The sequence below is a fragment of the Mytilus trossulus genome, chromosome 8 (genome assembly GCF_036588685.1).
Source record: "Mytilus trossulus isolate FHL-02 chromosome 8, PNRI_Mtr1.1.1.hap1, whole genome shotgun sequence".
Taxonomy (NCBI): domain Eukaryota; kingdom Metazoa; phylum Mollusca; class Bivalvia; order Mytilida; family Mytilidae; genus Mytilus; species Mytilus trossulus.
The window spans coordinates 5010819-5082907 of NC_086380.1; the positions used below are offsets into that span (position 1 = coordinate 5010819).

Here is a 72089-nt window from a genome sequence, read left to right on the forward strand (position 1 = left end):
CAAAGATTCGTAATGGTACGGATAAAATCTATGTTGATCTTGTTATATAGAGGGTTGTTCCTGACAAGGCAACTAATGAAACAAAGATTCGTAATGGTACGGATAAAGTCTATGTTGATCATGTTATATACAGGGATGTTCCTGACAAGGCAACTAATGAAACAAAGATTCGTAATGGCACGGATAAAGTCTATATTGATCATGTTATATACAGGGTTGTTCCTAGCAGGGCAGCTCATTAAACAAAGATTCGTAATGGTACAGATAAAGTCTATGTTGATCTTGTTATATAGAGGGTTGTTCCTGACAAGGCAGCTTATGAAACAAAGATTCGTAATGGTACAGATAAAGTCTATATTGATCATGTTATATACATGGTTGTTCCTGAAAAGGCAGCTTATGAAACAAAGATTCGTAATGGTACAGATAAAGTCTATGTTGATCATGTTATATACAGGGTTGTTCCTGACAAGGCAGCTTATGAAACAAAGATTCGTAATGGTACAGATAAAGTCTATGTTGATCATGTTATATAGAGGGTTGTTCTTGACAAGGCAGCTTATGAAACAAAGATTCGTAATGGTACACATAAAGTCTATGTTGATCATGTTATATACATGGTTGTTCCTGACAAGGCAGCTAATGAAACAAAGATTCGTAATGGTACGGATAAAGTCTATGTTGATCATGTTATATACATGGTTGTTCCTGACAAGGCATCTAATGAAACAATGATTCATAATGGTACAGATAAAGTCTATGTTGATCATGTTATATAGAGGGTTGTTCCTGACAAGGCAGCTAATGAAACAAAGATTCGTAATGGTACACATAAAGTCTATGTTGATCATGTTATATAGAGGGTTGTTCCTGACAAGGCAGCTAATGAAACAAAGATTCGTAATGGTACGGATAAAGTCTATGTTAATCATGTTATATAGAGGGTTGTTCCTGACAAGGCATCTAATGAAACAATGATTCATAATGGTACGGATAAAGTCTATGTTGATCATGTTATATAGAGGGTTGTTCCTGACAAGGCAGCTTATGAAACAATGATTCGTAATGGTACGGATAAAGTCTATGTTGATCATGTTATATACAGGGTTGTTCCTGACAAGGAATCTAATGAAACACAGATTCGTAATGATACGAATAAAGTCTATGTTGATCATGTTATATACAGGGTTGTTCCTGACAAGGCATCTAATGTAACACAGATTCGTAATGATACGAATAAAGTCTATGTTGATCATGTTATATAGAGGGTTGTTCTTGACAAGGCAGCTTATGAAACAAAGATTCGAAATGGTACAGATAAAGTCTATGTTGATCATGTTATATACAGGGTTGTTCCTGACAAGGCATCTAATGAAACACAGATTCGTAATGATAAGAATAAAGTCTATGTTGATCATGTTATATACAGGGTTGTTCCTGACAAGGCATCTAATGAAACACAGATTCGTAATGATACGAATAAAGTCTATGTTGATCATGTTATATACAGGGTTGTTCCTGACAAGGCATCTAATGAAACACAGATTCGTTATGATACGAATAAAGTCTATGTTGATCATGTTATATAGAGGGTTGTTCTTGACAAGGCAGCTTATGAAACAATGATTCATAATGATACGAATAAAGTCTATGTTGATCATGTTATATAGAGGGTTGTTCTTGACAAGGCAGCTTATGAAACAATGATTCATAATGGTACGGATAAAGTCTATGTTGATCATGTTATATACAGGGTTGTTCCTGACAAGGCATCTAATGAAACAATGATTCATAATGGTACAGATAAAGTCTATGTTGATCATGTTATATAGAGGGTTGTTCCTGACAAGGCAGCTTATGAAACAAAGATTCGTAATGATACGAATAAAGTCTATGTTGATCATGTTATATAGAGGGTTGTTCCTGACAAGGCAGCTTATGAAACAAAGATTCGTAATGGTACAGATAAAGTCTATGTTGATCATGTTATATAGAGGGTTGTTCTTGACAAGGCAGCTTATGAAACAAAGATTCGAAATGGTACAGATAAAGTCTATGTTAATCATGTTATATACATGGTTGTTCCTGACAAGGCAGCTTATGAAACAAAGATTCGTAATGGTACACATAAAGTCTATGTTGATCATGTTATATACATGGTTGTTCCTGACAAGGCAGCTTATGAAACAAAGATTCGTAATGGTACACATAAAGTCTATGTTGATCATGTTATATACAGGGTTGTTCCTGACAAGGCAGCAAATGAAACAAAGATTCGTAATGGTACAGATAAAGTCTATGTTGATCATGTTATATACATGGTTGTTCCTGACAAGGCAGCTTATGAAACAAAGATTCGAAATGGTACAGATAAAGTCTATGTTGATCATGTTATATACATGGTTGTTCCTGACAAGGCAGCTTATGAAACAAAGATTCGTAATGGTACACATAAAGTCTATGTTGATCATGTTATATACATGGTTGTTCCTGACAAGGCAGCTTATGAAACAAAGATTCGAAATGGTACAGATAAAGTCTATGTTGATCATGTTATATACATGGTTGTTCTTGACAAGGCAGCAAATGAAACAAAGATTCGTAATGGTACAGATAAAGTCTATGTTGATCATGTTATATACAGGGTTGTTCCTGACAAGGCAGCAAATGAAACAAAGATTCGAAATGGTACAGATAAAGTCTATGTTGATCATGTTATATACATGGTTGTTCTTGACAAGGCAGCTTATGAAACAAAGATTCGAAATGGTACAGATAAAGTCTATGTTGATCATGTTATATACATGGTTGTTCCTGACAAGGCAGCTTATGAAACAAAGATTCGTAATGGTACACATAAAGTCTATGTTGATCATGTTATATACATGGTTGTTCCTGACAAGGCAGCAAATGAAACAAAGATTCGTAATGGTACAGATAAAGTCTATGTTGATCATGTTATATACAGGGTTGTTCCTGACAAGGCAGCAAATGAAACAAAGATTCGTAATGGTACAGATAAAGTCTATGTTGATCTTGTTATATAGAGGGTTGTTCCTGACAAGGCAGCTAATGAAACAAAGATTCGTAATGGTACGGATAAAGTCTATGTTGATCTTGTTATATAGAGGGTTGTTCTTGACAAGGCAGCAAATGAAACAAAGATTCGTAATGGTACGGATAGAGTCTATGTTGATCATGTTATATACAGGGTTGTTCCTGACAAGGCAGCTTATGAAACACAGATTCGTTATGATACGAATAAAGTCTATGTTGATCATGTTATATAGAGGGTTGTTCTTGACAAGGCAGCTTATGAAACAATGATTCATAATGGTACAGATAAAGTCTATGTTGATCATGTTATATAGAGGGTTGTTCTTGACAAGGCAGCTTATGAAACAAAGATTCGAAATGGTACACATAAAGTCTATGTTGATCATGTTATATAGAGGGTTGTTCCTGACAAGGCAGCTTATGAAACAAAGATTCGAAATGGTACAGATAAAGTCTATGTTGATCATGTTATATAGAGGGTTGTTCTTGACAAGGCAGCTTATGAAACAAAGATTCGAAATGGTACAGATAAAGTCTATGTTGATCATTTCAGTATATCTGTAGTTCAACGGATACAAAACGTGATTGACTTCATAAAAGCAAATGAAGTATTTATTTTTCAATCAATATCGTTTTAACAGTGTTGAAAAATGAACAAATGATACATAATCTAGATACTGAAGTGTAGATTGTTCACAGTTGACCAATGTAGGCTAGTTCACCTACTTGAGATATCAGATTCAACATAGTGTTGGTGCAAATTAAACATGAGACAATACCTTAACTCAAAATTATTTAACACATTGACATGTTTGGTAAATATTATTTTAGATTACACCTTCACTTACATGTATATCAAAATAACAATGACAATATCACAAAATGAGGTTAATTTTTGCAGGTTTTTGCCGTTATGTTCAAACAAAGTAAACAAATATTGAGATTAATGACCTTTGAACATCTGAAGGATATTATTTGGTTAATGTGAAATGCTTTTTCCAAATTGAAAACACAAAGTGGTCTATATCCCTCCTTCTCCCTTTGGAATATTTTAGTTTTGTGTACGAAATAAACTCATCATAGATACCAGGATTAAATTTTAATTCTTTATTATTAAGTTAACAGTGAGTTGCCGACTGATGAATGAACAAAATTTAAATGTGGTATAATATGCTCACATCAAGTCTGATTCTAAGGTCAAGAAAACAATGATTTAGAGATCCTGAAAAAAATGCAACGATAGTTGCATGTTACGTAGTAGCGAATGAACAGTGACAATCCATCAGTATAACTCATTCATCGAAGAGAGGTACGCGTATAATACATAAAAACAACGAATGATCAATAAAAGGTAATAACAATATAAAACCATTGTACTCGACTTTACATTGCAATCAAAAGGTTGAGCTAAAGGAAAAACATATTAAAAAATTCAAGCTTCTTTCTTCATGATGTCGCAGGTCGGTGCTTCAATTTCGTTTACAAATAGCTAGTGGGGTAATGGTAACTTTAATAACTTCTTTTATACCGAGTCCTATGGATGCAGAAATCTGGAATTTTTCATTACCACAGTCAGATGTGCCTTGTGACATTGTGTTGAACGAAAACATGTTCTGAAATAAAAGATGCCGATGTGCAACTTTAACTACAACTTTGTTAGGTCTAAGGTGGTTATCAAACATGAATGGAACTGACCACATTATGTTTAAACGCCCATATCCAGCCGGGTCGGGAATTTTCCATGAGACGACGCCACCAGTTCCATTCGCGGAATATGGAAATTTATGAGTAATCTATAAAATAAAAATATATAATAAAGTGATTTTTTTTTTTCGATTTTCAATTCATTCAGTAATAAGAATTTTACAATGATTTTAATAATCGGTAACCACGGTATCCAACTAAACATTAATATAGAAATAAATCTACATTCCACGCTGAGAAAGTTTTAGAGTGTCATACGTTTTTCTGCTTTTTCTCCTTGTGTATGCATGTCGTATAAATATCAATATCGATAACGTTAAATAGAGTATAAAATGATTATTTAATATAGAAAGAAGAAGATGCGATTTTAATGACAATGAAATAAATTTATGATAGAGACCAAATGATATAGACGACTCGTAACTATATGTCAACTTAAGGCTTTCAACAGTGAGCAAAAACTATTCCAATTAGCAAACTATACGAGGTCCGGATTACAATTCATTCGAGAAAACTAAGGACCTGATTAATGTACAAAACAAAAACCGAAAAACAAATATAATATACAGCATTACACGACAATTACTGATTTAAAGGCTCCTGGTTTGGAAAAAGCACATACAGTATTTGCGGGCTGCCCCTTACCTTGGCAGTGGGGTAACAGCCCAACAGAAATTAAACACAAATATAAAGGGCTGAAACTAATCAGATCGATACAAAGAAAAACAAAAACAAAATGTACAGATATGAGATTAATTGCAGTTACTGAAAGGTAGTTCAAAGTCAAGAACAACTGATAAACACATCATGTTAATTAACTAATCAGTACACGTCCAACTTCAATTGAATTTTGTGTAAAAACCGCATCAGCGGTTAGAAACAAACATGACCTAGTACAATACGGAAATATAGGTATCGAAAGAACAGTGAATGTGCATACATGTATTTGTATAACAATGATATTTAGGGTTTTAATCCTTTGATGACAAAATCAATATTTATACCAACAGAAACAACATTCAAATAACTAGTGACAGTGTTGAGTAGGTTACCTTTCAGAATAAGTTTATCGAGAATGATTAAGTTTACCAGGATTGTATCCCGAATAGCGGGTTCGGTTTAAAGTACTTCATAAGAATTAATCAAATCAGGAAGTTTTTAACTCGTCAAATTTTCTTTTGTGTAAAAATAAAAACGTTCTATTACTTATAATCGGTATATCATATGTTGGACACATAATTAATCTTTCTCCTTTGAGTTTATACTAGATTATATCTATAAAAAAAACAACTACATGAAAATGTATGTATACCTACCATACATCCTGACGACATAGGTTCTATTGTTTTTGGTGACATCAAAGTCATACCCTTTTCAAGTGTAATCTTTGGATCTGTAAATGTGTAGTTTGTCAAATTCATTACTTCAATTCCACAGACTACGACATATTCGAGCTGTTCAACCATGACATGTAAGTTTTCCGATGCAAGTTTCATTTGTTCCCTGTCAAAAATAAACAAATGGGGGAATGACGAGTAAAAACATACTATATTATAAGTATAGTACCCCTGTTACCTTCAATTGAGTATGGTGAAGTTAACCGCTAAAGTGATCGTTGAAGCAAAGCAGGCTCGACTCGACTATGAGTTCATGGGTTCGAACCACAACCGGCTGAAAACCAAGCCCTGAAAATCAACTGCTTCTTCTGTTAAGACCTATCCGCATTTGGGAGTAATTTTCTACTGGACGTTTAACATCTATTCATGTTTTTATTCTATCCCATTAAAACAAATCAACACTGATAATATTACAAATATATAAAAAAAAAAAAAAAAAAAAATAAATTTGAATACACCTTATCGCTATTTAGTCCATTCCGGGAAAACAGTCAATTTGTACAACTTCCTGTTTGGGTCACCGGCCGAAAAATGGAGGTCATCAGTAGTGAGCTGAGGGAGAAATAACTTTAGAAAGTGATCATCCAGAAACTTTGATATAGTATGATCCACTTTTTTCGAAATTAAAATTGAAGTACAAAAATATTTTGTTTGAAGTATTTACGGTAGATTAAACAGGTCTCATTAAAAAGTATAATGCACGGTGAATTGTTTAAACAGGGTCCCAGATAACTTCAACTGGATGAAAAAGTTGTGTAATTTTAGAACTTATCCGGAATGGAATAAATAGCGATAAGGTGTATTGCAAACCTGTACATGTAATAAAGCAATCATGTTCGCATCGTTTAGTTGGGATATTTTCGCAACCACGTGCACAATCCCGTTCCCTTTCACCCTAATGTGACACATAAAATGAGACTGATCATCGGATTTGTACTAACATGAGCAACGCGACGGATACCACATGTGGATCAGGATCTGCTGACTTTTCCGGAAGACTTGGGATCAACCGCACTTTTTTGTTTGGGTTCAGGTAGCAATACACAGTTAGGAGTTTAGTTTCGCATTTTGGCCCCTGTGGATTTTTAAAATAGGAAAGTTATTGTGTAATAAAATTCATTTTTAGACAGATGAGTGCTAATTTAGCCTTCAAAGATGGTTTATAAGTTCATCAAGATTATTTTTGACATGTTTTATGGGCTGTTTTCTGTTTGAAAATCCGTATTTTCATAGCTAGACCGGCCATCGGTCCAGAAATTAATGTCCTGTTTACAAACACTCTTTTTCTACACGAAGTTTTTAACGCAATTTTACAAAAAAAATGAGATGAAAGACATATGATTTTCATTTGATTTGCTGAATGATATATGTACACAGTTTCAGAAAAGGTATTACTTCAAGCGATTGAAATTCTACTTTTAGCCAAATTTTGGGGAAATATGTGACATCTTTCCCCCCCTTTTTGCAATATTTTATAACAAATAAATGCAGATTGTTGCCATGGATACACCAAAAAGAAATTATATTTTACCATTTTATATACTGGATATAAAATAAATGGAAGATTCTGATGACATACATATGCCCATATATGACACAAGCAGTAAGCTTGATATTGCAAGAAAGCAATGAAAAGGGGATGGTAAAATTCAAAAGGGCAAATTTTAGTATTTTTTCCTAACTGTTTATTGCTACCTCATGTTAACCAGTCTTGGGTTTTCCATGTGTTTTGTATACTACTATTTGTCGTTGTGTCTTTTTTGATTTTTCCATAACGTTGTAAGCTATTTTCGACATTTCCGCATTTTTATACCGATGTTTGTCTTTTTGGACGTTTTTCGTGTTTTGCAATAGTACTAGTGTTTTATTTGTCGTCAACTACTGTGTCTGACTATCCCCTTGGTTTCTTCCGGCTCCCGTTTTGATAAATTACTGTTAAATGGTTTGATTATTACATTCAACCCAAATTAGTTTGATCCATGTATGTAAGAGATATGTTGTAAAAGATTGAAAACAACACGTTTGATAATTTCTAGCGTCCGAAGCGCTTTTCTGGAAATTTATTTTCATCAGGAACGCTCGAAGCCAAACATTTGAAATCCGAAGATGAATAAGTACCGAAAATCGTAAAAAATACCTAAAATAAATAGCCAAATTCATCAAAAGCCAACTTTGCCTGAGGGAGTTGGAACCTTAGTTTCATAATAATTTCTAAATTTATAAACGGACAATTTTAGTAAAGTTTGTTAAATTATGTCAGTACCGAAGCACTGACTACTGAGCTGATGAGCTGAAAATAATATACACTAGGTAGAACAGAACATGTTGAGTTTTTAAAGAGGAAGTGATAAAATATGTAACCTGTTTGTTTCTTCTCGCTTCTCTAACCGCTTTCCAACTTCATGCCCTGGTCTGTTTTCTGTGATTTCTAAACCTTGGTTCATGTTTTCGCTGTAAAAGTATTAAACATTTTACATTGTCAAACACTGAAGAGCTGGTACATTGAAAAAAAGGACCAACAACGAAATCATTGTATGCAGGGAATGTTATGTTCATCCTAGATTTATTTCCAGTTTCAAATGGGCATTTAAGAATTGAGTGAAAGAAATACTGAAAAGAAAAAGATTTTTTTTATATCATTTAAAGGTGTTGTTTTATCCTGAAATTCATAAGCTAACGCCTGCTCCCAATATAGGACCAGGTGCATAGAGATTGTCAGATAAAAAGTAAAATAAGGGAGCTACCATTTGATTTCTATTGGGGGGGGGGGGGGGGGTTAGGATGAAACTGAACTCTGAGGAAAAACATATCGGAGTGTCCCTAATTATGGCAAAATCAAATGACAAAACACATCAAAAACGAATGGACAACAACTGTCATATTCTTAACTTGGTGCAGGCATTTTCAAATCTATCACTTTGTACGACAGTGTCATCAAATTCCGTTATATTTACAATGATGCTTGAACTAAAAAGACATAATAAATAAAATAGTCAAAATATAGATACAGCAGTCATCATTGTGTTACAATTTTAAAAGAAACAATTTAACAGAACACAGAAGCATCTTAAAAATCAAAAGCACATTCATTGATTTGCGTGTCTGACGTCAGAAAATTTATACGTCACATATTTTTGTCGTTCAATGGTTTATACAAACAATTTTAAAATTTCACATGGGCAATGTTAGCATGATCCAGGGTTAAAAATCAAACGTATGTAAGAATTAATTTCAGACATAGACCGAGATTTAAAAGATTCAAAAGTTCTATAGAATTTATAAGAATCCACAAATGGTGCATTCCACTAAGTGATTAAATAATTTTGACGTTTGTGGTTCACTTTAATTCTAATTTATAATAGAAATCATTACATAATGACATATTATAGAACAACAACATTATGACATATTAAAGAACAATAACACACTGACAGTATCTTTTAAAGTACAGAGTCACGTTATAAGAACCAAAAGAAACACGAAAAAGGTCGCATATACAAAATACACAAGCACAAATGAAAGTGAAAGAAAATACAAACGCATTGACGGGATGTTTAAGTACCGAACCACGTTAAATGGATTTCACAGAAAACAATCCGTTAGAAAACGTATTATTTATAATAGAACAAAGACTGATCTTACACAAGCTTAAACTTATTGTTCATTTAGCAGTTTCGAAATTGAAAAAAATCGCAATACTGTGTCAATCGAATGCAATTAAAAAGAAGAACCATGTGGAAGTCAATGATGTTAGAAAAGCGACATGGTTAATAAATTGTTGAGTTGTCAATCCTTTTCAATACTTTGTTACTTCTTGATAAGATTTTTTTTCTTTGTGGACTTCAACTTCACTAACGAGTCACGTCCATTGTAAAGCACATTTTAATTTTTTTTCCATTATGACTTTCCTTTTAAGTCACAACAGCTAAGTGGGTGTCTACAAATCACTACACAGACATCCATGGATTAAGCAACAAGAAACACATAGAAAACGCAAATTTAACTCCATCAGCCGGGTCAGCTATTTCACATTAAACATATATCGTTTTAGTCATGTTAACATTCGGAAAAGTAAAGTCAGTGATAATAATTAATTTGCAGAAGCTAGTATCTGTCATATATAATGGAACAATACATATTATTCGTTCTTTGAAATGTTTTTAAAAACCTTTCTTTTCTGTCGTTTTCTTTCTGTTTTCTGTGTCTGTTCTCATCATCTTGTCGTTTCAGTTCTTCTATTCTTCTTTGGTTTTCAGCATCCATTTTCTGTCTATCCCTCTCCAACTGTTGTCTTACTCTGTATAATTCAGCTTCAGCATCTAAGTTTGCTTTCTTTTGCATTTCCAATCTTTTTTCTTCTTCGATTGCATGCATCTTAAATACAACATCATTGATTAATGTTTATCCTTCTGTTGTTCAATAAATATAAGATGATGGTGTATGAGTGCCAATGAGACAACACTCCATCCAAGTCACTATTTGAAAAAGTAAACCATTATAGGAAAAAGTACGGTCTTTAACACTGAGCCTCCAAAGTTATCTCGCACAGAACAATCTTTACAGGGCCCAAAAATAAATTGTGTAAAACCATTCAAATAGGAAAACCAACGGTATTATCTATTTAAAAAAAAGGAGAAACGTGAAACACTAGTGAGCCACATCAACAAATGACGACCAGTGAAGACAGGTTCCTCTCTGAATATGTTACGAATGATGTTTTATGGAAAATTAGTAGTAAGGAATTGTTTATTATCTCTCTAATTCATAGCTTGTATTTTTTGTTCGGATTAGGCTTTACTTTTTTATCTGTATGATCTTTTGAGTTTATATACGGTTTTGAATTTTCAAATATTTATCCTAGAACATCAATGAATAGAGATCAATTTTCGAAAGGCACATCTGGGATTGAAGTCATAAAACTATGCTCAGTGCTTGAAACATAAAAATATTGCTCGAAACATAAAATCCAACATTTTGATTGGTTGATTTTAGAGTATAAGTACAATAAAACTTACTTCAAAGTTATGACTTCAAGGCCTGGTTAAATATGATAAGTACTATTAAATAAGATCATATCAGAGAGTCTGGATAATTCCAGTAAAGATTTTCATTTGCTGCAAAAGTCCATCTCAAGATATAAACTGAACATCTTCCGTAATTTTCTCGAGTACATTAGCCATTTAATAAATTAAACTATATTTACTCTTTTGTTGAATTTACTCTTTTCTCTTTTTTCTTTTTTCTTAACAGCTTTTCGGCGGTTTTCCTCTGTTTCCCTTTCTTTTTTCCTCAATTCTGCTCGTTCTCTTGCAAGTTTCTCATTTTCTTCACGTTCTTTTCTCTGTCGCTCATCTTCGATCTCATCTAACCTAGCAATATACATCTGATTTGTATAACACTGTCCACTGTTTGCTTTTGTAACACGACTTATAACATGCATGAGTTCCTGAACTTGAGAATCTCCACCATCACCATCGCTGGAGTTTTCAAAAGCCACACACCGGTCCCCATATTTTGAAAGAATGGGAAATGACTTAGTAGTAGATGAAACAAATTCACAAAATGTCTTCTCAGTTCTTTTCAAATTTTCACGGTGGGTGAACAGAAATATGATATGATTCTCAATTCCGCTACCAAATTGATCTTTGAATTTCTTCAATGTTGATTTGTCTTCCTGTGATATCCTACCTATTGCTGTGACAAGTACTATCACATGGGGTCCTGGTAAGGTCATCTGTATGAATCTTGCAATTTCTGTCTGTGTGTCTTTTATTTTCGCATTTGGATCAAATAAACCCGGTGTATCCACCACTGTTACTTTTTTACCCGATATAACTGTTGTCTGTGATTGGCACAACTGTGTGACTGATTCTGCCATCATATCTGTTTTAAACCTTTTCTCTCTTAAGATATTGTTCGCAGTCTCACTTTTTCCGGAACCAGATTTTCCAATTAAAACTATCCTGATATCATCCTTTGAGATCCTCATATGTTTCATGCTTAATTAGAAATAAACAAACAAAAAAAAGTATACTCATGTACTGTTTTTGGACGCCTCAGTGAGATTATGACAGTACATGCATGATTTCTTAAATTGATTTAATTGGTATATTCTATGAATTTGTTCTTTCTTTTACATGTTTAGAAACGCTTGTTCGTAAACTTGCAAAGAATTCCGTTACAATTAGTGTTGTCTTAATCTTGCAGTGAAGTGAGAGTTTTTGCCTGGTGTTGAAGGCCTCAATATAATTTTGAGATAAAGAATACCATCTGTTTTTGCTGCGCATTTATAACTTTTTATAGGCATGGAAGGATTTCCCCATCTTTTCTGTTAGATTTTGCTTTATATATTCATTGATGCTATGATTCGAAATATATGTAGAAATTAAATGAATAAAGACAGCATGAGTATACTTTTATGATTTAAATGTCTAGATACTAGTAGAACAACCACTACTGGTATAAAAACTACTGCATAATATTAATTCATAAATGACAAAATCTTGTGTCACCATAATATTGCAGATGCTACTGACGAGTAAACTAGCAATCCAAGGGTTCCATGTAATGAACTTGAATTCCTCTTTACGAACGTTTTAAAAGCGGGAGGTTTGTCTAGCCACAAAATCAGGTTCAACCAACCGCTTTTTTTCTTTAAATGTCCTGTACCAAGTCAGGAAAATGGCCATTGTTATATTATAAAATTGATTATAAAAATATGAAAATGGGGAATGTGTCAAAGAGACAACAACCCGACCAAATAAAAAAACAAAAGCAGAAGGTCACCAACAGGTCTTCAATGTAGCGAAAAATTCCCGCACCCGGAGGCGTCCTTCAGCTGGCCCCTAGACAAATATATACTAGTTCAGTGACAATGAACGCCATACTAATTTCCAAATTGTACACAAAAAACTAAAATTAAAATAATACAAGACTAACAAAGGCCAGAAGCTCCTGACTTGGGACAGGCGCAAAAATGAGGCGGGTTTAAACATGTTTGTAAGATCTCAACCCTCCCCCTATACCTCTAACCAATGTAGAAAGTAAACGCATAACAATACGCACATTAAAATTCAGTTCAACAGAAGTCCGAGTCGGATGTCAGATGGGGTAACCAAACAAAATAAACAAAATGACAATAATACATAAATAACAACAGACTACTAGCAGTTAACTGACATGCCAGCTCCAGACTTCAATTAAACTGACTGAAAGATTATGATTTCATCATATGAACATCAGGCACAATCCTTCCCGTTAGGGGTTTAGTATCATACCATCATAACATATATGAGAAGAACATAACCGGTGTCATGCCAACAACTGTTTTTAGAATAAATGTGTTTAGTTCCGACGCAAAGACCTGGTCCGAGACCACGAATATAGTCCCTAGTGTTAACAGTGGGTTACTTGCCAATAATTTTTATACCCCTTCCAAATTTATTTCTTCGAGTTTAATGCCTCAAATTGTAAGTAGGGGGGTGAAATTACACTGTAAAAAAATTTAGGTCCAGAATTTTACAGGAAAGTAGTGATTTGGTCCAGCTGAAAAAGGTTAAAAATTAGCACTTCGGAAGCTGTCAAAAGATTTCATGACACCCTAAACACAAAATTGTCCATAATTTGAGTTAGAGGCGATGAAGTTTTCTATAATTTTGATATAATTTGTCCCAAAAATAGTACAACACACTGTAAAAGTTTCATTTGGAAAGCGCAGGTGGGATTTTTTTTATTTTCATTTATGTTCTAAAAGAAATGCACTACGAATTAATTGTGTTCTCGGACCACCTTATCAGTGACTCAATATTAACGCCAAAAAATGCTATCTTTAATGACTTGACAACAGTATCGTAATTATATCCCTTCTTAATAAGTCTATTCAAAGGTTTTGTAAGTTTCTGAGGTGAATACTAACACCTTTGTGCTTTATAAAGAATATTTCCATAAAAAATTGGATGTGAAATACCTGAACGTATAAGAAGTCTGCATGTTGAGCTATATTTACGAATGATGTCTTTATACCGATGATAAAATTTAGTAAATGTTTTGACTAGTTTGTGATATCGAAAACCCTGGTGTAATAATTTTTCAGTAATACACAAATTTCTCTCGTTTAAATCTAAAACATTGTTACATACACGAGCGAATCGTACAAGTTGAGATATATAAACACCGTAAGATGGTGCAAGGGAACGTCACCATCTAAAAACGAATAATTAACGATAGGAAATGAAAAATCATCCCTTTTATCATAAATTTTAGTATTCAGCTTTCCGTTAGTGATAAAGATATCAAGATCGAGGAAAGGACAGTGGTCAATGTTAGTATTAGCTTTATTTAAAGTAAGTTCAGCAGGATAAATTTCATTAATATACATACTGAAGTCGTCATTATTGAGAGCCAAAATATCATCCAAATATCTAAAAGTATTATTAAATTTGTTTATCAGATGTTGTTTTGATGGGTCTTTGCTTATTTTTCTCATAAATTGTAACTCATAACATTACAAAAAAAGGTCCGCAATAAGTGGTGCACAGTTAGTCCCCATTTGAATTCCGATAATCTGACGATATACGGAATCCCCAAAGCGAACATAAATGTTATCTAGTAAAAATATCTAGTTCGTTTCAGTGTGTGTTGCATTTTAGTTTTTCTGCTGTGACAATGTTCTCCTTTTTTATTTGATGTGATTCCCTCAGTTACAGTTTGTAATCCGGATTTGTTTTCTCTTAATCGATTTATGACTTTCGAAACAGTGGTATACTACTGTTGCCTTTATTTATGGAGGCAAACATGAATTAGTTAAACGTTATGGAAGATTTGTGTCACAGATGACTACATATATTCCACATGTCGAAATCACAATCACATCACCTTTTCCCTGATTCCGAACCTACCGAAAGAGAATTATCACCGATTGTTTACATGTATACGACAAACACCTCGCGATCGTGTGGAGCACGTACTGCTGAGCCGTTCGTTTTCCCTGTGTAAACTCCCGGTGTTCGGTTTGAGTTATTCAACCTATTATTTTCTATGTTGTGTTTTGGGGACTTGTTTTTGTTTTTGTTTTGTTGTTTTGCCTTTTTATTTGAATTTTGGCTTCGACTATTGAATATCCCCCTGATTTCATCTGCCTTGTATATCATAAACATTTGAATAATTGCTTTCTACCAACATGAATGTTTCATAAGTTTTCCAATTGCGATTCCTCTGAACCCGCGATTCGATCAGGTGAAAAATTTAAGAAATATTCGTACTTACTAGGCTTCCTGAGCACTTCTTATTTCTTTACTTGAAGCCATGATGATATGCTTTTTGTTCAAATTGGATTACTTCACGAAAAATCTACAAATGTATTATAAGAAGAGCTAATGTGTAAACGTTTTGATATATATACAGTATATAAACATCAACTAATGATTTGCGAGTCGAATGAGAATGCAATACATGTGTTACAGGCTTACTCACCTTTATTATTTTTTTTAACTATGTTGACTTCAACTTCACTGATGAGTCACGCCCATCTATACTGAGCCGAAAAAGTTTAGCAACACTTTTTTTTATTATTTTTTTTTTGTTCTTTCTGGAAAAAAATATTTAAATATCATTGATACAATCCTTTATTACCTGTAATTTAAAACACTCGTACTTTTTTCCTGCTGATTGATTTCGCGCCATTTCAGGTTTGCACGTGAAATTGATGTTTTACCTTCTGTACCTGTACTTTTCGAAACGATATTAAAAATTTCTTTTTCACTAACGTTCAGAAACACATCATTGCTTCCATCGCTTTACGTCAACACGTGACAAGTTTTTTCCGGCTAAAAAGTAGTGCATTAACTAAGGGAAGCTGCTGTTGTGCCTGCCAATCCTTCATTGATGCACTTAGGGCATGGCTGAGAAATAGATTTTGAGAAACACTATACTCATTTACGCATGTTGACCCTCCCGCGCTCCATACAAAGAAAATCCTTCTGAATGTGAGTGATAAAGATTCATGTTGCTTCTGACATATCATGATTCCATTTTTGTATTATCAAAATTATATGTTGTTATGATTTTGTAATAAAATAAAATTTCGCATTTTTGTTGCTTAACTTTTTTGGCTCAGTATAGTAGCAACATTTTAATTCTGGAATCTATAATGAGCTCTTTAGTTTTAAAGAGTACACAAATCATCAGTATCTACAAACGTATTATTAGAGGGGTTAACGTGTAAACATTTTGATTAATGTACAGTATATAAACATCAACTAATGATTTGGTTGCGAGTCGAGTGATAATGCTAGACATGTGTAACAGACTTCTGTGTCATTTTGGTCTCTTGTTGAGAGTTGTCTCATTAGCAATGATACCATATCATCTTTTTATATTTACTCATCTTTAGTGTGTCAGTGAAAATATACGCATAGGAGACAGTACAGAAAACCTGTTTAGAGACATAGATTTAAATATGAATAAAAAGATATTGTATGATTGTATATGAGACAACTCTTCACAAGAGAATAAATTACACAAAAATTAACCAGAAAAAAACTCACATCGCATGGACTTCTATAAAAGTCCTGGAAACCACCAATGTAAAACAATTCACACGAGAAAACTTACATGATGAGTTAAGCCTTTTCAACTGATTTTTATAGTTCGTACTTATGTTGTACTATTATGCCACTGTCCCAGGTTAGGGGAGGGTTGGGGTCTCGCTATCATGTTTAATTCGCCTCATAATGTATGTATGTATGTGCCTGTCTGAAGTCAGAAGCCTTTAATTCAGTGGTTATCGTTTGTTTATGTGTTACATATTTTTTTGTATATAAATGAGGCGGTAAGTTTTCTCGTTTGAATTATTTTACATACCTGTTCTTTGTACTACTTAAAAACAATATGCAATATATTTATCAATCTCGTAAATACCCATCTGACAAACAATTTAGTTTTAAAGTCAATATCATAAATACTTTCGGAGATAACAAAAATGAAATAAGAAATGTTTTTAAAAATATTTGTTGATTTTTCTATAAGAAGAATAACTAAAAATGTATATGTTATATTATTGATTTACGTTTTGAAAATTGTAGATTGTATTGCACCCTAGCCTTCATGTCTTATTCGTTTTATATTTAAAGACTGGCTTCTTCAAATTACAGATGTCAGTTTGATCTCGCATGCATCTACATCAGGCAACGTTTATGAGCATTTTCGCAAGCTAGTTCCCTCCCTCTACGATATAAAGGTCCAATGCTTACTTTGGAAGAAATTGTTTTATTGTTGAGAAACAAAAAAGCTGATGTTCTAAACTATATTTCCATATACCATACCAACAGCATGTTTTTTTTTTTCTAAGGACACGATCCTTAAACTTAAAAAGGGGGTGTAGGTTTTATCTTAAAGAATATTCTGATACTCAATTTGATGAAGAAAAAAATATTGTGGACAAACAGATGACAAAATGATGAATCCCTATTTTCGGCAGACCTTAATTTTTGAAGAATTTTTTTTATTTGAAAACCAAAAAAAAAAAACCCAAAAAAAACCCACTATCATACATCCCCTTTTTGCGGCTAAATAGTTTACTCCTTTACATTACAAACATGCATTTGTTACAAAAAAGTACAAAGTTCCTCTGGTCACTTCTTTTAATTCATTATTTAGTTTACAATCCCAAGAATAGTTGTTTGCAATTTCAATGTGAGTAAGATAAGTGTGACATATCAGTGTAGTACGACACACACAAAAACACATAACGAAACAACAGGAAAAATCATTATACATTAGATAGCTTAAATTCAAATACACAACAAATGATTTTTTTTTTTAAATATGTATATAAATTAGAGCAACATTCCTTTACCGATGTTGAGATCTCATACATCCATAACTAGAGATGGTACAAATCACAGTATTACAGTATTACCCATTACCCCCAAACTATTCAAAATACCATCGTACCACCACTTTGTAGGACTTTGTACTAAATGCATACAATCTAGCCTACAAAGCAAAAGCTGAACCCGTAAGCATATACCATCAGATCCGCAAAAAAGCAAGTGTTCATGCAGTCCGGCGAAAAAGTAAAATAACAAAAATAACTCCGCAGAAAATTAAGACTGAAAGTACGTAATGAATTGGCAAAATCAAAAGCTCCAAAACATCCAACGATGATGGACAACAACTCAGTGTCATACTCCTTACTTGGTACTGACATTTTCGTAATACGGTAGAAAATGGCGGATATTTAACCTGGTTTTATAGCTAGCTTAACCTCTCAATTGTCAGCGATTTGTGAACAAAACAGTTAAACAGACATAATAGGTAAAAATGCCAATCAAACATAGAGGTACAGCATTCAAGGTTGCGCTATATAAAATGCTTTTCAAAGTGAATGGGACACAATCTTAAAACGGGCCCCATTTATCCTATGATGGAACCCCATTTTCAAAAATGGCTGGATCCGTCACTGCTGTAGTCAATACTTAACTGAGACTTCTCGTAATCAGGATTAACATCAAAACTGATTAAGTCAAATAAAAAGGAGTCTTTACTCCATATAAAACTTTACTGAAGGGAAATTTGATCTTTGAAAATGTAATTACAATTGTCAATGCAATCCTTTCTTTCTTATTACATATTACGCTTGTAAAAGCGTTGAACATGTCACATTTTCAATATGAATCTTAGATATTAAAAAAATTGGGTTTAAAGAAATCATGAGTTATACAAAGGGTTATTTTTTTTCAGGTTTAAAAAAAATGATTATCCGGAACTTTTGGGAATCGGTTTCGGTCATTAACGATGTACTTCCGGTTTCTAGAATAGCCACATTTCGATTCTACTGGAAATCAACTTCAAAATGTGGTTTATGTATCTTTTGAGTTGGATGGCATTGTTAATCCAAATATGTCTAATCACATTAGCGATTGGTAAATTATTTCAAATATATTAGTTCAATGTTTATATAAAAACCAGTGTCCCGGCACTCATTTTAAAATATAAGAGTACAGATGATCATTCATAGTGCTTCATCTTCTTTTAGTGACAGTAATATAAATAGTGCATACTTAGTCCAAATAATTATGACGTCTGGCAAGGCTAACTTTTTTTTCGGGGATGTCTTCCTAAAGCGTCCCAGAAAAATAAATAAAATAGCCTTGCAGTTCACACAAGATGATTGAGATACATGTAACATTTCTAGTTTGTGTGTACTCAAATCTGAAGTCTGAGCACTTAAACTGTGTCACAAATGGAAATAGAGAGATATTTTACAATGATTCACCCATAGATCAACACCAGTCATCAGCATTCCCTTTATGCAACAACCGAGATTTTATGAATCCATGACAAATTGCTCCACTGGCAAATCACCCCATACCTTATCTTATTTGACGATTTGACCAGGTATGCAAGGACAAGGAAACGAAACGACTAGCATTCATATATACATGCATGTAAAATGTATAACAAACTCTAACTCAGAACATGAATTTTAACTTTTCATGCTTATCATGCTTACAAAACGCATAATATATCATATATACATTGTACTTCTCTTTTGCAGCTGCTGGTCTATTTTATATTGCTGAATTGGTTGAAGAATATACAGTTCTTACTGGAAAAACTATCAAGTATCTCATCATGGTAAATTCATATAGACCTTGTTATTAACTTTCAAACTCTTCTATTTTTCTTATACCTTGTATGACAGTATTTTATGCCCTCACCTACTATCCCCACCTTCGACAGTAGAGGGAAATTATGTTTTCTGGTCTGTAGGTCCGTCTGTTCATCTGTCTGTTCATCTGTCTGTTCGTCCTTTTGTTCATCTGTCCAGTTTCAGATAAATGTTTTTGGTTGAGATAGTTTTTGATGAAGTTGATGAAGTTGAAGTCCAATCAACCTGAAACTAAGTAAACATGCATATGTTCCTTGCTTTCTAACTTTAATGTCAAATGAGAGTTCTGAGTCTGAACCCAATTTCACAGTCCACTGAACATAGCCTGTCCAGTTTCAGGTTAAAGATTTTGGTCGAGGTAGTTTTTGGTGATGTTGAAGTCCAATCAACCTGAAACTTAGTATACATGTAGGACTCAAATCTATGGCGGGTTCCAAGTCTATGGCAGATTCCTAATCTATGGTAAATGTGACCTTTACAAAGGCCAAACAACTCAAATCTATGGCAGATTTTTGTTTTTTCCAAATCAATTGCAGATCTGGGGGAGAGTGTAACATATAACCATGATCTGATGATAGCATCACAATTGAATAACGCCACATTACATCTTCTAACGCTGCTAACGATGGAAGAACCCATAGATTTGAACAACATTCAAGATGAAATTATTTTTCTGACAAAAATTTGCCAGTGATTTGAAGGAAGATGTGACCTACATGTACTATTCCAAAGAGGGACAAAATGTGCTGTACCTGTAAATGCCCGCGATAAATAAGGGCACAGCTATTTTCAGTATGACATATTGTTTAACAGGATTCTTGGAAGTCAGTATGTGGTCTACGGCTGCCTAAGAGAAAAATCAAATTACCGAATACAAATTTGATTTTAATCCACATCAAATAAAAAAGATGAATTAAAAGTATTGCTGAACATGCTGAAATAAATATTATTTGAAAATTCAAACTGTCTATCATGTCTATTGTTATTTCAATATTTGTTACTTTTTAGCTCACCTGGCCCTAAGGGCCAAGTGAGCTTTTCTCATCACTTGGCGTTTGTCGTCCGTCGTCGTCCTGCGTTAACTTTTACAAAAATCTTCTCCTCTGAAACTACTGGGCCAAATTTAACCAAACTTGGCCACAATCATCATTGGGGTATCTAGTTTAAAAATTGTGTCCGGTGACCCCGCCAACTAACCAAGATGGCTGCCATGGCTATAAATAGAACATAGGGGTAAAATGCAGTTTTTGGCTTATAACTCAAAAACCAAAGCATTTAGGGCAAATCTGACATGGGGTAATATTGTTAATCAGGTTAAGATCTATCTGCCCTGAAATTTTCAGATGAATCTGACATTCTGTTGTTAGGTTGCTGCCCCTGAATTGGTAATTTTAAGGAAATTTTGTTGTTTTTGGTTATTATCTTGAATATTATTTCAGATAGAGATAAACTGTAAAAAGCAATAATGTTCAGCAAAGTAAGATCTACAAATAAGTCAACATGACCAAAATGATCAGTTGACCACTTTAGGAGTTATTGCCCTTTATAGTCAATTTTTAACCATTTTTCGTAAATCTTAGTAATCTTTTAGAAAAAATCTTCTCCTCTGAAACTGCTGGGCCAAATTATTTGAAACTTGGCCACAATCATCATTGGGGTATCTAGTTTAAAAATTGTGTCCGGTGACCCCGCCAACTAACCAAGATGACCGCCATGGCTATAAATAGAACATAGGGGTAAAATGCAGTTTTTGGCTTATAACTCAAAAACCAAAGCATTTAGAGCAAATCTGACATTTGGTAAAATTGTTAATCAGGTGAAGATCTATCTGCCCTGAAATTTACAGATGAATTGGACAACCTGTTTTTGGGTTGCGGCCCCTGAATTGGTAATTTTAAGGAAATTTTGCTGTTTTTGGTTATTATATTGAATATTATTATAGATATAGGTAAACTGTAAACAGCAATAATGTTCAGCAAGGTCAGATTTACAAATAAGTCAACATGACCAAAATGGTCAGTTGACCTCTTTAGGAGTTATTGCCCTTTAAAGTCAATTTTTAACCATTTTTCGTAAATTTTATATATCTTTTACAAAAATCTTCTCCTCTGAAACTACTGGGCCAAATTTAACCAAACTTGGCCACAATCATCATTGGGGTATCTAGTTTAAAAATTGTGTCCGGTGACCTGGCCATCAAACCAAGATGGCCACCATGGCTATAAATAGAACATAGGGGTAAAATGCAGTTTTTGGCTTATAACTCAAAAACCAAAGCATTTAGGGCAAATCTGACATGGGGTAATATTGTTAATCAGGTTAAGATCTATCTGCCCTGAAATTTTCAGATGAATCTGACATTCCGTTGTTAGGTTGCTGCCCCTGAATTGGTAATTTTAAGGAAATTTTGTTGTTTTTGGTTATTATCTTGAATATTATTTCAGATAGAGATAAACTGTAAAAAGCAATAATGTTCAGCAAAGTAAGATCTACAAATAAGTCAACATGACCAAAATGATCAGTTGACCACTTTAGGAGTTATTGCCCTTTATAGTCAATTTTTAACCATTTTTCGTAAATCTTAGTAATCTTTTAGAAAAATCTTCTCCTCTGAAACTGCTGGGCCAAATTATTTGAAACTTGGCCACAATCATCATTGGGGTATCTAGTTTAAAAATTGTGTCCGGTGACCCCGCCAACTAACCAAGATGACCGCCATGGCTATAAATAGAACATAGAGGTAAAATGCAGTTTTTGGCTTATAACTCAAAAACCAAAGCATTTAGAGCAAATCTGACATGTGGTAAAATTGTTAATTAGGTGAAGATCTATCTGCCCTGAAATTTTCAGATGAATTGGACAACCTGTTTTTGGGTTGCGGCCCCTGAATTGGTAATTTTAAGGAAATTTTGCTGTTTTTGGTTATTATATTGAATATTATTATAGATATAGGTAAACTGTAAACAGCAATAATGTTCAGCAAGGTCAGATTTACAAATAAGTCAACATGACCAAAATGGTCAGTTGACCTCTTTAGGAGTTATTGCCCTTTAAAGTCAATTTTTAACCATTTTTCGTAAATTTTATATATCTTCTACTAAAATCTTCTTCTCTGAAACTGCTGTGCCAAATTGATCCAAACTTGGCCACAATCATCTTTGGGGTTTCTTGTTTAAAAAATGTGTCCGGTGACCTGGCCATCAAACCAAGATGGCCGCCATGGCTAAAAATAGAACATAGGGGTAAAATGCAGTTTTTGGCTTATAACTCAAAAACCAAATAATTTAGAGAAAATCTGACATGAAGTAAAATTGTTAATCAGGTCAAGATCTATCTGCCCTGAAATTTTCAGATGAATTGGACAACCTGTTTTTGGGTTGCGGCCCTTGAATTGGTAATTTTAAGGAAATTTTGCTGTTTTATATTGAATATTATTATAGATATAGGTAAACTGTAAACAGCAATAATGTTCAGCAAAGTAAGATCTACAAATAAGTCAACATGAACGAAATGGTCAATTGACCCCTGTAGGAGTTATTGACCTTTGTAGTCAATTTTCAATCTGCTTCCTTTGTTTAATATTCACATAGACCAAGGTGAGCGACACAGGCTCTTTAGAGCCTCTAGTTTACTTATTGTTTTTTAAATAAAAAGCTGTCTTCTTGTTCGTTAAAGGACTTATTAGTTGGTTTAATAAATGGGTTAAACAGGTACAAATGTACCATGCACAGATAAAATATGTTTATTTTTTACAGAGCACATCATTTCATCTTGAAGTCTGTATTAAGGTTTATGAGTTTATAATTTATGACTTGTTTTGGTTGACCATTATCATGATTATGGAATGTTTGTTTCACAAATGTTTATAGACATGTTTCTGTTGTCATTTATTTCCTCCTTCTTAAGACAAGTCATTAGTCGAAAATGTACTGATTTGTTTTCCATTTGCAAAAAAATTGCCATAGATTTGGAAACAATAAAAATCTGCCCTAGATTAGGAAACTACAAAACTTGCCATAGATTAGGGATGGCGTGACGTCACATTTACCATAGATTAGGAATCTGCCATAGTTTTGGAACCCACCATAGATTTGAGTCCTACACATATGTTCCTTATGATATGATCTTTCTAGTTTTAATGTCAAATTAGAGTTCTGACCCCAATTTCAAGGTCCACTGAACATAGAAAATGATAGTGGGAGTGGGCCATCCATGTACTGGGTACACATTCTTGTTTTTATTCTGAATTCTGCATTCCTGCATTCCCCCTTGTTGTTTGATAATTCATAGACTAGCTATTATAAGTTTTCTTCTATTTTTTGACAATTAATCCTTTTACCATGTTTACAATGTTTTAGCACTGACTCATTGTATAAAAAAATTCAATCAACAGGACTGGTCACCATCCATTTCAAATATTAATTATTAATTTTTGACATATGAACCATGTCATGTATTTGTGTACCAAAGTTGATTGAGCTATAGAGGTATTACTGATGTTGCTGAAAGTATTATAAAACATAAAATAATGCCGACTAATCCTAGATTGTTATGTTCGTAGACTTAAAAAATAAAATGCCTGGCAACACCATGAACACGGGCAAATATTTCATTTCTTTTCTGCAATTATATACAAAAGTTTGAAACCTGATTTTCTATAAGGATCTATAAGTATAAAGTTATTTAATCAAAGCAAAATGATATGTTGGTAATAAATGTATTATTATTGTTGTATTTCTACTTTCAGTTCACCACAGCAGTGTATATTTGTTTGTTCTTGTTTGAAGATCTAGACACATCGTTAATCATAGTATAATTATCATGACTTTTGTTGTATATCTACTTTCAGTTCACCACAGCAGTGTATATTTGCTTGTTCCTGTTTGAAGATCTGGACACAACATTAATCATAGTATAATTATCATGACTATTGTTGTATTTCTACTTTCAGTTCACCACAGCAGTGTATATTTGCTTGTTCCTGTTTGAAGATCTAGACACATCGTTAATCATAGTAGGATTGGTAGGAAATGCAGCATACTTTGCATTGCTACAGAGTTTCCCGTACTTTATATTATCATCCCCGTCATTTATAGCATCTGTCTGTAAGTATGATATTCTGTTTAATTGTTTATTATGAAGAGACAGCTTTTTGTCTTGAGTTACAACAAATAGGAGTCACCACCATGACCACACTTCAGAATTATAGTGAGAAGAAAATAGTGAGAAATTACTTCTATCTAGTACCCACACAGTTGACCTCAGGTAGAACTGATGGATTACATAAAATTTATAATTTTTTAGAATTCAATTTTCCAAACATCTACACCTTTTGAATGACAACTGTTGTAGTGGTACATGTACTTCATTGCATTGCCCACTTGCAAAAAATGACTTGTAGTCTGAATTGTCTGTGAATGCAAATTTTCCAAAAAAAAAAGAACTAAATGTGCAGTTCTGCAGCTTGGTCTGAATGAATTGATGATAAAATGTTAGCTTTTGCTGCATCTCTAAATACTTTTCAAACAAATTGCACACAATTATGTTTGAAATTATTAAATATAGCAAGAACCTACATAACCTCGGACCCCCTCAAACAAAAATCAATTGATAATATATTTGGAATATCTTGAAAACAGTTTGAATCTCTTTCATTGCCAAGATTATAACGATTAAATATCTTGAATTTATTTTAATAGGAATTATGAAAAGAAAACATTTTGTCACTTGTTGAAAACGTCTTTTAAAACTGTGATAATTTTAAATGGTGTGTGATTGTTTGCAGTATTCATGGTATTTTCATAGAAAATGCCATTCTTCATCATGTAAAATGAGACATTGAAACGAAACTATGCTAGTAAAAGATTCTAGAACACTTCACAAAAATTAACATTGGAAAAGATGTCATGTTTAGGTAATTGATTAAGTGCTTGTAAATCAAAAAACAAATTTGGTATGAGATATGGTAGAAATTCATACTTAATAGATTACAAAAAATATACGATCTTGGTAGAAAAACAGTGCTGACCTTTAGTAAAATACTGTTAGATTTGTTCATCTCAATAGTGTTTGAAAGAAAACTGAGCCTTGGCTCACAACTCATAGGAGAGGTTCAAACAAATGCAGCGGGTTTACACATTTTAATATGTACCAACCTTCACCCTTACCTGAAACAATATTGTAACATAGAAAGACACTATATTTGCATGTGTAAAAACTGATAGGATGCATAGAAAATGTCACATGATAAAACTTTTTCTATCTCACATTAAACAATCACCTATCAGTGATTCCTAAAATTGATGAAGCTGCAGCTGGAGTATAAGGTTACTTTATCTACAGTTAGTTTAAGTGGAGTAATGATCATTTTTAGCTGTAAAATCATGCTAGCGTATCAAAGTATTAATGTATTTGTTTAATTGTCATTTTAGTTATGGTGATTGTGAACCACTACTTTGCATTTTCTTACTTTGCATCAGTATGGTATCCATTTTCAGATGTAAGTATAAAAATTAAGTCATTAACATACATGACATATGAATCTATATGAGTTACAGTACTGCCATTGTGTCAACTTTTATTCCTTGACATGACACACAACTTCAATTTACATAATTATACTCCTAACATGAGCAAATGGTGAGGGTGATGATTAACTCTTTACTTCTGTTACACCCTATCCCTCAGTATACCATAGCAATATTTTGCAAAACTTTTTGGAATTTTATGTCCTTGATGAACCTCATCTTCATGCCTTGTTTTGCCTTTACTACATCTTTTATGATTCTAGCATCACTTTTGAGATTTTTAAATGCATCTGGCTGCCAAAAGAAATTCCTGTGGAGAACACTGCCCCCATACAAAATTTGATTATGATTTTTTTAGGCAGATGTTTTTTAAAAGGGAGATAATTGTTGTATATCTATGTATGTTAGTATAACATAGGAGAAAAATCTGATGTAGATGTATGTCATTGGAAATATCTCTCAAACAAATAGATAACAAGCCTTTTAAAACATTTTAAAATTTTCTTATTGAAACTTCATATATGCATATTTATATGCTTTGTAGGTGATGGCTTTCTTCACCATTTGTCTATGGATAGTACCATTTGCATTTTTTGTGTCATTATCTGCTAACGAGAATGTTTTACCAACCATGACAGAAAACCGATCAAAATCTGAAGATGCCACAGACGTTGTCAGCAACTATTTCAAAAGGAAAACTAAAGGATTGGGACTTTTGTCATTCTTGAAACATGCTCAGGACACTGTATTACCACAGAGAGTTAGAAAACAGTATTAGATGTCAGAACAATTGATGAATGTGGGTTACGTTGTTTTAATTAGTCAGCTTGATTTCGCAAAGAATTTTGATGCATGTGTGATTGTGAATTTTGCATGTTATCTGTTCAGAAATATTGTAGTATAATTCTCTAAATGAGATTAATTATTTTGATAGACAATGATAGTGATATTGTTTTGTTAGCTCTAAGCAAAATATAAATTGTGTACCAGAATAATTTTGCAACAGGAAAGAGAAAACAATTAAAAAATTATCAATCTTTTTCTGCAAATAACACACCACAGATAAATGTGTTGAAAGATAATTTGTTGTCGAACTGCAAAAAGTTTTGATGTACAACTGATGTATGTGCTCAGGATATCGCTACTAGAAAATGTTCAATTAATTAAGAATATTATATAAATTCATAACCTGATTAAAATACAGTTCACCCTCTACATGCTCTACTTACAAGAAATCAGTATGTTCTGTTTAATAAAATTATTACATCAACCATGTCAACCAATGACATTTCTGTCTCAGAATTTTTGAAGGTGTTTATTATTACAGAAAACCTAATCCAAAATAAGAAAAGCAGAAATATAAAAATAGCAGTGTCAAATCTGTATAGACAAAGTCTGGACAGAGGGTCTGTTCCTTAACCAGGTTGATTAATTCAGCACTTATTATTTATGATTTTGTATTCCATCACTATGATTTTAAATTTTGCATTTAGCATAATAATATTCACATATTTTGCTTACGTGTTGCTGAAAGAAGAATTTTTTTATGATTTTGTATTCCATCACTGTGATATTAAATTTTGCATTTAGCATACTAATATTCACATATTTTACTTACTTGTTGCTGAAAGAAGAAAAATTGTGTGCATGTTATCTTTTAATGGTAAGGTATTGAATACTTTTAAGCTTCTTAGATTTGTGTTTTTATGAGAGCTCAGAGGATTCCTGTTTTTCATATTAGAAAAGGCTTGATAAAAACGTTTTGTTTTAGATCCAATTATTATAAATTTGAAATAAAAGAAGTCAGAGAGTTTGTAAAGATAAAGTAATTTTTTTTTCTACCAAACATTTGTGCTTTTTAAGGAATATTTTTTTTTCTAAAAAGGTAAACTATACATCACACATACAAGTAATGTTGGAAATGATTTAAAACCCATTTCCACTTCATCTTTTTTCGATAAAAAAAACCTTTTTATTTAAATAAAATTTTGAACTTTAGGCTGTGATAAAAATTTATAAATTTCAATAAACAGTCCTATAGATGAAGCACTATAAACATGGTAAAGAGTTTTTATTTTTTTACTGAATTCTGTTGTCATTTATGTGTAAAGAAAAGCTATGCAAAGTTTATAGTGTCTGTTTATTATTATAGAAGTGAATCTATATTGTTTGTTTTATATCAAAGGTTTGTTTCAGATATACATGTATAAAGCCAACATTTAACGTTGTCTATTTGGGTGCACTACGTTTGGGCGCATTTGGGGATTAAAATGCACACAGTCTTTGATTTCATTTGATCCCATCGTTGGTGAGCAGAGGATTAAGACTAACGGAATGAGTACTTTTACTTGTTAATAATTGAACAAATTATAAATAAATAAGTAAAATTACCTGTATTTTACCTGAGTTTACCTGTAAAAAAATGCGTGCAATTGTAATCAAAAGCTGCACGCAAACGTAATGGTAATGGGCGCAAACATAATGCACCGGTCTATTCCCTAAATCTGTTTTATATTTGTTAACAAAACACTGACATGACTGTGTATACGCATTCTCTTGATATATTGAGTGAATTATTCAAATTGTAGACCACACCTTATTAATTTTTTGCGTGACCAATTTTAGAAGATGCAGGATTCTATTTGTATCTGAAAATTTAGTCATTGTTGAAAAAATTTAAGTATGATAATAGAAAAACATTTATTAATCTGATATTAGAATTCATTAAAAGGATATATTATAAAAAACATGTATCATAAATTTACAAGGGAATGAAAGAGTCAATAGTGATAGTAATAATTGTGTATGTTGTCATTAAATAATTTCATGTTTCATGTGTTTTATATTGTAGATGCATTTATTGTTATGCATAACAAGTTTTCGTAACAAAGCAAGGCTTTTGGTATATATCAAAGCTCATCTATTTCTTTTTTGTCATTTTTATTCATGAAATGTTACGAACAAAAAACTATCAACCTGTTAAAGTATTTTTTTCTTCTTATTTGTAAATAGCTTATTATCCTTTATAATATTGTAATGATTTCTGACTGAATGAGGTCTTTACAGAATCAGCTGGGTGTTATTTGAAAGGTTTCTATTACTGTTAATTCAGAAATTATTGCGTGCATTTATTATTGCGATTTTGTCATTTAGACTTAAATGCGATTTTAATTTTTACGATTTTTAAAAAAATCCTGTTAAATTCATATAAAATATTTCAAAATGCTAGTTTAAATTATTGCGTTTACAACTCGGTTGCATTTTTCGCCATTATAAAAACTTCGCATTAATTTTTGAATTTACAGTACTTTGTTATGTGCCAATCTTTAGGTTAAAGAAGTACAATGTAGCATTAATATTACCAGAGTTTGTAAAAAGTGATGGTCCTAATGTTGTGAACACCAAAACTTGCAAAGGACCAGCACAATTTTAGTATTTTGCAATAGAAATGATAGTGTAAACCAGCATATTTCCCTTGAGGACCTCTATTATACTTGTTTAACTGTTTTTGCAATGTTCTTGAGTATGAATTCAGTGGGTGTTTATTTTTTGTCAAATTGTGTTAAAGGTACTATACTTTTATCATGCTTCTGGGGAGTTTTCCTAATTGTTTGTTATTATTCTTGTGCCATTTGACTCCAATCAACTGATAAGGAATTATTTTCATCATTTTAAAATTAAGACACATGGAAGGGGGTCCATAAATCCATAGAAATCCATAAAAATAGTCCTTCACACATGAAACTGACGATAATCATATAATCATTGAACTACTGTGGATTAAGTATTTATCAGGGGTACCAATTATCATGGGAATATGTTATCCTTTAAATTCAATATACAATATGTAAGGAACATGTTTTGCAACCAAGTTCCAATATTTGAAATAATATCTCTTATTTGTGTCTTTTGGTTACTGTCTTATTGATGAATATGCAAAATAAGTCGAACAAATGTTTTCAAAGGGGAATAATCATTTATCATGAATCAATAATTTTGTCCCATGTTATCATGAAGATGTATAATTTATTTATTTAATGTTTAACCTTGACCTGCATGTGCTTGTAAATTTGCTATGAATGGTATTGTCTATATTACTCATCATGTACTTCTGTATTATACATCTCACCATTTATATACGATTTCACCCAGCAACTTACTTATCTTTTTTAAAAGATTTTATCTTTGGTAAGTCTTTTGTGTATATAGGGTCTGAACAAATAGCTTTTGATGTGACAATTTGATTTAACCACCATTTTTGAGGTGCAATTGGTAGATTTCTAATTTGACTAATGGAATAGCATTTGAAACAAAAGTCCTCATATTTCCTTGCTTGATCCCAATGATGAATTAAACAAGGCTTCAAAAAATTAAGATTAAAAAACAACATTGTGACAAAATGAAAATTACTCTTATATAAATAGGTTACTATGATATTGATATTATTAAATAAAGATATCCTAAATTATGTAATGTAGAATATTATTGTTAATTTCAAAGTATAAAACAGGCTTCATACCACAATTAATTCCCATTATCAGTGGTCTGCAAAAATAGGTCACAAGTATTTAATGTTTATTTTACCTTTTAACATATGCATTTATCAAAACTCATTTAGATTTGAAACACTATTGTAAACAATGGAAACATAATTGTAGTAAGAGGCTATCTAAATGGCAGAGAGTTTATAACTTTAATAATAAGCCATTTTAATGACAATTCTACATCATGTTTGTATTTCATCCTTTCCCTTCCCTCTACACTGTGCAGAGATCAACATAACTGAGAACAATAGTTGCCTATTGGGAGTTTTTCTTCTTTGTTCCTTTGAATACTTGATGTTATTTGATGCTTGTTTTATTAATTGTTATTTTGACATTAATACAGATACATTGTGGCAATAAACCTTAATTTTGAAATATATTTGTTGTTATCATTTTGGAAAAAAGGATAAATTTCCAACTATGAATGTTTTAAAAGTGAACTGAAATAAAGAAATAAAGGCCATAATAAGGAAATTAAATTAATTATACAAGTATTTTGAAGTATAAGTGCGTGTGTAGCATACACAATTGATCCTGATATATATATAATGAGTTTATATATAACTTTGTGTTGGACAAAAGGATTAGTAAAAAAAGGAAAGCAAAGTATGGTCGTACAACAGATTTGTGTATGTTGAATTTCCAGATTGTCTAAAAAGAGGATTGAGAACAAGAAAGATAATAGGCTTATAATATAGAAGGCAAGACATGCATTTTGTCTACATATGAATCTTTAGTGACTTAAATCCAAACAGTATTGAGTTTCGAAAGTTCGAAGTTAAAGAGCTTTGAAAACAAAAAAAATCAAAAGATGTGCCAAATTTGTGGAATCTATTGCTGGTGTTAAGGAAACTTGGAATTTTCGATTTTGTTTTAATCTGTAAGAGTGACAAATATCTTGATTCTGTTTGAAGAAGGTAAGACTATAAAAGTAAAAAACTAACCTGTTATTGATAAATATTCTTTTGGTATTTAGTGAATATATTTAGTAGTTTCTGGTTTATTCATTCACAACTTATATATCATTATTTGAGGATGCCTTAATTTTGACTTTGAAATATGCAATTGGCACCCATCTAATTTTGAAGAAATGAAGACAGTATGACCGCAGATCTCAAGTTTGTTTTTTATTCGTGTAGTAATGTTTGCAACACATCCACAGATAGCAAATCTGAACAGCAATAAATAATATACCTAATTGTTATTATCTCCTTTATAATTGTATGATTCCTTAAAGTAGTTATTGCCCTTGGAAAATGAACATGGAGAATGTGTCAACACGACCACATGTCAGGAAACAGGCTACAACGTAGCAATCGTTTTTCTACACAGCTATACAATCTCGATGCGGTGGCGGGCTTCAACGCCCCTAATCAAAACTGTGTACCAGTTCAATGAAAATGGACGTCACACTTAACTCCAAAATAAAATGAACTAGAATTTAAAAAACAAAACAAAAAAAAACAACAAAAACACGAGACTAACAAGACCGTGGCTCCTGACTTTGGACGGGCCCACAAAATGCGGCGGAGTTAAATATATTATCACGGAAACTATAATTGAAAGGAAAAACAGTAGCCAACAAAAATTATCAGCAATTCAAGATATAAGAAATGATACGACCGAAAATTTTGGAAGACTATAGGATTAAGGAAAACTGAACTAAAACTGTTGTTCAGTACATCCTATCACTTAACGATTTGATCGGGAAATTCCACAGAACTCTTGGTAATAGTCACATACACGAAGGCATTTAAAAGAACATCTAGACTATGCCTTTTAACAAATCTAGTAAAACATTGTTTTGTCGAATTGTCGACCAAAATAAAAGCAACTTACTTCTCAATTTTTTATATGTAGTTTAAAAGTAAGTAATGAAATTAGAAAAAAAAGTGAATAAATTTGATTGCCCCGATTCATTACTTGGCTGAATTGAGTGGTCGTTATATCTTCTAGTATTTCTGTTTGTCTTTATAGTGATTAAGATTATAACACAATGTTGACTGTTGTATCCCATATTATGACATTTTTATCTATTATCATAATGTCTGTTTTGTTTACACAATGTTGTCAATATAATGAAATTGATTACGACTGTCATACAAGTGAGAGGTTAAGTTAGCTTTGAAACCAGGTTTAATCCACCATTTTCTATGGAAGAAAATGCCTGTACCAGTTTCAAAAATATGACAGCTGTTGTCCATTGGCTTGATGAGTTTAATTTGTTTGAGCTTTTGATTTCGCCATTTGATTAGGGACTGTCCATTTTGAATTTTTATTGCAGTTCAGTATATTGTGATTTTCCTTTTTTTTTTCTTAAAGTTACTGACGATCAATAATTTTTGTGTTACTCATCTGATGCAGTTAACTTGGTATTGTTGGTGTTATTACTACCACTGAGTCGATATCTCTGCTGGTAAACTGTTAATCCTAGAGATTTTGGCTAGCTCAGTAGCTAATACTTTGCCTCTGGCATGAAAAAAAAGCGAACTTTTTTTGATTGACAATTTTGGGAATCATTTGAACTTAAGGAATATATACACCCTAAGTAAAGCTAGCATGATTCTTTGTCTGAAGTGTGCTATATTACAGCTCCTTTGATCTTTGATCAGCTATTGAGCGTTAATATTAGGCTTTTGTTTAAAAGAGGGACGAAAGATACCAAAGGGACAGTCAAACTCATAAATCTAAAACAAACTGACAACGCCATGGCTAAGAATGATGTCTGGTGATGAGGGGACACCTGCCGTATCAGACGACACCGTGTCCATGGTGACGTCTGTTTCGGACCTTTTTATACTGGGCGACGTCCGAGCCAGTTTACTGTTAGTTCTTCGTGAGTTCATGCAATTGTAGTTTTGCTACTGGGTGGATGATGTCCTCGGGGACAAAATGTCCACCATCAGAGACATCGAACCAGTGGTAATTAAAGAGGGACGAAAGATACCAAAGGGACAGTCAAACTCATAAATCTAAAACAAACTGACAACGCCATGGCTAAAAATGATGTCTGGTGATGAGGGGACACCTGCCGTATCAGACGACACCGTGTCCATGTGTCCATGGTGACGTCTGTTTCGGACCTTTTTATACTGGGCGACGTCCGAGCCAATTTCCTGTTAGTTCTTCGTGAGTTCATGCAATTGTAGTTTTGCTACTTGGCGTATGATGTCCTCGGGGACAAAATGTCCACCAGCAGAGACATCGACCCAGTGGTAATAAAAGAGGGACGAAAGATACCAAAGGGACAGTCAAACTCATAAATCTAAAACAAACTGACAACGCCATGGCTAATAATGATGTCTGGTGATGAGGGGACACCTGCCGTATCAGACAACACCGTGTCCATGGTGACGTCTGTTTCGGACCTTTTTATACTAATTTTGATCTCCAGCATTATTGAAAAACAATAATTGTCGCAATACGTAGCTGGAGCAGTAACGTTTTACCGTAAATGTTATCATTCATTTTTTAAACCTCATAGTTTTAAAAACACCCACCCGATCTTTATCCTTTTGTAAATACAAGACTAAATATTATGAAATGTATACTGACAAGAGCAATAATGTTTGCTCAGTATTTGAGTCCAGGGATTAATGTTCATACAATTTAATGCAAGTTTAATCCTTATGCTTAGTACGTTATACGGAATACTTCGATATGTTTTTTTCAACGTAATCTCATGCAAAATCGATTCATCTATGTCATTGAGTCAATATGTACATTTAGGCCATGTAAATATAGATTAAAACATTCTTTCAAATAGCATATTCTTGGTAAAATAAAGGGGAAGAAGAAATTACCAAGAATCATAAATCAATGAAAAAAGGCAATGCAATTACCAAAAAGAAAAAGATGGAAAGACAACAAAATCTCACAAAACACAATACAGAAATTTAACGATCGAGCAATACAAACCCCACCATGAGGGGACAGTTCAAGTTCTTCGAAAGATTAAGAAGATCTCCAATCTGCCATATTCAATCAAATTAACGGTACCAATTTTCTTGCACCAGATGCGCATTTCGACAATACATGTCTCTTCGGTGATGCTCGTTGCCAAAATATTTGAAAATCCAAAGCTTATAGACATTAGAGAAGAGCTGGCGTACGGGAGCTTAACAGTCGATATCTTCTTTAATTTATATGGAGGTAACAAGGCATGCATATTATCTCGAATATCAAATTGCAAATTGCAACAGTAGTATACCGCTATTCAGAACATAAATCGATTTATAGAAAACAAATACGGGTTACAAACTAAAACCGTGGGTAACTCATTAACAACCGAAACATTGAAGTACAACAAAATAACGTCAAAACAATCAGAAACGAGCTATTTGATAGCAACTGTCATATTTCTGACTTTGTATAGGACATTTTAAGAAAAAATATCCAAGATATCCAAGCAAAGACACTTAGTGAAATAATTATTTACGAATATTTGTTTAAGTGATAAAGCCATGGGTTTTATTTACACAACAATTTTTGACCTTTTTTTGGCTGAACAAATTTGTCGTGTCATAGAGTGGATGATATATCCACGTCGACCGTAGTACAATCTTCAAATTTTGTTTTTTTGATTCCAACATGAATCTAGTTTTTAACAAATTAAAAGACAACTACATAGATAATAATATATGCGTAGAGTTATGATAATTCATGATCCTACACCCTCCCTGTATTTCCGTTTTCCTGTTGTTTGCGCATTGCACAAGGTCTTGCGTTTCTAATGATGATGATGACGTTTTCACACTTTTTTGGATGTGTTATGATTGCTCCCTTAATCTAAAGATAAAATCACAAAAGTACTGAACTCAGAGGAAAACCAAATCGGAAAGTTCCTAAGCACACTGCAAAATCAAATGACTAAACACATCAGAATGGACAACAACTGTGATATTCTTGACAGGCATTTTCAAATGTAGAAAGTGGTGAATTAAACCTGGTTTTAAACTAAAAGAACATTGCTCATCTATTAGTTGTGATTGTATCAAACTGTAGATCATTTACAAACATCATGTCCTAAGTCAGAACATTGTAATGAAGCGTTTGTGGTTTGTTTATATATGTTTAACGTATTGTACTGTTATAAATAAATACGCGTTTCCGTCGTTTGATCTCTCGCATCCATCATGTCGAGGACTTATACAATATGGGGTTGACTCATGACAGGATGCCGCACTCTTACTCATTGTATCTTTTTAATTGTATTGTCCCTTCACTTTATTATCTATTATGGATTTGTTTTTAGAAATATATCTTTAAAGCATGGTGACGCAGAAATAAAATACTTATTTGCAAACGTTCACTTTTGTTTTTACTTTGCAGCATTATCAGGTTACCCCCGTCAAAAAAAAGTACAGTTATCTCCTATTGAGGAATTTACGACTTGGCTATCTCATGTATCTCTTTGTTTTAAATATGGGTTTTCTCATTGATTTGATTCGTCAACGCCTTTGACGCACTGGGTTCGCACCTTTGAAATTCATGTATTTCCCTCAGTATGAAGTTTTTCAACCTTGACTTCTATCTTTTTAAAAAAAAAGTGGCATGAATTGATTTAGATGACGGGAGCGACATTCAGCCCTCCCCTTCTTTTCCATACTTCCCTCCCCATAAAATACATATGAATTGGTGATGCCGATTACAAATTTTTTAATCGGTAAATTGAGATTTAAACATTGGTCTATACTGTTGCATCTTTTTTGATAACTTGACAACACGAAAAAAATTATCAACATTGAGAAACGCCTAATGTCCATTCACCGTTTTTTTCTCGTTTCGTCTTCCTATCATTTTTTCAATCAGAGTTGTTCATCAGTATTAAAGTAAAGCAGGTGTTCCAGAAATGATTGTCATTCCTGCTCCAATGTAGTACAAATGATGTGATTGATTCATTGATCATATCTATGCGTTAAATGGGGTAAGTTTGATGATGTTTATATTTGAAATTCAATATACAATAGTTATGAAAGGTACCAGGATTATAATTTAATACGCAAGACGCGCGTTTCCTAAACAGAAGACTCATCAGTGACGCTAAGATCAAAATAGTTATAAAGTAAAAAGTTGAAGATCACTGAGGACCCAAACTTCCCAATAGCTGTGCCAAATACAGCTAAGGTAATCTAGTCCTGGAATAAGACAATCCTTAGGTTTTCGAAAACAAATCAAAGTTTTTGAACAATTTAGAACTTCTGTTAATTAGAGATGATACAATCAAAGCCGACATACTATGGGAAAACTATCAATACTATAAACAAAAATAAACAAATGATAGAACATCAATAACTCATTGATTATGGGTATTTCCATGTCACAGATAAATAACTACAGAAAACTTATAACAAATATAGATTTATTTCGTCTCCAAGCCATTGTTCCACTACTAAATTGTCTATTTTTCTTATCGGTACACTTTTTACAATCAAAAACCTGATAATAAATTGTTCAAAGCAGGCTTTCGAAAATAGTGGAATAAATTACTTTTGGAGTGTCAAGAACTCGTTGGAAGTACCTTGAGAAATTGCTAGCCTAAATTTGTGATTTTGAATCTGTTCAAAGTTTTTATTTTTCTGCCCTGTATACCACATTGCCTCATATTCTCATAAAGAAAAAAATCACACTCATCATAAAATGGGCATTTAAAAAGTCAGAATGTGAATATATATGTTCAAATAAAATTGAGAATGGAAATGGGGAATGTGTCAAAGAGACAACAACCCGACCAAAATAAAAAAAAAAAAAAAAAAAAAAAAAAAAAAAAAAAAAAACACAACAGCAGAAGGTCACCAACAGGTCTTCAATGTAGCGAGAAATTCCCGCACCCGGAGGCGTCCTTCAGCTGGCCCCTAAACAAATATATACTAGTTCAGTGATAATGAATAACTCTTTTAAGAAATTTTTTAGTAGCAATAAACAAAAAAACTATGTCAATTGGATATGCTTTGATACTATATCTGCCCTTGAATTTTTACTAGATTACATTTTTGTTCACTTTGGAGATTCCGTATATCGTCAGGTTATCGGAATTCCAATGGGGACGAACTGTGCACTACTTATTGCGGACCTGTTCTTTGTATTGCTATGAGTTACAATTGATGACAAAAATTAGCAAAGACTCATCGAAACAAAATATAATAAACAAATTTAATAATACTTTTAGATACTGTGAAAGTACTTTAATTTGTGGGTATCAATTTTCGTGGTTAAAGCAATATTAACATGTTCGTGGGTTTTTAAATTCGTGGATTTTGGTTTTCTAGAAAGTCTTGTGTTATTTTAATTTTAGTTTCTTGTGTACAATTCGGAAATAAGTACGGTGTTCATTATCACTGAACTAATATATATTTGTTTCTAGTATTGTTTTTTCTATGGTCGTGTTGTTGTCTCTTTGACACATTTCCCATTTCCATTCTCAATTTTATTATATAATTTACGTATTGAAAAAGTAAAATCACAAAAAAACTGAACTATCATGAAAATTCAAAACGGAAAGTCCTAATCAAATGGCAAATTTCAAATGAATGGACAACTGTCATAATCCTGACGCGGTACAGACATTTTCACATGCAGAAAATGGTGAACTACATAAATAATTTGTAACAAAACTTTGATTCTCTTTATTAGTCGTTTTGTAAAATCGGGAATTTTGGATTATATTCACATAGGCTCTTAATTATTATTCAATAACGGTAACTATTCAATAGTTTGATCTCCAAAATGAAAATACTACTTTGCACAATTTCATGCGTCCGAAGAATTGTTTTTCAATTGATCATTAATATATAAGAAAAATTATCAAATTATCAATGAAAAACAATCGTTTGCATCCCAAATATATATGATGGAAAAAATGTGACAAAAAACCCAATTGAAAGCTTGTTATTAGTCCACGTCAAATGCACGTTTTGACCACATTATATTCGTCCGTCGGAAACGAAATGCTTACATTTAACTTAATCATATTTATAGTATTGTATCATCAAATGTTTTTAGTATTATATAAAATATTTGCTAGACTAACGGAATATTGGAACTATAATGATAAATAAGTTTTATGTGTTAATATTTTCAATGAAAATTGAAACGTAAAATCAAAAGTAATGAGTGCACACATAACCATTACTTAAAATTTTTACGTGTTTAAAAAACGAAACATATTTAACAAAATGTATATTTTAAAAGACATGATATTATTTATTTTAAATCTTTATAATTGTTTGTGTTAGAGGACTAGTTTTATATATTGTGTGTAGGTGAAACGTTTTTGTTTGAACGCCTTTTTAGATGTTCTTTTTATTTGAGAATAATCCACATTTGCCTGGTTATTTTACAGTTCTGTATGTTTATATATATATATCATTTAATAATCAAAGTTTCATTAAAACACAAACATATAAATAAGCAACCAATACAATATTTTAGTAAACAAATATATCTATACTATGTTTACACCTCAGCAGTTAACCTTTGTATGGGCCCCATTCAGTAGTTTTTCAATATTCATAATCCTCTGGGTATTTAAACATCTAATTTAAAAAATCCATTCAATATTCACCCGTTACACTCACCAGATAACGACTTCTTCGAACAAAACCAAAAACTTATCACGGAAGTGGATATAGTTTAAGGTAGGCATTTTAGTATATAAAACACAGAGAGAGAGAGAGAGAGAGAGAGAGAGAGAGAGAGAGAGAGAGAGAGAGAGAGATAATAATTCTATATCTTTTATGTCATTAAATTGAAAAGAAAAGATTAATGAAATAAATAGTTGAAAAACAGACGGGATTAGTCATATGATATGAGGTTTTAAGCAGATATATGACACCTGCACATTAGACGGCAGTGTAAACTTCATTGCTTCACTCTTTGGTTTATGAAGTTTGCTCAAGTATCACACATATGAAGTACTGAAATCGGCAGCAAACGTAATTCATTTTAACCCTTTGGTATCGCACTAATGGACGTTAGTTAGCGAATTCATCTTTCAGTGTTTATAGAAACATTTGCATGGGTTTCATATTTATTTGATAATTTTAATAAAACTGTGGTTGCAACACCATCCGGCTGTTTATGATCACTGACAGATGTGGCTAATCGATTGATGTAAGTATCCAAATCCATCTAGATATCAATAGTCTACGTATATTGACTTCTAAAATTCATGCCTGTAAAACGCATCCGTAAAGTTGCAACATTGTATAATAGCATAACAATTCAGTACATTTACTTAAATCAAAATTGAATCAGATTTGTAAAAGTTTGTCCAAGGGTAAATTGTTTTTCTTTGTAATTTTGTAATTTGACATTCTCACGAAACAACCTAGTTATCAATTATAACTCAAACAATACCTCCAAATACATAATATGTTTTGGAGAAAGAGGATTTCACAAATAAAATAATTGTAAAACTGACATTATCTAGCCGTAATGATAAAGACAATAGGGTTACCAAAAGGCCATGCTACAATTACAAAATTGAGAACATATGGTTAAATTGAATGGCATTATGTATCCATCGAACATCTAAATACTCCCACTATAAAACAGCAGCATTAAATGTTAGTGGTTTTTCCGTGCATATCATTGAAAATTCTGCGATATAAGATTTAATATACCTACGATTAGCATATTGTCATCAAAATATATCTTGTTTTGCCAGTAAAAGGATAAGGACTCATTTTAAAGTTATTAAAAATAGAAAATTTAAATAAATAAATGTAAATGAAAAAAAATAAGAACAGAAAACTGCTTGCACAATATACAAAATCATGTGTAAGAGTAAAACACCAAGCATATGCTACGATTTCAATGCGAACATCACGTTTTTTTCTGATAAATACCTCACCTGGTACGTTCATCTATACAGCCTTAGAGGGAAGTACAAAACTGTATAAGATCAATTTGGTTAACTTTGAGTTAAGATTTTTGTTTAGCTTAATGAAATTACTAAAAAAAAAATCCTATCACGCATATGAAAATGAATAAAAGTTTCATTGAATATTTGTTAATCTATTGAATATCTTTTATACTTCTATACGAATTTAACATATGCTAACTATTTACCTGTATTGTAAAGAAGACATCAACTATAAACATTTGCATACCAATTTCGAATCTACTCAATTTAAATTTATTTACTTTTAAAGTCTTAATGTTGATGTTTGGAATATTAAACACATTTATCGGTAGGGGAACAATGTTATCTCACATATATATTAACTGTAAACTATAAATATATGCATTGAAACGTTACAAATATATACAAACATCAAAAATATTTTACTGATAAATAAAAATTGATAAATAAAATGATATATAGAAAAGATACCCCCTCTAAAAAAAAAAGAAAGAAAATAAAATAAAATTATAATTGCATCTGAATGCTGAATTTCCTATCATCGATTTAAAAAAGTATGCATATCAAATATTATCGGTGATATCTGGATGCGAATTAAAGGAAGGACACTGGTTATAAGGATTGTGTACATGCAACACGTACTAGTAACTCAGTATAGATTAATAAGTATTAACCTGCTATTTCTTATAAACTAGAAACGAGAACGGGAGTTTGGCATCATGTTATAAACTATAATCTTTGACAAAGATATAATGATCATATAGAGCGATTTCCAGTTGTTATTCCTTATATATTTGAACTCAGGGCCTTATTTTGTTTTGTTTATAATTTTTAGTTTCAAATATCCTCAATCTAGCTTGATTTAATAGGAAAAATGCTAATCTTGTGAGGTCACTTCTCAGTTTTAATGGACTTTTTGAATTTCCTTTAGAGCTCGGTATTTTTGATTTACGTGTACTTGTTTCGATCAGATAGCTAGCTTCTTACATGTTTTAACATATTAATAAATCCTTGGCTTTAAAAGTTTTGCCTTAAGAGTACCCGATGAAAGTAATTTCAGAAGAACGGTTCGGACTCACCAAGTCTTTTAAGTCGTAGTTTATGCATTCCTAATCACATTTGTGATGATTATGTTAGTTGGGTCTTAGTTCCAATGGTTTTAGTGTTATTTTCATTTTTTGAAAACGAACTTAATTCCGAAATTTAAACAACCAACTATGCAATTACACAAGTACATGTAAATACACATAGTATCTCTATTTTATATTTTGGTCATTAGCCAGTTATTTACAATTGATAAAATGTGTCAAAATATTTCAAGTATTTATATGAAATATAAACATGCTCAACATTGGAGTATTTAAATTGAATTCAAATTTATATTCATGACGACATATTTTTAATGTATTATTAATTTACTGACTGTGAACTTGATTCAAAAGTTTTATTTTCATTTTCATTTAAAAAAAAACTTGAACATAATGCAGACATTTCGTTAACTACAGAATCTATTCAAATAAACACTTCAGCCTAGTATCAAATTTACTATCGTTAATGAAATAATGGACAAAAAACTTTTTAAATGTTTAACCTATCGTTCATTTGGTTGTTAATTTGAGATACTGCTGTGCCAAATAAAAAGTATTTAAATATTTACAATACTTCAAAATCTAAATATTTTTAGACGATTGCTTACCTAAGTTATACAACTTTCTAAAGAAACCTTCATTTAATAATTAAGCTCTTGACTTATACTGACGACATGCATGTTGTCATCATAATACGATTAACGTTGTGATTAAGTTCAAGATTAGCAATGTGACTTCTTGAATATTGAATTCTTTCTTACTAACATAATTTGAACCTTAAAGTTAAAACACAATAGAATTCAATATTTAATATGTGATGCAGCATTACATTTAGTGCGTAAAGTAGAATAAAGAAAAAAGCAGTTGTAAGCAGAATTGGAATAGATTACAATAATGTAGCGTTGTCGTTTTTGTACGGATCCATACGTGTTTGTCGGTGTGTTATTTTGGTAGCGTAAATTACGTAAAATCCATATTCAAAAGGCACAAAGAAAACAAACCACAACGCAAAGTTTCAAATCAGATCACTATGCAATCTGTTGAATGTATATCAGTTAAGCATAATGAAACAGTTGAACCATTATCCTAATTCACTTACACAATATTACTCTCAACACTTCTAACTAACTATCTCCACTATCTATTCTCTCTCGCTTCCACTTATATACAACATTACAGGCGATTTCCCGACGGTTCCAAAGATTAGGTACCGGGCGGTTCTGTACAAATGTAGATACCGACCGGTTCTTAAGATACCGGGCGATGAATTTAAATGATATAGATACCGTTCAAAGAAATAAAAACACTAGACAATGCCCTTTAGAAATGTAATTTAACCCCAATGTATTTACTAGAAAGACAAATTTTTGGAATTTTGGATTCTCAATGTTCTTCACCTTTGTACTTGTTTGGCTTTATGCCCGCGTCACACTGTCCCGATTTTTATATACGATGGACACCCGAATGCAAAAACTGTAAGTTCGTACGAAGTTAGTCCCGATCTCGTTAAAATACCAAAAAGTGACCGAAGCAAGTACGATGAATAACGAAGTCTATACGATGGTGCCGAAATTATATGCGATAGCAAAAGATGGACATACGAAGGTTAACCGAAGACGGGTATTTTAGCTTCATATCTCAGCCGAACCCTACACGATGGATCACGAAGGCTACACGAAGAATTACGACGATGGCGCGATGGCCATACGATGTCTAAAAGAAGTCGTATACAGCTTACGATGCATTTAAATTATATGCTTCAAAAGATTTTAACCATATTTGGTATATTGTTCCTCCTTGTAATGATCTGACATTTTTACGTTCCAGACCAAAGGTGAAGGTAATGCAGATGGACTTGTTTTTTTCTCCTTGAAATAGTATAATACACAGAAAATCGGTTGCTCATTTTTTTTACCTGCTGGTTCTAAAGACAATATTAACGGTATTTTCAGTTACTGAACGTTTTTGTTGATTTCTAAAAAAATAGTTTATGTATCAAACATGCATATTCAATTTACCATTTTCTGCATGTGTCATACACAAATATAGTGTCCATATTTGTCCCCAATATGTTACATACGAGGGAATGCCACGCTCGGCATTGCCTTGTTTGAAATGTAAAATGTGTGCACTAGTCTGAATAATCACCCATAAGTATACCCATGTTTACTCATCTATCTTAAAGGTTAGGTAATGGGTGCGTTGATCCCTTTTATTCAAAAAGAGCTCTTTCCAGGAGAATATCATAATAATATAGACAAAAGGAAGGATGTGGGGAAAGCAAAAAATGCGGCAAAATATGACATATAGAAAACAAAATGGTTATGAAGTAAACATTCGTGTGACAACAACTCAGACGATACATAAAAAAACAGAATAATGAAGAAAAAGTTGGTTTCCCTATATACGTGTACCTGCAGTGTTGGTGTACGAGGCGCGTTTATAATTTTCAATATGTAACTTGATATGAAAAATTGACAAAAAATAATATTTTACTTGTAAAAGTAAATCCTGAGCCTGTAATATCTGCTCTTCTTGTTCCATTTGAATTAAAAAAAACAACGCTGTGGCCTTTCTTGTTCTCTTTTAATCATATGATATGAGCTCCATGTTTTGTGAACGTCTTTCTTAACTGTCGTATTAGACTAACCTGTGCATATCGCGCATGGCACTTTAAATGTAATTTAGCGCGAAAATTAACTACATTTTGCTGGATTTATTGCCGTCGTAGTTCCATCTTGTCGCCTTTGTACTTTTATTCGATGGCAACACGACGGGATAACGAGGTCTTCTCGAAGTCGTGTTGACATCGTAAGACCTTCGGGTAGCTTCGTGATTCATTCGTGTAGACATCGGAATGTCGAAACGATGGAAACACGAATGCAATACGATGTTCAAAGATGCATTCCCGGTGACATTACGATGGTGAGGATGGTGATACGATTTCAATACGAACCCTCAACATCGGACGCACCTTCGAGGTTTTTTTAACATGTTAAAAAATTTAGAACCCTTCCCGAAGTTGCTCCCGAAGGCTAGAAAAAGTGTCCGATGGTTTACGATAGTTAAAGATTGCACTACGAATAGCCCGATCTGGATTCGATTAGTCCCGATTATGAAAATTTCCATAATCGTGTTGCTATCGGCGTAAAAATCGGGACAGTGTGACGCGGGCATTAATGATATTTTGATATGAGCGTCACTGATGAGTCTTATGTAGACGAAACGCGCGTCTGGCGTACTAAATGATAATCCTGGTACCTTTGATAACTACTTACATAATAATAAATTATACAGCTAAACTAAAATCGCTACAATAACATTAAAATATTGATGGGAATATTTATTTGTACATCATTTACAGTATGAATTATTTTTTCTTCTTTTTGGATTTTTCAGCTACGAATTGTGTTAGCATATGTAAAAAAAGCACTTATGTTTGTTTATCATTAAAAAAAACAAATTATTAAACACTTTATGGGCTTATCAAATAAGTGTTGCTTAAATCGTCATGAAATTACATTTTTCAAATTATAGGGGCTTCATCTAAATATTGTATACTTTAATGTGTACCCTTTTTATTTTATTGGTTGAGATTTATAGCTAGTTTAAGTCGCTACATGTTTATGAGCCTGACTTCAGTCGGTGAAAATATAAACGGGAGCTAGTGTAGAAATTAAATTAAAAGAGAAAGGTCTATTTACTGAAAATTAAATCGAATCTGTTACAAAACGAAACGGAAACTTAAACATACAATGACAATACATTACGCTTAATGCGAATTCATAAAAAGGTCAAAACGATAATCATTCTTCATAGTACCCTCAAGTCATAGTGTTAACATATAGTTAGATGAGGCATTTCTTTAGACTTCTGTAGAAATCGCACTAGCTACAGAACGGAAAAAATATCATTAAACGTAACGAAATTGACGAATAATGCATCCATTTGATACATATTGATGCATCTTTCAAAGAAAACGAAAAAAAAGATTATAAGATAAATGTCTTTATATAGTTATAGCCAAGAAAGTATGCTACTTTATTTCTTATGATGTTGTTGGGAAAGTTGATTTGCAATTGATAATTACGGACACATCAATTCAATTTAGATAGTTACTGATATAAACTTTTTAGTTTCTCACAATTAGTCAACATGTTTATGCAATAAGTTCCATTATTTCATATCGGTTGAGAATAAGATTCTCTTATTGGATACAAAGGGGTCACATGACATTCATTAATCTTCAGTAATAAATTCCATCGGTCATTAACAGAACAATACGGACCAGAAAACCAGTCGTTAATGAACTTTTACATGATATGAACCGTTGGGGCGTGGTTTCCGTTTGATAATGACTGTTGGGGCGTGGTTTCTCTGTTAATGACCGGTGGGGCGTGGTTTCTCTGTTTAGAAAGATGTCCTTTTCATAAAACATGTTCCTGTTTTTAATATTACATTTAAGTTGTTGAATTTTGTTTATTATTCGAGCATCACTGATGAGTCTACACGCGTCTGGAGCAAATACAGAATTTCAATTCTGGTACCTATGATGAGTTTATTTTAGAGCGTTTTAGATCAAAATTTGCTTCCTATCAATGACCTATGTTTTAGAAGGAACATACGTAAGTGATCCCACATATTATATTGAAGGCTCTGAGCTTTGTGAAACGTTTTTTTGAAGTTCTGTACACAAACGATAGTAGAACGTGTGAAGACATGGAGCTGTTCACGTTCTTGTCTTTCGGTATTTCGTGTCAAATTTGCAATCATACCACACCTCCCAAGTGTGTATTCTTATAAAATATATCCTGTGTTATATTTGTGATCACGACATATTCCCGAACAACAAAAATCAATGCAAACAGTTTGTTTAAATAATGTTGATGCGAAGGGTAAACTTAAATCTTTGAGGAGTGAATACAACCCCTCTGGAAAAAGTGGCAACACTGAAATTGCACAAATACAACCGCGAAATTATCCACGTTTAGTAATCGTTATAATTGCTTCGTTTTAAACTTTAAAGTTACGTGAAATTTGTACTTGTACTTCTTTTTTGCTGAAATTAACATGAAAATTGAAATGTGTGATTTATGTTCCTGTTAATATTCCATTTTTATGTGATCGAACTAAGTCTACTATTTATATAGTTTTTTAATGCAAAAAGTTCTTTTAATTTCAAAATGTCAAGGGTTACATGTATAGTATGTAAAATGTTATTTAAATCTTTCTTTGGTATTTATTTTCGTTATGTATAAGACGGATATGTATTTTAAAAGTCATAATGACCTCATTAATTTTTTAATAAAATATTTGGTTGGTGGATATATTGAAAAATATCCGATTTGTACATTGTAACTGTTTAAAGTAAGAAAATTTAAAGTTTTTACTGAAGTACGTTTCAATGAAAAATTATTCATTCTGCAAACATGGTAAAGGGGTGTAAAACATATTTGAAATTTGCATCGGTGATGTAGTTCTGAATTGTATTATTCATTATTAAACCGGAGCCTATTCAATCATATGTAAGTTGCGTATTCAGACAAACATTGATTTGAACACCTTTAAAAAATACATGTAACTATAGTCATCTATAAAGGTCTCTAAATGACAAAGATAAACCAATCAAAACGAAAAAACTAAGCGCCTGATTTACGTACATGATAAACAAAAAACAAAAAACAAACATGCTATAAAGCAACAAACGACAAGCACCGGCTTTGGACAGACACATACAGAATGTATGACTTTATTTAAAAAAAACATCCTTTCAGGTTGTAATTTTATCACGAACCGAATTGAATTATAGGTCTTAGATATATATAGACGGTACTTAATATTACCAGATGTTTACCTTGGATAACCCTATACTATGGTATTTATCGCTAGTTTGATATATAAGTATAACCCTGTAATCTTTTATATATGTTGTAGTGTTAATATATAGCCCTTTAGTCTCCTATATAACTTATCAAACAACTTTTGATGCAAGAAACTACGCAACGACGAATTATTCGAAACTAAACAATAAGCTTATCATGTTGTTGTATCTTCGGTTTTTGTGAATTAAGCTGGTCTGTTCATCTTTTTTGCGTTTGAACACGATATTGATTGTCCCTTTTTTTTTATATCTTTATAAACAAAAATCAGTTTACTAGTATTTTTATTATAGATGTATATGAAGTGTGATTCATTGTCCGATTTTGCGTAGGTGATAGACAACTTTCATTTCTTTCCGTAATTTTATCCTCATTTACTACCTACAAAAGTGTTCATTCAATTTGTAACATGGCGGATGTGTGTTTTTATCTATCTTAATGTACTAGGTTTTGTATACATAACTTTTTACCCATGTCTTTTAAATGTTTATATCTTGACTTTAATTTATTTTTAAACATTCGAATACGAAATAAATGATGAATTTTGGTCCGTTATGTAGGGTTCTCAATCCACTATATTTTCAAATAATTACAGAATTTGGGCAAAGAGATTTTTTTCAACATGAAAAAAGTGAACAGATGCATTGATATACATTTGATAAAGGTCGATTTCTATCCGGGGTTTGGGATACATTTTATGTTGTTTGCTTTTGAATTGAATTATCAGTTATTTTCTTCTTTATTATAAGTAAACAGTAGATAAGAAAGAAATGATGCCAATAAAATCAGATACAGTAAACCTATTAATTGATTGTGCTTTAGTATTTTATAGATTTATTGACTCACTATATGTATGTATTATCGTGTCGACGTTTAAATCGTAGACTACAGAGCCTATGGTAGCTATTCTTACGAAAATTGTAAAAATTGAGCTTATCGATAGTTCTAAATAAATGAACAACATTGCTATCTTTGGTGTATGTTTTAGTGTTAAGGTGAAACCAAACTGTCTCCTTTTTAACCACATAAACAGACTGATTGTTGCTTCAGACATTTTGTGTATAAAGAGTACAAAGTAAAGGAAATATAGAACTTTTAATACCTTGCGGTTTTTAAGTGTAGTAAAGATTATAAGTGTAACTCATTTATCTAATTGAATTAACAAAACGAAGATATCTAATAGTTCTTTTCTATATATGCTGCATTGTCGTTTGTTTTTTGTTTGTTACATTTCAGTGTTTCTGTTGTTCCGTTTTTTTTTTTTGTTCTTTTAGATGATGCTTGTCCCGCACTTTTAGTTTATAACCCGGATGTATTTTCTCTCAATCGATTTATGACTTTTGAACAGCGGTATACTACTGTTGATATGTTATTTTTTCGAATAACAATTGTTGATCTCGCAACCAGTATTTAGTTAAAAAATCATTTGAACTCAGAATTATTCAGATTATTTCAAAAAGGCAGACTGTCGGAATTCCAATGGGAACCAATTGGTCCCCTCTTCTTATCGACTCGTTGTTTCTTTATTGTTATGAGACTGACTTCATACAGGAACTTCTTAGGAAGAAAGATAAGAAGTTAGCAACATCCTTCAACTTTACGTTCCGCTATATAGGTTATGTTCTGTCACTAAATAATACAACATTTGGTAACTATGTTGAACGGATCTATCCCAACTAACTAGAGATAAAGGATATAACAGTTTCAGTTAAGTCTGCCTCATATCTTGAAATTCCTCTAGAAATTTACAATGAGGGTCGGTTGAAAACAAAACTTTACGACAAAAGCGATGATTTGAGCTTCCAAATTGTGAATTTTCCATTTCTGTGTAGCAAAATTCCAGCCGTTCCTACATACACAGTATATATCTCCCAACTGATACGATGTTCCCGGGTTTGTATTTCCTATCATGCATATATGATTTACTTGATAGAGGATTGCTGTTCACAAGGTGGCCATCACGAGTTGGTTGATCGTTATGGAATAACCGTTTCAAAGATTATATCGGATATGCTCCGTATGTCGTAACTACAATACCCTCTTCACGATTATGACATGACGAATTAGACTTTTTACCGGGTTTGTAATAACATAAGCAACACAACGGGTGCTACACGCGAAGCAGGATCTGCTTACCTTTCTGGAGTACCTTAGATCGCCCCAGTTTTTGGCGAGGTTCGTGTTGCTTTGTCTTTAATTTTCTATGTTTTTGTCTTCTGTACTACTATTTGTCTGTTTGTCTTTTTATTTTTTAAGCCATTGCGTTGTCGAATGCTTTTTTCAATCTATGAGTTTGACTATCCTTCTGGTATCTTTCGTCACTCTTTTAAGTATTATACTCAAGTTTCTTATTTCAATTTTCAAATTCCTTATTAACGTTAAGCCTTGCACCTCATCAGAGTAATCTTATATAACATCAGACTGAATGTAAATTACACTTTTTTTTTATGTTGAGTAAACTATACAAAATTTTATCAACTTTAAATCTAAAAGTCGTCCAGAATTAATGTAAAATGAAATTAATATGTTATATATAATTTTGCTCGTCTTTTTGCTGTCCGGTCGGAGTGAAATTATGTGAATTGATTACAGAATATTAAAAGATACGTTTTTAATGAAGCACTTGCTTGTCAAAAAGGCTGATCAATTTTCAACCCTTAACTAGTTTTTTGTACTTTTTTTATGATTATTTATTACCGGGATTCTATATTTTCGGAACCTTGTCCGATCCTCTTTGAAATTTTTAAGATTGTTTATTTTAATTCTTGGTCAAAGACATTCCCCGATTGTCTAAAAATCTCATAATAGTTTACTTAAAGTCTTAAGTCTCTAACATTGGTAATACATATTACCTAATTATGACAATTTTGACTTCGTAATGAAATATTTTTCCTAATCTCAGCTTTAAAAACTTAAAATAACAATGAGATGTTAGATTGTGAGTGAACTATAAACCCATAATTGAACACATTGTCATCAAATAGTTTAAACACATAATGAATACAAAAGCTATGAGTATACACGTGTATCTCTTAATTTGAACTACTATTTATCTTTTATTCCAACAATCAGTCACGAATCCCAATGTTTCGTTTCATATCTTGTCTTTTGAATAAACTCGGGTATGTATTACTAGTAAATCACAAATTCAGGGATTTCGTAACCAGAAATTACCTTAAACCCAATAATTCTTCGATATATGTATACCTAATTTAGCTTGGACGTTTTACTGCACGTGCAGAAAACTTTTTTTCAAAGGGAATTGAACACCCGAACCAGTAGCAGATATAGAACTTTGCTCTACCATAAAAAGGTAAACTTGGCAATCCTATATATAAATTCATTCTAAAAGGTAACCAATTCAACATTGGTATTAGAATTGAATATTGAATATCGTTTTTATTGGTACAATATCAATTTTGGTATACTTTAATTAAAACTGTACAAGATATTATTATCATAGCAGTACACATATACATATTAATGGTACTACCAATCTGTCGATACCTATATCTGAGGTCGAAAATTGACTGTTTCCGGTGACATAATACTAAATCCATTGGATGCATGATGTGTACTGATGTTATTTATATTATTTGTTATTGGATTTGAACTAGAAGTCAGTTCAGAAAAGCGTGCTCTCCTATATCTGTCCTTTGTGTTCTCATGGATGTAAAAGTACCCTGCCACGTCACATCAGTGTGTTTGGTAGATGTGGTCCGTGTTCTGATCGGTCAGACGATTTCAGCCATTTTCAACTGGTTTCATTTTAGTTTGATGTTTAGCTGTTACACCATGTTAGGGTAAATGACCACCACTTCTCTCTATTCTTTATTTTGATCAAATTTTCTGTAGCTTGGCGTCCATCAGACCCTTATTAATAAGAATGGTAGAGGGGGATAGTAAACATATCGATGAGTCACCCATTTGTATGCCCCATTTATTATGCCCTTTTATGCGTATTATATTTTCTGGTTTGTGCGTCCGTTTTTGCGTTCATTCGCCCTTCAGTCCGTCCGTCCGTCTTCTACAGTTTTGGTTAAAGTTTTAGGTGAAAGTTTTTGGTCGCGAAAGTTTTTGATAAAGTTGACGTCCAATTAACTTGAAATTTGATACACATGTTCCCTATGACATGATCTTTCTAATTTTAATGTCAAATTAGAGATTTTACCACATTTTTACGGTCTACTGAACATAAAAAAAAAGATAGTGCGGATGGGGCATCCGTGTACCATGGATACATTCTTAAACATGTATCTGATTCAAGTGTAAAGCATTATAAGTAATGGTATCGTCGCATTTGTTTTTGATTTATCTCCCACTTTCTTGTGTGCGACCTTGAATTCGCAATTTTTAAATTTAAAATACGCAAAACAAGAAACTACTATTAAGACAAGAATGTACATTACTTATGTATCCTTAAAGTATGTTTTTCATTTTAAGATATTATTAATGGCATTTCAAAAGGAAAAGTTCATTTTAAGCCATTAAAATGTCATTAGAAAAAGGTGCAATCTTGAAATATTGTATTGAAACGAGTTATATAAATTTATTTGTTCGGATATATTTTGTTAAATGATTGTGGGTGATTTGCAACATTAACATAAAATATGGAGATTTGGAACAATTGTAAATGAAGTATACAGGATATGTACATTGTCGGGAAATATATCTTTTATTTGTACAGGCTTAAGAAACAGGAAAAAAAACCAAGTTTGTTTTTTCACCAAATTTGGCTGATTACAGTAAAACAAAATTCCGCTACTAGACATTGTAGAAAACGATTCTGTCCAGCAACCCTAATATATTTTTGAAAGCTTAGACTGGAAATATACTTCTGGCAAAATAAACATATTTTCTTCTTTGGATTTCAATATTTACTACTACGCGGTTATTTTAATTTAATATTCATTCACACATTTGTTTTCGCTAAAAATTCTAGAAACAAAATCAATCATAAAGACTTTAAAAACATATCATTGAGCTAAAGCTTTAGGTTACACCTTCTTTAAGCAGAGTGGATTTTATGCGATTAAATCGTTCTGTCTAGGCCTTCTGGAAGTTTGAGTCTTCAGTCAGTTGATAGGTTTTGTTAAGCTTTGGAAACTTTGGGTTCGTGCGTATGTACAGTTAAAGAAAATTATTCAGGAAACACGAGTAGCGCACAAGAACATAATAGCATACGTGCCTTTTTCTCTTCTATAAAGACTACATTTTAAACATTTGATAAAATAACATTATATTTCTAAACTGCTACAAATATTTATCCTTATAAGATTAGTGTGCTAAATCAATTATATGATTGATTGGTTGGTTGTTGCTTAACCAAAAAGGCTATATCGCGGCGATCTGATGCATGTACTTCACTATAAAGAAAGAGTTTCATTTTGAGTTTCGGTTCATTCTTTCTTTATTCTTTATATGTTTGGCTAAACTATATGTATTGTTTTTATGTATGCCGCTCAAAATCACTTCCTTTTCTTTATTTTTTTAAATTTTATTACTCCTATTGGTTTTTACCCATCCAGACCCCCACATAAGCATATGTTACCATACAGTCCTCGAATTTTGCAATTTTTTTTTTATATTTTCCATTACGCATTATACACACTTATTAAAATTGATCTCTATTGATTTGTCAGCATATCAGTCCATGAACTCCACTTGAAAATTGTCAATTAGCACAATACTCAAATTAACTTTTTCAATAACAAGTTAAATACACGTTTTATAATATCTCATGCTGTTATCGATATTATGCAATATTTACGTAACTTATACAAAACTCCTCGTACTCCCCTGGTGGTATGTTGAAGTATAATATTGAGATACTTCTTCTTGGTAAGTTCAGTTATTATTTGCTAATATTTTAGGAGTTAAACTTTGAAAAGATTGTCATAAAATTATACTGTCTAAGTGTTTTATTTATATTCTTTTTTTTATAGAATGTGATCATACAGTTTGTAATACTCTTTCAGGCAACACGATTGATTGGGTAATCCTTTGATAATATGTGTTTCTTTCTTCTTTCTTATTTTGAATGGGTGAGAGCAAAGCGCTAGAATTGATGACTTTATTAGCAGTCTAGTCTTATGTATTATCTTTTCGATCCGAAGCCTGTAACCTACTGTTTTTTCTTATTATTTTCAATCCAATGCAATATTGTTGTATTTTTTTTATTTTTTTTTTCAAATTCTACGATTCAAATGTTTATCTCGTATTTCGTCTAAATAAGTCTATCCAAATTATTTTTGTAAAGAACTTCGCTCAAGTCTGTGCTATTGGCCGTTTTAATCTTGCAGTGAGGTGAGGACTTTTTTTGCTGTGTGTTTAAGATCCAACTGTGACTAAGACATAAAGCATAACAAAAAAAGCACAGTTTCTTTGCTTCAAGTGTGTTTTTTCTCTCGCTGTGCATGGACTGAATTTATGTCATTGAGTGATAGTGTTTTCTTTCAAATTGATGGATAACATGTTTTATGACTGACATTGAAAGAACTTCTGTTCTTCACTTAAGGCGACACCCAACACTTTCACTAAAATTAATTTGGCTCGTTTAATTTTCATAAAATTTTGTCAAAGTATTTACTTTGACACATACTTTGACACTTTAACAAAAATATTAAAATTTCAAAAAATTTGAACCAACCATTTTGTCAGAAAAATTCCACTGGTTATATAGCAATTTGACAAACACCAATTTTGAAGCTTAATATTCCTTTTACAACACCACGTAATTAAAACGTTTAGCTGACTTTACAGAGTTATCTCCCTGTAGTGTTAGGTACCACCTTAAAAAGCTTCCTGCCTTCCAAGGAGGACTATGCAAAGTATAAAAAAGTGTAATTTTCACAACGGATATAAAGCCTTTGTTTGTTTTTATTCGTTCTTTTTGTTGTTATGTTGATAATAATCAACTAAAGACATTTAATTTAACAAGTTTATAATATTTATTTCTTTATAAAGTACATCGAGTGCAAAACAGTTATAAGAATCAGAAATTGATACGGTTAAAAATCCATTATTTTATCAACTATAAATGTAATATAAAGATATTATCAACTGAAAATTGCTCTTATTAGTATATGTTTGCTAATGGACATATACGTTGCCATTGTTGTCGCTTGTACTTCAAGATAGGTCATGTCCCTTGAGCTAATGTGCTAAGCTGAATATCTAATGGCCTTTTAATGAGGCTTGCTATGATTTCATCGATTTAAATATTTTTTGTCGCCGGACATTAATAATTATGTGAGAAATATATGAAATAAACAAATAAACCTAGAAGTTAGAATTGATACATTAATTCAGGAGAGAAATAGTTTAGAAACAAAATAGATTAAAGTAATAATGAATAATCGAGCCCCTCTTTTAAATATTTTCAAATAAAACTGATAAAAATAGCGGGAAAAGACTGACTCGAACTTTTACCTTATATTTGCACTGGTATTATTTGGGTTTCAAATCGAAAGAAAAGAAATCTAGAATTTGCTTAAATTTTGGTAGACGACCTTTTACTTGTTATTGAAGTCTTATATGAAAAGCAAAACGGGAATTATAACCACAATATTTTACTCTGTATCATAGGAAAAAAGCAAAGGAGTCCTAACATCAAAGAAACACATGAAAAAACTAAACTAACAGTTTTTTATTTAATTGAGCTGAAATTGGTCATGCAAACAAAGTTGCTTCAATACGCTCTACATTGTGGTGGCAATGGCCACCCAAGGTCCTAGAAAATATAAACGTTTAAGGTCATTGACTTTCGAACAGATCTACACATTACATACATTTTTGAAATATAATATAGATATGGGTTTTGCTGCAGTTTTTTTAAACTTCTATTTCTTTTGGTTTTTGGTGGAGAATTGTTTCATTGGCAATCATACCATATCTTATAATTTTCACAAATATAAAAGAGGGACCAAAGATACCAAAGGGACAGTCAAACTCGTAAATCTAAAACAAACTGACAACTCAAGATAGTCAAAACAGTGTACGTGAAGACCCATTGATGGCCTCGGTGTGTTTTCTGCTCTTTGTGGTGTTGTTGCCCCCGCTTTCATTCTGAATTTAATTTTAACAAATGTTAACTATGTTTATTTGTGCTTCAATTGAGCTGTAAAGATAAGGAATACAGAGTTGTTTTTCAATCCTTTTAGAGATGATTTCCTAATGCATGTAGAGCAAGACTTTGGTTAGTTTGCCTGCTTTGTTTGTATGTTGAACAAATATAATTGGGATAATGTCATATTAAATTTAGATATATATACAGGCTTAACTATGCCTATATATTTTATTGTTGGAAGAGGTTAATCCTACAAATATTAAGTAAACATATTTACAAACGAAGCAGCAAGCTAACCAAAGTTTTACTCTACAAGCATTATGAAATTAGCTGTAAAAAGATAAGTTCATTCAATACACACATAACGATTGATACATTAACTGTCTGCTTTAAAGGATCAAGTCTACCTGCACAAATTGTAATTACTTTTTCTTGCATGTCAATAAACTTTCACCTGCATTTTATAACATTACATTATAATGCATCCACTCAAGGAATAAATCCGGTCTTTCAATTATATAATCTCAATTCTAAACATTAAGCATATATATTCTGTATATATGTATATGTTATTAATTTGATTTCTTTTCGTCAGTACTTAGATACTGTAATTCATATGTGAAATAGACAAAAAAGTAACCTTGTAAAAGTTTACAATCTATACGTCTTTTGTATGATTAAGTGACAGGCAGAACTTCTCATTAAATACGTCTCTAATCTTTAACTAGTACACTACCAAATGTATATGATTTAATGAAAATCACGTCCAAATGCCACAGTTGCCATACCAAGATATAAGAAAAAAATGATTAAATGAAACACAAAAGAATGATAATCTAATTAAATGGGATTTGAGAGTTGTAGAGTTTGGATTGATTTTCAAATGCTTTCTATTATTTTTTTCTATCATGGGTTGACCTAGATTTTTTAATTTTATTCTAACTTTTCAAACATATAATGGATGAACTGTGACGTATACACTAATTAGACAGAAACCACTCTTTTATTATTTATATCGCACGTCCCCGTTATTTTTATACCTTTAACCCACATTCCAAAAGCGTGCCACCTTCCATAACCTTCCCACCTAGCGCAAAAATAACGTCGAAAATAAGTGTTGGAACTAGTGCAAAGTGAACACATAAAATATGTCCAATCCAAAGTATTTAACAATGTACTTTTTGGGGCTTTATTTGCACTAACCATGAACGCATTCATATCAATATTATTATATTTTTATTTCAGTTTGAGTGAAAATATCTGACGATGAATGGAAACAGTGATATACAAAAGACAATTGAACATTTTATTGACGCAGTGAAAGGACGTGCGCCTCCTGACAGATTGCGTCACTATTTAGGAGAATCTAAACCTCGACACATCGTCGATTGGACTGATGACAATGGCCTGGACCTTTTACATCATTGTATTATTCTAAACAGCTCGGAATCAGTGGAGTTTCTTTTGTCACATCGATATTTTAATGAATCGCATCAACCAAAATACAATCCGTATCTACACCTGGCCGCAAAACTAGGGTTAAGGACTATTCTTGGTGTAATCCTGACTCATCGTCAGAACGATAATCGACCGATGACAAATCTTATCTATCCCGATGTGATGAACAGAAATGACAAAAATCTGTGTATAAAGTTAGAAAATCAATCAAAGGTAAAATAAATTTCATTAAGACAATACGGGGGGGAGGGGGGGGGGGCGTGGGGGGGGGGGGGTGTACCGCTGAAGTCTGCTTTGTTTTAAAAAACATAACTCTTGGATATTTTTATATTTAAAAGAAAACTAAGAAACAAACAGGAGTCATTGTAGAATTTTATAAATGTTGTAAATAACCGAAGATGTAGGGTTTACGCAAATGAGACAGGACCACAACGAGGCAACCGATAAAAAAATCAAAAGAACACATGGTCTTATCACTACGTATGTTCTGATTGTAAACAACATTTTATAGGTATCAATGAGTTTATGCATACGTACTATAGGCTAACCTACACCAACTGAGAAAGTATCAAACATATTTTTTGAATATAAAAGTAACAACTTTTAATATCAATGAGTCTATTCAGTCTTTTAAATGAAGCATAATTTTCTAAATGACCACATATATATTCGAATGACAACAATGTAAGGCTGAACATCTCGGACGATAATACCATGTGTGTAGCTAATGATCGATGTCTACTCTGTAGACTGGTAGATAGTATCATAGGCGACATGGGTAATTTCACTATGGTGTAGCAAATCTTACTTTTTGTATTATTCAAGATTTGGCTATTATTGCTAATTGAATCTAAGTGTCATGAGAACATACTGTATTTTGTATTATCCCCTTGTTTTGAATATGTAAATAAGATCCGAAAGACTATATGTTAGAAATTCATTTTCGCTTTTTTATATTTACAATACTAGTATGTATTTTTTATCTATTGGATATGTTTTCAGGTTTCACCTTTAGATGTTGCCGCATTGAACAAGCATATGGACTGTGTTCATCAAATTTTAAATATTTGCGTTTTAAAGAAAAATCCAGAACACAATAACAGCGGATATATTGCATTGGCGACTTTGGATGGATCTGCAAAAGCATTGCAATATTTGCTCGAACATAAATACCAAAGTGATGATGTGAGAGAAGCCATTGAAATAGCAGTAAGATGTGCCAGAGCTTCCTGTCTTGATCTTCTTCTTGAAACGAAAGTGAAGACACGTGACCTGTTTGAAGGCAAAAACCCATTTCATATGCTTTATACATTCAGTTCAGGAAAGGAATTCGGCCGGGGCGGCTATGCTAGCTTACCTGCCGTGACAACCGTCCTCGTGAAACACAAATTTGACGTCTGCGTCAAAGATCCAACAAATACGTATCCGTTGTATAGTTTGTTATCTAATTCTCTGTGTATGCACGACTCTATCAATACGCAATACTATATTGAATGTGTGCGCATTTTACTGGAAGCGGGCGCAAACGCGAACTTTGATGAATGTAAATATGAACAAACAATGAATTCTAAAGGAAAAAAATCTCTTGTCGGGAGACGATCTTTTTTATCAGCAATGCACTGCCTTTTGGAAACAGTAGAGACGTACTCAGAGTTTTTGGAATCGGCGTCATTGGCTGTCAAATTTGTTCTAGAATGTGGGGAAGCATTGCTTTCACATGCTGCTAAAACTAACAAAAACGCACGTTCATCCAAACATAGGAATAGTGTTTTAGGACCGATTCTTCACCAGTATGCGAAAACAAGCGTCGCTATAGGAGTCGATGAAACGGTTTTCCGGTTCCTACTGCGCTATGGAGCTGACGCTAATTATAAATCAAATGACAAATATATAATTAATACATATTTAGACGGTCTTCTAGACAAACTTGGCCAGATAGCCCCATACATTAGACAACCCGATCACGCCAATGACGTTGAAATAATGCTTAAAATGTGCAAATACATGTCGAGAAAATCTATAAAAGATGCCCTTCGACTATTCAAAAACAGACATTACAGGCCAATAGAACAGACCGCAAAGTATATCACTATGGCACAGAAAGAATTAGAACGGCAAAGTAACACAATTCAACCATTGAAACATCTAGCCGCAAAATCGGTCTGGGAAATATGTGACAGAAATGCTAGTTCCGTCCATAAGCTAACAGTTAGCTCAGAACTCAAAACATGTATTCTTCCTATCGTGAACTGGTAGTTTTAATTTATTCATCCCCTTAAGGAAACATTATGAAGTCTTAATATCCTTTAACAATCATATTCCCTTTAACATTATTCACAAAATCAAAAAGTTCAGAGTTTGATATGCATTTGTAATTTAGACACGTTTGAAAAAGTAAGGCAAGTATTTTTCACATTATCGTAAAAAGTCAGAGGGTATAGATCTATATGTTTGACTGCATTAAATTATTGTATACATATAAATTTCATGCAAATGGCTCGTGTGTGAAATAAGTTGAGGAAATATCATATGATCATTCTTCTATGACTTTCAATTGGTTTTGTTTAAATGATTTTGAGAAATGATTATTGTAAGAAAAGTCTAACTATTGATTTTTTGTTTTGTTTCATCGTATAATATTTTTACTGTGCCAAATATACACATCCGTCCAAATTTGTTTCTATTAAAATCTACAGATCTTTTAAAATTACATATACGGAAACTCATATAGATTCATTGACACTTGTGAGCAAAATTAATTAGTATATTCAACCAGTTATATTAGCTTTATTATACAATTATATTAAGTCTTTGTATATAAAGATTAAAACACAATTATAACCAGTTTTTTTATTTACTTCACTGTATGTCCTTATATATATCCGCAGGTACCATATCGACTGACGATAAACAAAAATCAATGTCATTATTGTCCTTATTTACAGTTATGCAAATTAAAGCTTGCATTGTCCATGATTTCCAATCTATATTGTTAAGGATTGAAAAGGTTAATTTTCGTTTAAAAAAAAAGCATTAAAGAGACTAAAAGTCAAGAAATAATACAGAACTCCAAATTCAGTTTTTCAGAGTCAATAAATCGAGACAAAATTAAACTTTCAATTATATACACCAAAACAGTAGTATCACAAAAAAACTGAACTCCGAGCAAAATTCAAAACTGAAAGTCCCTACACTTGTCGCTTATATTACAATCGCATCAAATTCCGTTACAATGAAAACAAGGTGTGAACAAAACAAACAGACATAATAGGTCAAAATGTAAAAAAAACAGGGGTACTGCAGTTAACTTAACGAATGGAAATAATCATCATACAAAAAGAGCATTTAAAAACATGTATGTACAGCGCTTGCCGTAACCACTAAAACAAGTGTTTAATTCTTTTTCAAACGACCATATGATTTGTAATTATACGGCTGCTTGTGAATAGAAAGCATCTTTGGGTACTTCTTTGTTAGCAGTATCGAATTTTCAAAACTGGATAAAAGGAATTGCAAAACATGTAAAAAACAAATTCAACTATGGAAAGAAAGCTCTAATAATGCGTTGCGTCCTTTTGATGTTAATGCGGATGATGCCTAAAAAAAAAGAGCAGAATATTACAAAGACAGAGTCAAACTCATCAGTCGAAAAAAACTGGCAATGTAGTAACAAACAAAAACCGACCAAGAGGCATGCAACAGTCTAAACACAACAAAGAAAACTAAACGCAGTGCAACAACCCAATCAGACACCAGTTATCTTTGGTTCTTCGGAAGGGTACTCAGATCCTGATTCAGGGTAGGCAACATGTTATTATTTTCAAATATCTTTACACAGGTTTGGTCAGCAGCATACCTGACGAATTAAACATGCATCCGACATATACAAAACATGAAATTAACGTTAATATGTTTCAATAACTGAAATAGACATTTAGAGTCACTAAAAAGTGTCCAACGATGGAATTTCAATACGGAAAAGACCAGAATTCTGAGAAAAAAACACTGACAATATTGATGGGAAAAAAAAATGAGCAAATCGATGTTGAGCTGAAACGACCATTTTGGTTTGAACACCCTTGAAAATACTTTACAAAAGATTAATGAGCGTTGTTCAGTCCTTCAGTAAATTTTCATACTTATCCTCTGTAGTTAACTCAAAACTGTTCAGAATCTTTTCTTGTAATTTATATCGTTATGCTCAGTGTACATTCAGCTTGCTTAGAAGATTGCATTTATCTGTACAAAAAAAACAAGATGTTGAATTATTCGAAAAACTTATGAACAGTACTTAAACAAATGTGGTGGAAAACATGTGTTGTTTGAGTATTCAACTGTATCCCTCTGTATCATATAGATCTTGTCCATAAGGGTAACTGTTAAATAGAAACATGGGCACTTGTGATCTTCCGTCGTACAGCAGTAGACCCCTGCCAAATAGAGGAAATGAGGAATCCATATGGCTCTGCGAAATGAATAAGTTAGATGCATAGACGGGAATAAGGCTGTTTAATTCGATGCCTGATGTACAGAGAGTGCTGCAATTCTATCAGTGGTCCATATGTCCTGTTGAAGACTAAATTTATGTGTCTATCCAATAAACAATTATTTTCTGACACAGTCTAAAATGAATATCTTTTATCTTTTTGGAATTTTTGGTCCTCAATGCTCTTCAACTTTGTATATGTTTTGGCTTTTTCACTATTTTGATCTGAGCGTCACTGATGAGTCTTATGTAGACGAAACGCGCGTCTGGCGTATGAAATTATAATCCTGGTACTTTTGATAACTATTTACACCACTGGGTCGATGCCACTGCTGGTGGACGTTTCGTCCCCGAGGGTATCACCAGCCCAGTAGTCAGCACTTCGGTGGTGACATGAATATCAATTATATGGTCATTTTTATAAATTTTCTGTTTACAAAACTTTGAACTTTTCGAAAAACTAAGGATTTTCTTACCCCAGGAGTAGATTACCTTAGCCGTATTTGGCACAACTTTTTGGAATTTTTGGTCCTCAATGCTCTTCAACTTTGTATATGTTTTGGCTTTTTCACTATTTTGATCTGAGCGTCACTGATGAGTCTTATGTAGACGAAACGCGCGTCTGGCGTATGAAATTATAATCCTGGTACTTTTGATAACTATTTACACCACTGGGTCGATGCCACTACTGGTGGACGTTTCGTCCCCGAGGGTATCACCAGCCCAGTAGTCAGCACTTCGGTGTTGACATGAATATCAATTATATGGTCATTTTTATAAATTTTCTGTTTACAAAACTTTGAACTTTTCGAAAAACTAAGGATTTTCTTACCCCAGGAGTAGATTACCTTAGCCGTATTTGGCACAACTTTTTGGAATTTTTGGTCCTCAATGCTCTTCAACTTTGTATATGTTTTGGCTTTTTCACTATTTTGATCTGAGCGTCACTGATGAGTCTTATGTAGACGAAACGCGCGTCTGGCGTATGAAATTATAATCCTGGTACTTTTGATAACTATTATTTCGATTCTTCTCTTATATCAGTATCTACCTATAGTTTATAGCGTTAATTTGAACATTCATGATATATTTGCCACAAGCATGTAGTCATGTAGAACGCATGGGTAAAAGAGATACTCGCTATACAAAACACACAAAGAAACTATCTTATAGAGGATCCTCAAACTTAAGTTAGAGGTCTGAAGGTAATCGTGAGGCACAGTAGTATCCAGGATTACATAGAATGTGTTAGGGGCGTCATTTGGCATTCGTCGTCCCCTATATGTGCGTACATGTCATGTAGGTCTCAAGTCGTCACTAGGCATCCGTCTATCAATATTACTTAAGATGTCATTTCCTCAAGGACAAAAGAATAAATTGAAACTTATGCAGAGAGTATAAGTGTTTTTTATTGAGATGGAATGGTTTTTTTCCATGAAATGGGGCAGTTGATTCCATTGTGAGGTCAAAGGTCATGCCTAATTTAGTCTGTCTAATATCAGGGATTAGGTTCTCAGGTTACAATTGCAGGCTGCCAGCTTCTCACTTTTGATTTGGAAATACAAAAAAAAGGACGCAAAGTAAAAATAACTGTTTAATAAACACAATAAAGGTTGGAAGGTTTACAAGTACAATTTAGAAAACATATAAACTTATTTTATTACAAGACTCCATAACCTAAAACTCACTTGCGTAAAGATTCAAAGGCATCTTGAAAATTAATTTTAGAATATATCGGTAGTAAGGGAAACATATCACTCTATGAAATTAATTTAGTACGATGAAAGTCACTCTTATTTCACCCAAGACTTCCTTAAAATAGTTTTCAACATTCCAACTGACTCCAATTTCAGAAAACGACATCTGTAACAAACATAAACTTTTAGCTTCCGCTTTACAAGCAGAACCAAACACAATGAAAGTCCCAACTATGTATTGGCTTCCGAAGCTCCTCAAAACACCTTACAAATATAGATTTATTTTGTCTTCAAGCCATTTTTCCACAACTAAGTTGTCGACTCTTCTTACCAGTACACTTGCTACAATAAAAAACCTGATAATAAATTGTTCAAATAAGGCTTTCGAAAATAGTGGAATTAATTACTTTTGGAGTGTTAAGAACTCGTTGGAAGTACTTGATAAATCGCATGGTTTTATTGGTGATTTTGAATCTGTTCAAAGTTTTGATTTGTCTTCTCTGTATACCACATTGCCTCACATTCTTATTAAGAAAAAAATCACCCACCTAATTAAATGGGTATTTAAAGAGTCAGAATGTGCATATATATGTTCAAACTCTTTTAGGTAATTTTTTATTAGCAATAAACAAGAAAACTATGTCAATTGGACATGCTTTGATACTATATATGCCCTTGAATTTTTACTAGATTACATTTTTGTTCGCTTTGGAGATTCCGCATATCGTCAGGTTATCGGAGTTCCAATGGGGACTAACTGTGCACCACTTATTGCGGACCTGTTTTTGTATTGCTATGAGTTACAATTTATGACCAAAATCAGCAAAGACCTATCAAAACAACATCTGATAAACAAATTTAATAATACTTTTAGATATATGGATGACATTTGGCTCTCAATAATGACGACTTCAGTATGTATAGTAAAGAAATTTATCCTGTTGAACTTACTTTAAATAAAGCTAATACTAACAATGACCACTGCCCTTTCCTTGATCTTGATATCTATATCCCTGACGGAAAGCTTAATACTAAAATTTATAATAAAAGAGATGATTTTTTTATTTCCTATCGTTAATTATTCATTTTTAAATGGTGACGTTTCCTTGTCACCATCTTACGGTGTTAATTTATCTCAACTTGTACGATTCGCTCGTGTATGTAACAATGTTTTATATTTTAACGAGAGAAATTTATATATTACTGAAAAATTATTACACCAGGATTTTCGATATCACAAACTAGTCAAAACATTTACTAAATTTTATCATCGGTATAAGGACATCATTCGTTAATATAGCTCAACATGCAGATTTCTGATACGTTTAGGTAATTCACATTCAATTATTTATGGTAATATTCTTTATAAAGCACAAAAATGTCAGTTTTCACCGCAGAAACTAACAAAACCTTTAAATAGACTTATTAAGAAGGGATATAGTTACGATACTGGTGTCAGGTCATTAAATATTGCATATGATGGCGTTCATATTGATTCACTTATAGGGTCTTTGCATCGGAACTAAACACATTTATTCAAAAACAAGTTGTTGGCATGACATGGGTTATGTTCTTCTCATATATGTCATGATGGTATGATACTAAACCAGAAACGGGAAGGATTGTGCCTGATATTCATATGGTGAAATCATAATCTTTCAATCAGTTTAATTGAAGTCTGGAGCTGGCATGTCAGTTAACTGCTAGTAGTCTGTTGTTATTTATGTATAATTGTAATTTTGTTTATTTTCTTTGGTTACATCTTCATAAACATGTTTAACCCGCCGCATTTTTGCGCCTGTCCCAAGTCAGGAGCCTCTGGTCTTTGTTAGTCTTGAAGTATTTTAATTGTAGTTTCTTGTGTATAATTTGGAAATTAGTATGGCTTTCATTATCACTTAACTAGTATATAATTGTTTAGGGGCCAGCTGAAGGACGCCTCCGGGTGAGGGAATTTCTCGCTACATTGAAGACCTGTTGGTGACTTTCTGCTGTTGTTTTTTCTATGGTCGGGTTGTTGTCTCCTTGATACATTCCCCATTTCCCTTCTCAATTTTATTCATATATGATGAAAAGATAGATAAAAAAATCAGGTTTACATAAAAGCATAACGGCGACCCAACCATAGAAGTGGAATAAATACGAAATATTTCTTAATTTGATCCCCTGCTACACCATGGTTAAATTTAACCTTAGACATCGAATTGTCATCTGATCGCTAACTATATTGATCGTGTACTATATCCTACTTTTATACTAAACTCCGAAGAAAGTTCAAAGCGGAGAGTCGTTTATTAAATGGCAAAATCAAAACATCAAGCATATCAAACAAATTGATAGAATTCGTCATGTTCCTGCAATGGCGCTGGCATTTTCTCATGTAGAAAATGGTGGATTAAACCTGGTTTTAGAGCTAGCTAAATCTCTCAATTGAATGATAGTCGCATAAAAATCCATTACATTAGCAACGATCGATGTGTGAAAAAAAAAACAGACACACAAGATAAAAATATCACAAATAGGGGTACAACATCAACACTAAACCAACCAAACACTGGGTGTGATCTCATGTGCTTCGGAAGAATTAGCAGATCCTGTTCCAAATGTGACACCGTCGAGTTGGTTTTGTTATTTCAAAGCCGTTAAATAGTCATATTCGGTAGGTTACATTCGTGAAAAGGGAATCAGATGTCCTTGGTAGTTAATGCGACCCATCCGTTCGAGTATCGTTTTTATGTAACGCGATTCTGTCGTGTTTTTCCTTCAAATCAAAATAAGATTTTTAACATCTCTTAAATAGCATGCACTTTTGTTATTGTTATTGATTTTCAAGAATATGAAATTGATTTGATATGACATCATAATTTACAGTTCTGTAATGCGTTTATTATAATTTAATGTTGTTTAATGACTTTATGTTCACCGGCAAAATGATAAAAAAAATATTTGTTCATGATACTGCGTTTATTATAATTTAATGTTGTTTATTGACTTTATGTTCACCAGCAAAATGATAAAAAAAAATATTTGTTCATGATACCTACTAAAACACTTTTTTTCAATAACCAACATTTAAGTTGAATGAAGTGCATAAACTTCAACTTCTATTATAGTCTCGATAACCCAGACGCATTTAAATATAGCGTCTGGGGTGATTAACCGGACTGGTCAAATATTTATAGGGGGCGTAACAAATAATTAAATATAGAACATATCTATAAATAGCACTTCCGTTATCCCCATTATATTTAAAAACAATTATTACAAACGGTTAACAGAGTAACGTTACATGTATAAAAAATATGTGATTATAGAAAACTGACATTTTGTAGTTGACCATATTTTGCCCAACTTGCAGATGGGCAATCTTAAAAGAACGATCAAAAACTGTAATTAGCGGTGGTCTTCTTTCCTGAATTTTGTGACACATCCAAAAAAAAATAAGAATTAAGACAGGATTTTTTTTCGGGGGAAAAATTTGGTTAATTATATAGGGAAACAATGTAGCATGACTGTAGAGTGCCCTCCTTATAACAAGGTCTAGATCAGCCACTGTTGGTTTATAGGGGATACCACGCTCCGCTGTGCGCTCAGAGAGCCCAGGGATCCGTATAGGTGGACCGTTTTACATAAAGCCATACAATATACCCTTATTTTCTGGTCAGTTATAGTTTCTCCGACATGTATCCCGAACGGCCTATAATCTAGAACCTCATCTTTATATTTATTGCCATTTTTCCGTCCTGAACATTACCATTTTTTACCACAAGACTATATATAACCAAGCAACCCAAAATCAATCTATTTGTATATTATAACACACCACGTTAAATATTCTCTTATCTTCATACTATAAAATGCCATTTTTCTATATTTTTGTATTATAGCATACACTCTCTATTCTATGAAACATTTGACACTGGACGTTAAGCAACCAACAGTCGGTATGTTGATCTATAGTGTATCCACATTAGTCTTTATTCTTTATTTTTTCCCTTTTTTCTTAGTTTTGTCTCGTTATTCTTATTTCTGTAAATTCTTGTTATCATTTATGCTTTCCTTTTGAAATAATCTTCCAGATATCTGAAGCACTTACCTTACTCGGAAAGCACACATCAAGTTACGTTTATGGGGGAAAAAAACTCATACGAATACTAAGATTTCAATGTAGAAAATCCTCCCCATAACAACTTATTACTGGCAGATCAGCGAGACCATTCAATGAGCCAACTCAATTTTTATTTACAAAATTAACTGATCTTAAAATTGCAAACGACAGAATAGTCTTAATGTTTCACAATAATCTATATCGCCTAATCATTTTGGGAAGAAAACATTTAGGGACCAATCTTCACACAATACCACTTTGCCAGTCTCCGTGTCCATGAAGAAATGCATAAGTTAACCAGTCATTCATGAAACCCAATTTAATACTCTTTGAATATGTTTGAATAAATCACATTGAAAAGATGGAATGGGATTTATCCCATACTGCATGATAACTTGTAAAAAAAATAACTGAAAGGGTATTCTCCTGCTACAAACTATTATGCTGAGTTCACACGATATACGAATTCGATTTCAATATCCATCATGTATTAAAGGGCAGCTTCACAAAAATTCTCCTGTACATGTGAACCTTTATATAAAATAAGGAGATTGGTATGATTACTGATGAGGCAACAACCTGGATGTTCGCAAAATCACTGCTCGGCCTTCAATATTAAGAAAACTCCATACCATATTAATAATTGAGAAGGGCCTGACATGTATATAAGATATAATTCAAACGTGAAAACTGTTAAATTTCTTATATGATTTTTAATTTTTTTAATTATATCTTACAACAATGTGATTCTTGATTTTTGTTTTATTTACTTTAATGAATGTAGACATCTGTGTACCTTTTTTCGCTTTATGGTTGCTGTCAGAATAATGTTTATACTGTGAATATAATGATTGCTGGCAGTTTCAGTAATTAAAAACAAATCTTTGAATATTTTTTTCTTATAAAATTGGAGCTGTTTATTGATACAATGAAAATTCAAGTATTATAGATTTTTTTTTTTAATTCTTCACATTTTACACATAATATCTGTGTCCAGAAATCTTCATTGGTTTGTCTACAAAAGAAAGTAAAATGTTAAAAACATATTAATTTTTGGTCACCAGCATAGCATATATGAAAAACAAAATGTTTGGAAAAAACATCATATATAAATATACATTTTAAAATGTCTTGGTGCAAACTGAATCCCGCTACGGCATGCGAGATTATCTCGCTGTGTTAATGACTCAACATTGGTGGCATTGGGTCGTTTCCTGTTCTTTTTGTCGGGTTGATGTCTCTTTGACACATTCCCTGTTTGTATTCTCTATCAAAATCATGCATGCATTTTTATCATTATTGAAGGCCATACAGTTGCCTATAATTGCTCACACCCACCTCGTTTGAACTTGGGGTGGATAACTGTCTCATTGGTATTCATACCGCATCTTCTTATTTGTATAATGTTGACCTTTTGGTACTTTTATTCTCAATTTTTGTTTTAGTCTACAGTATGACCTCTTAATCATGTTGATGTTTACTTTTGGTAATGTATGTTATTGGGTTGACAAGTTGCTGCCTCATTGGCACCTCCTTTCATTGATGCTGGATCTATTGTTTTGCATAAAATCGAATTTTCAGTGTTTTCCTCATGTCATGGTTTTATTTCAAGGTTTAGAAAGCCAATTGGTATTACCGTATATATTCACCGACAACATTGCATGTATTCTGTTATGATTTTTTTTTAGTGTGGAAAAATGCCTTTTAAAAATGCAAAAAAAGTATTGTCCAGTTGACCAGTCCAGACTTTGTTTACTAACAGTATATTTAAATTACTTTTTATAACAACGTGTCCCACTTCTTGTATGTTTGTATATAAAGCTAAATGCATTTGTTTTTAAAAAAAAATCGAGCATAAATCATTTTGACCTAAATTTGGTGTATGTTCAAATTAGCATCTTTTAGATATACTTTGTTTGGTTTTCTTCTGCTAATGGTTTTGGATTGCGTTCCCTCTTTTAAATGTGTACAACATTGCGCATCCTTCCTCCCCCTTTTTTTTTAAACATATCAAAATGCGAACTCCATTATACACTGCAGACAGATACAACACACTTATCCTGGACGAAGTTCATATTTCATAACACTTTTCAATAAAAGTATTTATAAAGTTAAAGATACTACAAATCAACCACAAAATGTATTTATAACGTACACACGACTGTTCGAGTGGTCCCAGTAAATACAAAAATTACCATTTATTGTATATAATTATTAACTTGCTTGCGTAGCACGAACATGCATGAAAGAATATAACTACTCGGTGTTTCAGGTTGTATTAAAATTTATGTAACAGTTTGTGTTGTTATGTCATCTTACCAAAGTTTGATGTGCTGTTATTTTCTTTCGCTGTGATGAAAGCCATGCTGTCTGGTGTTTTCCACGACTTGTATGTCGTCACAAAAAAAATATAAATAGCTTTAAACAACAATCGGTACACTCGGGCTTTTCAATAGTATTATCGTTATATAATTTCTTCCGAAGTCAATAACCAACTTCTTGGTTATTCGTCTTGGACATTATCTTTAAATACAAGCTAAAAAATCCGATACTATTCCGAATGTCATAAATTACCATTTTTATATCACTTGTCATCCAGACGCTCTACTTTGAAAAATAAAGCGGCTGGATGATCGAGACTACTTCTATTAGACATGATAAATTCCAATTAGGAAAATGGAATATCTAAAAAGTTCTTAAATTAGCATTTGATTAATTGAAAATAGTGGTTTTTCTAACAATGTCATAATAACAGTTCAGAAAAGATCATTTATAAGGATAACGGAGAAGTCGTGATAGTAATTACGTTCCTATTATAGCATCAACACAGGGAATAAGTGAGCACACGTGTTCTCTGGAAATTCCGTATTATATAACGTAGAAAGTCCGAGGTTATGTCAGAAAATCAATTATAATGCAACAATTTATGTCTTTAAGTAGCAATTAGCCTGTTAATCGTTTAAGGATAACAGTTTTTATGGACGGGTTCCTTACAATTAACGTCTGCTTAGTAACGATGCACGTGATGCATTTTGGAAGGATATTCTTAAGTTTGTACAGGCGATGGGATTGTATTAAGAATCCGAAGGATAATGTAAACTATCAAGTCAAGCTATTCAGTGTTAAATTGGTAATTTCAAGGAAAATTAAATTGTATTTAATTTTAACAGCGTCTAATTTTGTTGATATATAAGACAATACATTTGCGCTTGTTTCCTTTATTTGCATAATCCTTTGATCGCAACAAGGTATTAAAACAATACAATTTGAAAAAAATATTGTTTATGCATCAATCACAGTTTGATAATAGATAAAACACAATATTCTATGTTGTTATTAAAAATTAAAAATTTCGTGTTGATAAAATAACCCTATGCAACTTTTATCTCCAATTTATAGTTTTTCTTCTTATCAAATCTCTAGTTTAAAACTTCAAGATTTAAAAATATTCTTAATGCGTTTCCCAGAGTTTTAGTTTGTTACCCCGATTTTGATTTTTGCCCATGTATTTCTGAGTTTTAAACAGCGGTATACTACTCTAAACAGTTGCCTTTACTTAAATTGTAAAAAAAATTGTAAAACATAGTCTTCACTTTGTCCTGAAAAATTAAACGACACAAAAGGAAAATCTTCTTAAACAATATCAAACTTAAAAAAAAAGGTTTTAAAATAACTCAAATTATCTTGAATAACCGTTTGTAAAAATGGTAAGACATGTCAAAACCGCGTCATAGGTATTCTCTTTTTCACGTTTTTGCTAAAAACTGGATTTTCCATAAATAAGTACCGTGGCATTCAATTAAGATAAAAACTACATGCCAAATAATATTATGTGAATCAAACTATTACTTAGCCATAAACTAAGCCCATCCAATACATCATATAGACAGTTCTCTGATTAATAAAATGCATGAAAAAAGGTCATGCATATCAATTATCTGCTTTATGAATAATAATCGCATATATCTAATTTATGGTTAATCCTATGCATCGTATTTTTCTAATGACACTAATAATGTTGTTTTCTGTAAATGAATTTACTCTGCAACTGATTTTGAACTATTTCAAAGAAATAAATTCATTCTTGATATACCATTCAAATTGGCAATTCAGCTTTATCTGAAGTAAGGTTTTACATTTTTATTTGACACTAGTACAGAAGGATTTATTAACCATTTGTGAGCGCCGGATTTAAATGACATAAGGGGTCTTCAGTCTGCAAATTGTCAGTGTACCCTGTAATGTATTGTAGATCGTTGTTTACATTTTTCGGTTAGAAATGACTGTGTCTGTATTCCTCTGACTTGTACTTTGTTGTCATACAGCTATGCAGCTGTCTTGGTTCTTATACATCCTTGGATATTTAGAATTACCCGTTTAGCGTTCCTTATGACGATATCACGATGGATATGAGATTAAAGTTTTATTGAATAATATATATCACCTATGAACTTAAGAATGGTCATATTTGTATTATTTGTTTAGCCTGATGATCCAGGATCTCTCTTAATTCTAACTATCTAACATGACAGGTGACAC

The 72089-nt window shown here is 32.4% G+C and overlaps 3 protein-coding genes across 4 annotated transcripts; 2 read left to right on the top strand and 1 right to left on the bottom strand.

Annotated features, from left to right (window-relative positions):
* Positions 1-3764: 3764 nt before the first annotated feature.
* LOC134681604 (GTPase IMAP family member 4-like) lies at positions 3765-15552 on the bottom strand. Its single transcript, XM_063541251.1, has 6 exons — positions 15423-15552; positions 11362-12157; positions 10327-10532; positions 8520-8609; positions 6078-6264; positions 3765-4850 (listed from the first exon to the last, which is right to left on the bottom strand). The coding sequence occupies exons 1-6, from the start codon at positions 15461-15463 to the stop codon at positions 4527-4529; spliced, it is 1644 nt and encodes a 547-aa protein (XP_063397321.1). The 5' UTR covers positions 15464-15552; the 3' UTR covers positions 3765-4526.
* A 3406-nt stretch (positions 15553-18958) lies between these two features.
* Positions 18959-27355, top strand: LOC134728165 (protein TEX261-like). The gene is made up of 5 exons (XM_063592646.1): positions 18959-19081; positions 19717-19796; positions 24782-24935; positions 26262-26329; positions 26902-27355. The coding sequence occupies exons 1-5, from the start codon at positions 19012-19014 to the stop codon at positions 27133-27135; spliced, it is 606 nt and encodes a 201-aa protein (XP_063448716.1). The 5' UTR covers positions 18959-19011; the 3' UTR covers positions 27136-27355.
* A 12081-nt stretch (positions 27356-39436) lies between these two features.
* On the top strand, positions 39437-60058 carry LOC134728166 (uncharacterized). 2 transcript variants are annotated; one of them, XM_063592648.1, is made up of 3 exons: positions 39437-39537; positions 57047-57472; positions 58262-60058. In XM_063592648.1, exons 2-3 carry the CDS (start codon positions 57068-57070, stop codon positions 59513-59515), a joined length of 1659 nt encoding a protein of 552 aa, XP_063448718.1. In that variant the 5' UTR covers positions 39437-39537; positions 57047-57067; the 3' UTR covers positions 59516-60058. The 2 variants fall into 2 exon arrangements, with proteins under 2 accessions (XP_063448718.1, XP_063448719.1); XM_063592649.1 differs by lacking the exon at positions 39437-39537 and adding an exon at positions 53508-53574.
* Positions 60059-72089: the final 12031 nt, after the last annotated feature.

Coding starts and splice junctions, on each gene's coding strand:
- LOC134728166 (XM_063592648.1), top strand. CDS start 57,068: ATGAATGGAAACAGTGATATACAAAAGACAATTGAACATTTTATTGAC. Junction 57,473..58,261: donor AGTTAGAAAATCAATCAAAG/GTAAAATAAATT, acceptor ATATGTTTTCAG/GTTTCACCTTTAGATGTTGC.
- LOC134681604 (XM_063541251.1), bottom strand. CDS start 15,463: ATGGCTTCAAGTAAAGAAATAAGAAGTGCTCAGGAAGCCTA. Junction 6,265..8,519: donor AAGCGAGAAGAAACAAACAG/GTTACATATTTT, acceptor TATTTTTGACAG/GGAACAAATGAAACTTGCAT. Junction 4,851..6,077: donor CTATGTCGTCAGGATGTATG/GTAGGTATACAT, acceptor TTTATTTTATAG/ATTACTCATAAATTTCCATA.
- LOC134728165 (XM_063592646.1), top strand. CDS start 19,012: ATGTGGTTTATGTATCTTTTGAGTTGGATGGCATTGTTAATCCAAATA. Junction 24,936..26,261: donor GTCATTTATAGCATCTGTCT/GTAAGTATGATA, acceptor TTGTCATTTTAG/TTATGGTGATTGTGAACCAC. Junction 26,330..26,901: donor TATGGTATCCATTTTCAGAT/GTAAGTATAAAA, acceptor TATGCTTTGTAG/GTGATGGCTTTCTTCACCAT.